General features: G+C 37.2%; 1 protein-coding gene across 1 annotated transcript; it reads right to left on the bottom strand.

The window, feature by feature from the left end:
- Positions 1 to 25182: 25182 nt before the first annotated feature.
- On the bottom strand, positions 25183 to 53578 carry LOC125856025 (uncharacterized). Its single transcript, XM_049535628.1, has 3 exons — positions 53417 to 53578; positions 52884 to 53173; positions 25183 to 25492 (listed from the first exon to the last, which is right to left on the bottom strand). The coding sequence occupies exons 1-3, from the start codon at positions 53576 to 53578 to the stop codon at positions 25183 to 25185; spliced, it is 762 nt and encodes a 253-aa protein (XP_049391585.1).
- Between the last annotated feature and the right edge of the window lie 17970 nt (positions 53579 to 71548).

The following is a 71548-nucleotide window of genomic DNA, read 5'->3' as shown; positions in this document are numbered from 1 at the left end:
GTCTTTGGCATCTATTTTGTTACCGTATAGGAGTTAAGGGTAAGGCGGGGCCTTGTCCCGACCTGAACTAAGATTGTCTATCTTGTAGAGGCTTTGTAGACTAATGTATAAAGTTTGGTTGTGTCTTGTCTCTTAACAATTGTGGCCTCAACGGCCAAGTGTTGTACATAAGTTTTGGGCCTGTCTATGTCGGTCTTTTATCACTACAGGCCATATAAGCTTGTCATAGCTTCATAGTTATCATAGTTAAATGTATGGTAAGTGCAGGTTGTAAGTTGGTTCTCCCGGGCCATTTAGACATCGGGTGCCTGTCCGTCTTAATCAGATTTGAGGCGTGACAGTTCCTCCACAAGTAGGAATTACATTGTCACTGTGTCTATCTGTCTCGAATAATGCATTTCGATGTGTGCTCGGTCAACATGATGAAACTGGGAAGAAGAAGTTAGCCATCTACTACTTGATCAAGAAATTCACTCCATATGAGGCGTGTTACACTCTTTTGGAGAGGACATGGTGTTCTTTAACCTGGATTGCTCAGAAGTTGATACATTATTTGTCTTCAGATACCACATACCTCATTTCTAGAATGGACCCGTTGAAATATATTTTTCAAAAAGCGATGTCGACCGGGAAGTTGGATTAATGGCAAATGCTTCTGAGAGAGTTTGGCATTGTGTATGTGATCCAAAAGGAGATAAAATCATAAGACTTGGCTGATGATCTCGCAAAAAATCCAGTTGATGAAGAGTGTGAATTGCATAAAACTTACTTCCGCGACGAAGAAGTGGTGTTTCTGAGAGAAGACATTTTTGAAGCATACCCTGGTAGGAGAGTATTATTTAATAGAGTAGAAAATCACCTAGGGAAAGGTATTGGAGCGGTCTTAGTGTCAGAATCCTGTCAACCCTATCCTATGACAGCTAAACTTCGATACGATTGCACAAACAACATATTGAGAAACTTGCATCCTTGGTTTGAAGATGGCAACCAATATGAACGTTCATGAGTTGTTGGTAATTGGAGATTCAGGTTTGTTAATTCATCAGGTTCAAGGAGAGTGGATGTCATGACCCAAGGGTACACCCTAGATGTAACAAAGCATATAATACCCTGAAGGACCCATACACGCCACTTAGCTTTCATAACATAAGAAATAGAACAATAGAAGTAAAACAATAGACCAAGTCCAATAGTTTTTATAAAAGAAAAGTGGAAGTCTAAAACACTTGTCTCATCATAGCAATCTAGTACAATAGAATGAAATTGGGCCTAGCCCATATATCATGTACAAAAGAGAAATACATGAAAATTACTAAACAATGGAAATCCATCCTCAAACTATGAGGACTCACAAAGCTCGGGAATCAATCAAATCCAAGCTCTAGCAACAAAACTGGAATGTTGTCTATCGGACCCTACATTTGGGGAAAATATTTGTAAGAGTATGCGTTAGTACAAAACAATGTACCAAGTATGATAGTTAAACATAAAAACATTTAAAACATGCTTAAAGGGACATTTCATTTCATGACATGCAATTGACAGAGTTAAAACATGATATAAAAGGGTTAGAAAACATAATTCATAAAACCATGGTCAATGCAAGCTAACATCATCATTAAAACCTTTGAATTCAGGTGCGATACTTATTGAAGTAACATTAGTTCTTTCATGAACCAGGGGTACCCCTAGATGTAACAAGGCACATAGAACCTCGAAAGGCTCTATATAAGCCACTTAGCATATCATAACATAAGAATTAGAAGTAAAAATACATTCCAAGTCTAAAATTTTCATAAAAGAAAAGTGGAAGTCTAGACTCTAAGTCTCAACATAGCCATATATTAAACTATTCGAATGAAAAAAGGGACACAACCCATACAACATACACTGAAAAAGGAAATACAAGAAAAGAGCTACAATGATATAACATTTGTCATCAAATCAAGATGAATCACCAACAAGCTAGGAGAATAAGCAAATCCAAGCTTTTAGCCACAACGATGATCACCTTGAGAACCGGACCCTACACTTAGGGAAAATGTAGGAAAAGTAGGTGTTAATACAAAAATGCACTAAGTATGATAGCCATGCATAAAAACATTGAAAACATGCTAAAAGGGGCATTTTAGTTGAATGCATGCAATTTACTAAGTTTGAACATCATCATGATGATAGTGGAAAAGCATAAGTCATAAGCATAGTGAACAAATAGATCATCATAACATAAGAGGAACATATCATAAATACCCTCACAGAATACTTGTGCAATGCATGAATAAGACCTGATAAATCTCACCTATGCTATGTAAAGTTTCTTGAGTAACCATGGTTCATAATTCATATTCTTGTTCATATTGTTGTTATCATAGTGGGAATAAGCATTAACCGACATAGACCATGTGAGCTTAACATGGAATCCGGTGTTACCCACACCGAAAAGGGTTGTCCTACTTGCCTAAGGTAGAACCCTACTCTTAGCTTAGGTAGATCCATAAGCTAAGTAACCTACGAGGTACGTAGTTTATGTGAAAAGGAGATTGTTACTAGATAACTGGCCTCTACTATCATGAGGGCTCCAATGTCATATCAATATTCACTCGTTACTAAGCATTAATCCCACAGAGTTCATACTAAGTCTTGACTTAAGTTCATATTCATGGAAGAATGTCTTGACACTCAATCCAACATAATTCACAAGATAAGTCATAGATCATGCATGAGAATAACCTTTCACCGTCCATGTATTCATATAGATTCTATAGGTAAGAAAGCCTTTCCACCCTAGAATCATCATATTGTGAGAAAACCTTTCACATCATATCATAATCATACATAAGTGTGTACATCAGAATAACCGTTCAATAACACAACAACTAGATCATAATCATATTCACTTCACTCTAAAAGTGTTCTTAAAGCATGTACAAAGACTTCATAAACATGCATAATATCATAATTTTCCCTTTCAAGGATCAAAGCTCATATTGAATAAACACATATAGAATTCACTACATTAGACATGAATATTAAAATAATTCAAGTAACTCAATTACTACAAGCATAATCTCATAATATCCTTTTTTCATCCACAAACCCATATCACAAGCTCATCATTGGGAAATATGGAGGATTACATGGGTTCTTGGGGATTTCAAAATAAAAATCATCAATTAAATCATAATATAAATTAATTCAAACATCAGAACCATTTTTGAAAGGAACCATGACATTGGAATCAAACCCTAGCCTTTTCGGGGATTTCTATTTTTGAAATTGGGGTTTTGAAGAGGCTCCATAGATGAAGAGATACCATACCTTAGCAATGAAACTCAATGAATTTGAGAAGAAAACCCTCTTCCTTGAACGCTACCTCCAACTTCATTCTTCTTCTTCTTCCTTGAAATTTTAGAGAGAGAATTTTCTTTGGAGAGGATGAAGTTTATGGGACTAGTTTTGGGTTTTAGAAATAATGAGGTAATTGACTTAATTTAGTGATATAAAATTCTTATATAGGTGATCTAATTTTGGCTAAAATGATCTCACTTAGTATTAATTAAAATTGGAAAACCCCAAAGTGCCTCTAACTAACTCCTCAAAATAGTCCCCAGGTCACAAACCACAGAACCACGTCCACATCCACGGGCCGTGGTCTAACGTAAACCGTGGTTGGGTGACTGGGACTTGGTTTTTGGGACCCTGACCCACGAATCCTCACTGACGGACCGTAATTGGACCCACGACCCGTGTTGGTGAAGTGTGGGTTGGGTTCAAAGAGCCTGATTTCATCGCCTTGACCTACGACCCCTCACCCACGGGTGTGGACTGACCAGCGGGGCGTAAGTCCCTTCTGCTGGTCATTGTCCAAGAAGTTTTCTAGGGTCCTCCTCAAGGACCCATGGTTGGTCCTTGGGGGTCGTACCTTGACGTTCCAACACAAAACCCTTTATTTTTAAGTATGAGGAGTTACGTTTATGACTATTACCCTCATGTTAAGCTCTAGTTTAGCCTACTACTTTTTGGGGTGTTATAATATCTTCCCCTTGGGAACATTCATCCTCGAATGACGATCTAGACACCTTACAGAAGTAAAGACTCAAGACTATCAGTCCATCATGCATGATACATCAAAATAATGCATAATTCAAAGGAGGAAACATCAACTCCTACTCAAACATAAACAATGCATCACAAAGAAGTAGGAACTACATCTAACAACCCATTATGCATAAAATTTCATCATTTCTCATATTCATAGGAGGGACTACCTTCTCCAAACTAAAAGCATGTTCAAAACAGTTTCATTAAACTATTAGGCCACTTACTCAAGAAAAGCATATACATATAAGGCATGTTCATCAAATCATCTCATGAAGTCAAATAGGCAACTCTTACTCAATCCACAACAACAAGAGGAAAATCAATTATAAAAACTCATTTTCTTACTAAACATGATTTTTTTAAGAACATGCATAACATAAAGAAATCATAGAAAAACACATAAATCGCACATGACTCCTAAACAAAAAAACTCAAGAGGAACTTATTACCTCAACCTTGACTAGGAGAGAAAGGAAAAATATGAGGATATTGGAACTTCATATCGGCCTCGGCCTCGGCCTCCCAAGTAGCACCCTCAACTAAGTGATTTCTCCACAATACCTTCATGGAGGCAACTTCCTTGTTTCTCAACCTTTTGACTTGCCGTTGTAGAATCTCAACTGGTACCTCTTCATAAGCAAGATTCTCCTAAATCTCTAAACCCTCTAAGGGAACTATGGTTGATGGATCCCCAATACACTTCTTCAACATTGAGACATGGAACACCGGATGCACCAATGCCAACTCATTTGGCAAATCAAAGTCATATAAAACCTTGCCGACACGCCTCAAAATCTCATAAGGACCTACAAATTGAGGACTAAGTTTCCCCTTCTTTCCAAATCTCATAACACCTTTCATGGGAGAGATTTTCAAATAAACCCAATCATGGAAATTGAATTCAAGATCTCTCCTTCTAACATCGGCATAGGACTTTTGCCAACTTTGGGTTGTCCTCAACCTCTCTCTAATAATTTGAATCTTCTCAATGGCCTAATGCACCAATTCTGGGCCTAGGAGAGCAATTTGCCCTACTTCAAACCATACTATAGGAGACCTACATCTCCTACCATAAAGAGCTTAAAGGGAGCCATATCGATACTTGAATGATAACTGTTATTATAATCAAATTCAACTAACGACATATGGTCTTCCTAATTGCCTTTAATATCTATCACGCATTCCCTCAACATGTCCTCTAAAGTCTGAATGGTGCGTTCCAATTGACCATCCGTTTGAGGGTGAAAAGTTGTGCTAAGCTTCACCTTGGTACATAGACTTATTTGAAAGATTTCCAAAACTGTGAAGTAAATTGGGGACCTCGATCCAGAATGATAGACAAGGGTACTTCATGTAACCTCACTATCTCCCTCACATACAACTTAGCGTACTCTTCCACCAAGTAGGACACCTTGTCGAGAATGAAATGAGCGGACTTAGTCATCCAGTCCACTATTACCCAAATTGAGTTATGTTGCCGCCGAGTACGTTGCAATCCTACAATAAAATCCATGTTCACATCTTCCCACTTCTAAGTAGGAATAGCAATATCTTGTGACAAGCCTCCCAGCCTTTGATGCTCAGCCTTAACTTGTTGACAATTAGGACATTTAGCCAAAAATTCAGCGATGTCCTTTTTCATCCTATTCCACCAATAGACTTCCCGTAGATCACATAACATCTTGGTGGCTCCCGGGAGAAGAGAATACCGATAACTATGGGCTTCTTCTAAAATTTTCTCTGTCAAACCGTCAACATTTGGAACACATAACCTACCTTGATACCTTAGTACCACATCTCCTCCTTGGGAGAAAGCCTCAACGGACTTTTTAAGTACCGCCTCTTTTAACTCTACCTAGATAGAATCAAGACTTTGCTTAGACTTCATATCCATCACAAAGGATGATTCGTAACCATTATGGACTATGACACCACCTTTGGAGGAATCCACCAGTTGAACACCTAGTTGGGCCAACCTATGCATATCACGAACCAACTCTTTCTTTTCATCCTCTACATGAGCTACACTACCCCTCAAAAACCTACTAAGATCATTCGCTACCACATTAGCCTTGTCGGGGTTATAAAGGACACTCATATCATAATCCATCAATAACTCTAATCACCTTCTTTGGTGAAGATTCATGTCCTTGTTACTAAAGACATATTAAAGACTCTTATGATCGGTGAAAACATCGACATGGACCCCATACAATTAATGCCTCCATATTTTTAAGGCAAACACAACCGCCGCTAATTCAAGATCATGAGCAGGATAACTCTTCTCATGGACTTTAAGTTGCCTTGAAGCATAGGCAATCACATTATCATTTTGCATAAGCACACATCCCGACCCAACACTAGAGGCATCACAATACACCATAAAACCATATGTACCTTCCGGTAAAGTCAACACCAGCATGGAACTAAGTTTATGTTTCAACTCTTGGAAACTTTTTTCACAAGCTTCCAACCATACAAACATAGCCTCCTTTTGCGTCAAAACTGTCATAGGAGAAGCAATGGAGGAAAATCCCACAAAAAACCATCTATAGTAACCGGCCAAACCAAAAAAGCTTCTACTGTCAGATGGAGTTAGAGGTCTAGGCCAACTCTTGACCGAATCTGTCTTCTTCAGATCTACCTCAATACCCTCATATGACATAATATGACCAAGGAAAGCTACAGACCTTAACCAAAATTCACACTTGCTAAACTTTGCAAAAAGTTGTTGTTCTTTAAGAACTTGCAACACATTTCTCAAATGGTCCACATGTTCATTCTCACTCCTTGAATAGATCAAGATGTTATCAATAAACACAATAATAAACATGTCTAGGTATTGCCTAAACACTCTATTCATCACGTCCATAAACACCGCCGGAGCATTAGTCAACCCAAACGACATTACCATAAAGTCATAATGATAATATCGGTCTTAAAGGCCGTCTTTGGAATAGCATCCCCTCTCACTCTCAATTGGTGATAACCCGAACGAAGATCAATCTTAGAGAAATAGCTATCCCCTTGAAGGTGGTCAAACAAGTCATCTATCCTTGGAAAATGATACTTATTCTTGATGGTCACTTTATTTAATTGACAATAATCGATACACATTCTAAGAGACCCATCTTTCCTTCTAACAAACAACACCGGAGCACCTCATGGAGAGATACTCTGTCGGATGAAACCCTTATCTAGTAAATCCTTTAGTTGCTCTTTCAACTCCTTCAACTCCTTCAACTCGACCAGATCCATTTTATAAGGAGGAATAGATTTAGGTTGCGTATCTGGTAAAAGGTCAATACCAAAATCTATTTCCCCCTCAGAGGATATCGGGCAAATCATCGGGGAAAACTTCTAGGAATTCATTCTCTACTGGACCCAAATCTAGAAGGGGTTTCGAATTCAACATCCCTCACCCTAACAAGATGGTAAATGCACCCTTCGGAGATCATCTTCTTATCTTTAAGACAATAGACAAATTGACCTCTTGGCATATAATTTCCCCCCCTTCCCAGTCTAAGATAGGATAATTTGGAATCTAACCACCCAAGTCCTACAATCGATAGAGGCATAACGTACATGCGAACAATCCATACCCAAAATCACATCAAAGTCTAACATGTCTAACTCTACCAAGTCCACCAAAGTAACTCTATGGAATAAGAAAATGGGACACTTTCTATATAGCCTCTTAGCTACCACAGAATCACCAACCTGGGTAGAGACCAAAAAAAGTTTTAATAACACTTCGGGGAGCATTTCAAATTTCATGGCCACATAAGGTGTCACAAAGGACAAAGTAGCACCGAGATCTAACAAGGCATACACATAAATAAGAAAGACTTTTAACATACCGATCACCACATTCGGGGAGATCTCTTGGTCACCTCAGGATTGAAGAGCATAAAAGTGGTTTTGCTTTGGGGCATTGGAGTTTGAACCGCTTGGAGGAGTTTGCTTGCCTTCTCTCCCTTTAGCCATGAGCATCGGGCAATCTCTCATTTTGTTTCCACTCTTCCCGCAACTAAAACACCCATTCGTGCAAACTAGGCACTTACCATCATGTTTTCTTCCACACTTTGCACAAATATGACTATTCACAAAAGAACCACTACTATTACCTCCTTGAGGTTTAGGGTTAGCCACCCTATCCTTGTTGACCCTTGGAGGAAAACTAAATGAACCTTGGTTGGAAAACCTTTGTAATCCTTGGTTGAACTTGTCCATCAGACCTAGTATTAGAGAAGTTCCCATCACCGGTCCTAGCTATTTTCACCTCCCTATTCTTTTTCTTGAGTTTCTCCTCCTCAATTTGTTATGCATGTACTATGAGATGAGAGATGTCCATGTCACCACTGAGCATGATGGTATGACACTCTTTCACCACCATATCAGATATACCCATCACAAACTTATTCATCCTAGGCTTCGAATCTATAACCATAAATGGAGCATACTTAGACAATTGAGTGAACTTTAAGGCATACTCTTTTACACTCATATTTCCTTGACGTAGGTTAATTAACTCTTGCATCTTTGCTTCCCTCAGCTCTAGGGGAAAGAATACATCAAAAAACACTGAGTAAACATTTCCCATTCTACGGGACCTGCTCCCACCGGCCTTTCCTCCTTCCACTGACCATACCATACCTGAGCAACCCCTTTTAGTTGGCAAGCGGCAAATTCCACATTCTCTTATGGAGACACTGCCATTATAGCAAGTACCTTGTAGACCTTGTCGACAAAATCTTGAGGGTCCTCCTAAATTTTGGAACCATAAAATTCTGAGGGATTTATCATGAGACATCATCCTAGAATCATTCTAAACCTTGTGCTCTAATTACCAAGTTTGTCACGACCCAGGGTACCCCCTAGATGTAATAAGGCACGTAGAACCTCGAAAGGCTCCATGTAAATCACTTAGCATATCATAACATGAGCAATAGAACATTAAGAGTAAAAATTCATTTCAAGTCTAAAATTTTCATAAAGAAAAGTGGAAGTCTAGACTCTAAGTCTCAACATAGCCATCTATTATAATATTCGAATGAAAAATATGGACGCAACCCATACAACATAGTCTAGAAAGGAAATACAAGAAAGGAACTACAATGATATAACATCCATCCTCGAATCATGAGGACTCACTAACAAGCTAGGAGAATAAGCAAATCCAACCAGATTAGGATTCACATGAGTCACAACATCTCTATTTTCTTGAGCCGCCAAAGCATGGGCCAACATTTGAAAAGCTGACCTAACCTCCACATTTGACATAGCCAAAGGATCAATCGGAGCTTGACGAGGAGCTTCTTTTTTCACATTGTCCTCTTCCATCCTTCTAGCATATGCCCTTCATGTATTCATATCCTGAAGACACAAGAGAAGGATTAAAAAGGAGAAATATTTTCGATTTAAACTCTAAGGCATGACTTAAGAGTAATGAAGAAGTAAGATATGCTAAACATCTTGTAGCCTCTTATTCATAAGTGTGGTGCGCTTCACACTCATGAACAAGACTCTACTAGATGTGGCTTATCATGAGACATCATCCTAGAATCATTCTAAACCTTGTGCTCTAATTACCAAGTTTGTCACGACCCAGGGTACCCCCTAGATGTAATAAGGCACGTAGAACCTCGAAAGGCTCCATGTAAATCACTTAGCATATCATAACATGAGCAATAGAACATTAAGAGTAAAAATTCATTTCAAGTCTAAAATTTTCATAAAGAAAAGTGGAAGTCTAGACTCTAAGTCTCAACATAGCCATCTATTATAATATTCGAATGAAAAATATGGATGCAACCCATACAACATAGTCTAGAAAGGAAATACAAGAAAGGAACTACAATGATATAACATCCATCCTCGAATCATGAGGACTCACTAACAAGCTAGGAGAATAAGCAAATCCAACCATTTAGCCACAATGATGATCACCTTGAAAACTGGACCCTACACTTGGGGAAAATGTAGGAATAGTAGGTGTTAGTACAAAAGTGCACTAACTATGATAGCCACGCATAAAAACATTCAAAACATGCTAAAAGGGGCATTTTAGTTGAATGCATGCAATTTACCAAGTTTTAACATCATCATGAAGATAGTGGAAAAGCATAAGTCATAAGCATAGTCAACATATAGAGCATCATAATATAAGAGGAACATATCATAAATACCCTCAAAGCATACTTGTGAAATGCATGAATAAGACCCCATAAATCTCACCTATGCTAAGTAAAGCTTCTTGAGTAATCATATTTCATAATTCATATTCTTGTTCGTATTGTTGTTGTCATAGTGTGAATAAGCCTTAACCGACATAGACCATGTGAGCTCAACATTGAATCCGGTGTTACCCACACCAAAAAGGGTTGTCCTACTTACCTAAGGTAGAACCATACTCTTAGTTTAGGTGGATCCGTTAGCTAAGTAACCTATGGGGGCACATAATTAATGAGATAAAAAGATTGTTACTAGATACCTGACCTTTACTATCGTGAGGGCATCCATCTCAAGAGATTTCTTATAGTAACCCGGCCTAAACTATGGTGAGGGCTCCCATCTCATATCCATATCCACTCTGTGCAAAAAATTAATCCATGGAGTTAATACTAAGTCTTGACTTAAGTTCATATTTATGGAAGAATGTCTTGACACGCAATCTAACATAATTCATAAGATAGCTCATAGATCATGCGTGAGAATAACCTTTCACCGTCCATGTCTTCATATACATTATATAGGTAAGAAAGCCTTTCAACCATAGAATCATCATATTGTGAGAAAACCTTTCACATCATATCATAATCATATATAAGTGTGTACGTGAGAATAACCTTTCAATAACACAACAACTAGATCATAGTCATATTCACTTAACTCTCAAGTGTTCTTAAAGCATATACAAAGACTTCATAAACATGCATAATATCATAATTTGCCCTTTCAAGGTTCAAAGCTCACATTGAATCAAAACATGTAGAATTCACTATATTAGACATGGGTATTAACATAATATAAGTAACTCAATTACTACAAGCAAAATATCGTAATATCCATCTTTCATCCACAAAACCACATCACAAGATCATAATTGGGAATTATGGGAATTTCATGGGTTCTTGGGGATTTCAACATAGAAACCATAATAAATCATCAATTCAATCATAATATAAAGTAATTCAAACATTAGAACCATTTTTTAAAGGAACCCATGACATTGGAATCAAACCCTAGATTTTTTTGGGATTACTATCTTTGAAATTGGGGTTTTGAAGAGGCTCCATGATTGAATTCTATCCATGGATGAATAGATACCATACCTTAGAAATGAAACTCAATTAATTTGAGAAGAAAACCTTGCTCCTTTAACCCTAGCTCCAACTTCCTTCTTCTTCTTACTTGAAGTTTTAGATAGAGAATTTTCTTTGGATATAATGAAGTTTTTGGGACTAGTTTTGGCTTTTAGAAATAATAAGGTAATTGAATTATTTAGTGATATAATATCCTTATATAGGTGATCTAATTTAGGCTAAACCGGCCTCACTTAGTATTAATTAAAATCGGAAACAACGTCCACAGGCCCTGGTTGGACCCACAGGGCATGCGAGTGAACCATGGTTGGGTGACTGGGACTTGGTTTTTCAGACCATGACCCACGACTCCTCACTGACGGACCGTGGTTGGACCCACGACCCGTGCTGGTGAAGTGTGGGTTGGGTTCAGAGTGTTTGATTACAGGGCCTTGACCTATGACCCCTCACCCATGGGTGTGGACTGACCAACGGGACGTAGCTCCCTTCCGTTAGTCACTGTCCATGCAGTTCCTAGGGTGCTCCTCAAGGACCCATGGTTGGTCCTTGGGGGTCGTACCTTGGGAGTTATGTTTACGACTCTAGCCCTCATGTGAAACTCTAGTTTAGCCTACTAGTTTATGGGGTGTTACAAGTTCATTATTCATCTGGTTGTAGGAATGAGCCTTAACCGACAAAAAAACCATGCGAGCGTGATGAGTCAACAAATTGGACTCATTTAGGGCTATATTTTGATAAAAATTAGTGTCCTTAAATGCATATTTTGTCTCAATATCTGATGAAAACCTTAAATTTGAGGTATTTGCAGTTCGAGGGAAAGCATGGACACTACTAAGCAAAAAAGAACAAAGGCAGTTGAAAGAACGAAGAAATGAAGATCTAAGTATCACCGAACCCATTCGGTAAGTCTCTAAAATGTCTTATACTCACCTTTTGTTCCAATGTGCTGAACCCTGAAAGAAAGGATCAAATCGGTGGTGTAAAGGAGAAGTCGACGTGTCGCTGAGCAGTTCAGCAAAGCAGTACTATGTCACCTAATGATCCAAAACACGACGATGCTGAAGGATAAAGCAAGACGGCATTGAAACCTACCAAAGGGTGGATCACCGAGTTGATCAGCGATCTCGACTAACGACGCCGAATGATCCGCTGTAGCATAGATTTTTGAAAACAATAAATACTTGTTAAGAGTTGCAGCTTAATATCAAATTTTTAATATAGAATTTTTAACATAGAATTTTGAGTTCTATGTTTGGAGAGGGTTTTGAAGAACTTGAAAATTCAAAGGATTTCAACTCCAAGAATTTGGACTTAGGTCCTGTGGATTCTTCACTCTTGGCTTGTTTTGAGACTTAAATCTTCATACCCATTTGAATGCAAACTCATATTGGTATAAATTTCTATCTCTTTTACATGTCTAGCTAAAACCCCAATTCTTGGGGTGTGATTTTGTGAATATGGGTTAGATTATCTGTTGGGTCTTGCTTGTTGATAATTTATTTGTTGTTTAAATGTGATTTCGTTTAGTAGTTATGGTGGAACTTAATGAAATTGTAGTTGCAAATACAATTTCACCTTTGTGTTTTCGGTTTGCTCGAGAGAGAGGTCGTAAAACTAAGACTACTAAATTGATGGCCGATGGGAGTGGGTCGATATGAGGTTCAGCTCGAGAGAGTGAACCCTAGTCCTTCTCCCACACACTCAGCTCAAGAGAGTGAGTGGGCTAAGGCGGAGGTTGTTCTTCATGCAACAACTCAGTGTTTGAGAGAAATCGAGTTGATTCAAGGTAAGTTGCTCAAGAGAGAATTTACCCCCGCTATTGTCTAGCCTAGTCACAAATATTCAACAAATTTATTATCAAAAGCGTGTACCGAATGGTTTAGTTTATCTTGTATTCCTATCACATCCCAAGAATCCCCTCTCCTTGATTAGTACTCCTTATAGGTTCGCTGATTTTTGTTTACTTGTGACAAACCCCCATTCTTAATTGACACTCTTGTGTCACCCCTGAGATTTAATATGTTCTTATTCGATAATCTTTTTAGTTATGACTAATTAGAACTTAATTTTATTTTTCTATTAATTCTCAAAACCACACCCTTGGGACTCGACCCCAACCCTTGGTTGGGTTACTTTACTATTGTACGATCGTAGACACTTGCATTGGAAGTTGTGTCTTGATTATGCCAACATCAAAATGGCGTCACTGTCGGGGAGTGGTGTTCTATGAGAATTCTTAGATTAGTAGAATTTTTGTTCTTCTTAGTTGTAGTTTACTCACTTAATATTTTGTTTTGTTTTGTTTGCTTGTGTGAATATTTGAGAAAGCATGAGTGTTAACGGTAGCAATGGTAGCCAGGTGGGCCACCAAGAAGACATCAGCAATCTCAACGATGTCCAAGATCCCAACATCAATGGCCCCCATCTCATGAGAAGTATTGGAGCTATCCGGTTACCTCCAGCCGAGGGAAATGCAGTGCTCCACATAACAAGTGCCATGTTACAACTCTTGTAACTAAAGGGACTTTTCAATGGCTTGGCTCACGAGCATCTTCAGAACTTCGTGGATGTGTGCGGACCGTTCTCGTTCAAAAACATCTCTCAGGAGTCGGTTCCGTTAAGATTATTCCTTTGCTCAGTGGTGGGAGAGGCGTGCAAATGGCTGGCCGAGTTGCCATGTTAATCCATCAATTCCTAGGAGGAATTGGTAACTACACTTCAAGTGCAATTTTTCCCTCCTTCGAAGATGATGACCCTTCGGGATGGCATTCAGAGCTTTAAGCGTCTGGAAGGAGAGCCTCTGCACGAAACTTGGTTATGGTTCAAAAAGTTGATGCTTTAATGCCCAACCCATGGTCTGCCTGATAATGTGCTACTTCAATACTTTTATCGGAGTTTGGACTCGGTAAACAAAGGGGTCACTGACCAAGTTTCGCATGAAGGCTTAATGTAGCAGCCATATGTAGTAGCAGCCCAACTTCTAGATGGCATGAAAACCATCAACAGAGCGTGGCACACTTGTGAGGACCAAGTCTCTCCTCTCACCTTCAAATTATCTAAGGAGCATATTGAAAAGGATCATGAGAGAAACCAAAACATGGCCAAGATGATGACACAACTTGACATTTTATCCAAAAATGTCATGAGGGCTGGTGTCCGTGGTGTCAATGCCATGGGGTCCGGGTTTGCAATCCTAAGGAGATGAAGTTTGAAGCCTTGTATAACGAGGAGGTAAATTTTCTAGCCAACCAAGGTGGTGGCTATCATTCAAACTGCCCAAGGCAAGGTGGTAACTAAGGTTGGGCTAGAGACAAAGGCTGGAAGGATCGAGCTCATGAATGGAGGGACCGTAATCCGAATTGGAAGGATAGGGAGAAGGATAGATATGTGCCTCCCCAAGAGCGCCAAATGCCCAAGGATTCAGAAGGTGGTAGGTCTGAGGATATGCTCTCACGTATTCTCAACAAAGTTGAAGGGTCAGATGAAATGTTAAAAGGCATGAAAAAAGATGTGTCCTCCCTTAGCCAGACCGTCACCTCCCATTCAGTTTCGATCAAGCAGTTAGAGACCCAAATGGGTCATATCTCGTCTCACCTCAATCCGAGATAGAAAAGGCATTTGCCTAGTGATACTATGTCTAACCCCAATAATAAGGTTTGAAGGTGGACTTGCATCGTGCCACGACGTTAACTAAGGCACTGTTTGGGAGGCAACCCAAAACCCTTTTATTGCTTTATGTTGGTTTTAGAAATAATGGTGTGTTAATTATGCAGGATTAAGTGTGGGAAGCATTTGGAAAGAAATATACTGGCAAGAAAAATGTTCGGTTGGCGAGTCGCCAAAGTGTTAGGCGACCCGACTCACACTACCATTTGATCCAACCCAATTTGGGTTTGGAGCGGGAAAAATCGACGGGCCCAAAGAAAGAAATGATTGGCGAGTCGCCTATCAACTCAACGAACCCGATTTGTATCGCCGTTTGGATTCCCAAAATAACTGGGGGATTCTATAAAAATCAGCAAAGAATGTGACTGTTCAGCATGACGCCGAATGGTTCGACGCTCACGACTAATGCCATCGGGTGGTCAAAAACTGGACGGTTTTTCAAGCCAAAGGTTTAAAAGTTTCAATTTCCTACGCTCTCCCTCATTTTCAAACTTTACAAACTCACACCGAGTTTTACTTTCAATATCGTTGCATCTCTATTGTATTTTGGTTGTTGAATTGTGCTCGGATCTGGATTGCATTGCCGCCTAGTATCTTCGTAGCATCTTAATCGGCATATAAGGTTGGTTTCCGAGCCCTAAGTTTGTTTTATCAAAAGTTGTGCTCAAATGCAATGACATTACTTCGATAATGTGTGTTAGACCTCTCTGGTAGGATTAGAATTTTTGTTTGCTTGCTTTGATTCGATAAAATTGACCGTACTGAGTTAAATAGTTGATTCTTGAAAATTGTGCCATATAGTGGATTAAAAAATTGTGGGTTATGCATAAGTGTCGCTGGTTCTGAGCCTAATTTGGCTATTGCATATTTTGATTGTGCTTTCGAGGGTTGCGGGGTCGAATTTGAGAAAATGGGTTGAAAATAGGTACGTTGAGCCGTTTGGTGAGCTGGGTTGAGCTGGCCGAACCATTCGGTGATTCGCCTAACGTCCCCATCTAGCCTTTAATTTAATGATAAATGTGATGTTGATTCTGTAACTTTTGGTGAGAAACCTGATGTCGCTGAACGCACTTGGCGTCTCGCCGAAAGACCTCTTGTTCACCTTTTGTCTGCACCCTTGTATTCCTCTGTGCATTGCACTCGGTGAATCGCCTAAGCAGTTGCGTGTTTCGCCAACTGGTTCGGCGGAGTTTTTCTGCAGCTGAACTTCTATGTTTTTGTTGAGATATTTTCTAACTCTCTCCCAAAGTTTTGCAGGTATGGCTCGACCAAAAGTAGCTGGAAGAAAGAGGCCACCCCGACAAATAAGAGCGAAAAATTTTAGGAAATGTACTAGTGAAGTGTATCCTCCCAAGATGGGAAGTGAGGGCAAAATGCCTAGTTCCAGCAAGATATCTATCCCCCGAGATCCCACTGTCCCTTTGTGGACACGTGGATTCTGCACAACTATACATTCCTTCTTGGTGGCTCATGACTTTGACAATTTCAGCAAGAAAGTTGCCGCTGAACCTTCTGAAGTAGCTCCGGGAACTATTATTTAAGCCCAGACTGACACATCGGACACTTGTGCCCAGACAGATGGAGTGATTGTGTAGACATGATTTTTCTCTACCTCTTTCTCTGTCTTTCTTTATTCTAAATTCTAGATATTATGTAAATTGCATTTGAGGACAAGTTGCTTTTATTTGTGGTGGGGTAAGGCCCACCTTTGTGTGCTATTCGTGAATTATGTTTCGTTTATGTATTTGGGTTGTAAGCTATAATTGTGTTAAATACTGCTTTCGTGGAAGGTTTGAGCTTGTGGCTCCATGTTTTAAATTGCAAAATGATTTTGACCCTATCGAAATTTAGAAAATTTTTTGCCACCCCTTCTGTGTTAAATGTGGCTATTTCTTCGCAAATTTGAGTACTGGTTCGGATCAATACCAATAACTTGGATAGTGTTTATAATCAAACAAACCTGAATGTGCAGCTACAATGAGGCCAAATGAAGTTCCATAGACAATATGTGAACTCTTTGCATCTCGTTGTGACTAGCCAATGATCAAATCGAATCTTTTGTGATGATCGTTGCACACTAGCGAAAGTGTGGAGTCTTGTTTGACTTATAGTGTCAATGCCTAGTGTGATGAGCTTACCTGTGAACTATACATGATGGATCCTGGAATTTACCCCATTGGTCCGGTCAACTAAGTAATGATATCTCTTGAAATGATCTTAGGCAACTTCTAAGAGTGTAAGCCAATTTGATATATACCTCTTTTGTGGCTTACCTTGTGAGTGTGTGAACCGCTTTTGAACACTCTTTGAGCCTTACCTTTCTTTGAAAGAAACTTGATGAAAGCTAGACCTCTCTTAATCCACTACCTATAATCCTCTTGATTTGTGGTTGATTGAATAGCAAACTTAGGCCAAAAGCCTAAGTTGGGGTATGGTGAAAAGAAAAGGGAAAATCAAGAAGTTCAAGGAAAGTCTCCTTTAACCCATGGTGTTGAGAAAAATGGAACCCCTCCATATATATAAAAAAAAAAAGAGAAAAAGAGAAGAAAAGAATGAAAAAACAAAGTTGTGGAATAAAGTACAAAAGAAATGGGGTTTCCAAACAATCCATGGAGAGTGAATAATAGCCTAAGTTGGGGTATGGTGAAAAGAAAAGGGAAAGTCAAGAAGTTCAAGGAAAGTCTCCTTTAACCCATGGTGTTGAGAAAAATGGAACCCCTCCATATACATAAAAAAAAAGAGAAGAAAAGAATGAAAAAAGAAAGTTGTGGAATAAAGTACAAAAGAAATGGGGTTTCCAAACAATCCATGGAGAGTGAATAATAGGATGGCTTATGAGCACTAAAGATAATGATGAATGAAAAGAAAAGGAAGTGTTGTGAACACCACATTTCATGAAGATGAAAGTTACTTAGCCTAAAATGACCATACCTTTGCGCTCAGCCCCATTTCAAGCTTTGAAAGACCTTTGTGATCTTGAGTGAGCTGAAACAAGTGTTGATTGGAAATACGGGCAAACCTATGGGTGAAATTATGCATTGTGTTCTTCTTTGTGAGTGTGAGCATTGCATCTGATTCCGAAGCTTTAAACTGTGAACCATTGTGTGAATATGGAATCATTCTTTGTGTGAGGGAATTTGAACACTATAGTTGAGCTTGAACTTCCATTTGAAAGAAGTATTGTGAGCTCGAGATTCTTTGATAATGGTATGTCACAACTTGAAACTTTGAGTGCACATTTGATCCTTGCATAGTAAGTTAAGTCTTGTTTTGTACATTTATGATTGATTCTTGTATAACACTGTTTGAGACACCCTTTTTGAATAGCCGAACTTGAGTTTGCTTGAGGACAAGCAAAAGTTTAAGTTGGGGGTGTTGGTGAGTCCACAAATTGGACTCATTTAGGGCTGTATTTTGATAAAATTAGTGTCCTCAATGCATATTTTGTCTCAATATCTGATGAAAACCCTCAAGTTTCAGGTATTTGGAGTCGGAGGGAAAGCATAGACACTACTTAGCAAAAAGAAACAAAGGCAGCTGAAAGAACGAAGAAATGAAGATAATCGCCTAACCCATTCGACGAGTCACCAAAAGGTCTTATCCTCGCCTTTTGTTCTAGTGTACTGAGCCCTGAAAGAAAGGATCAAATCAGCGGTGAAAAGGAGCAGTCGGCGTGTCACCGAGCCATTCCGTGAAGCAGTACTATGTCGCCCAATGATCCAAAACACGATGATGCTGAAGGATATAGCAAGACTGCGATGAAACCTACCAAAGGGCGGATCGCCGAGTTGATCGACGATCTCGACTGACGATGCTGACTGATCCGCTACAACATAGATTTTTGAAAACTATAAATACTCGTTAAGAGTTGTAGCTTAATGTCAGATTTTTAATACAGAAATTTTAACATAGAATTTTGTGTTCTAAGTTTGGAGAGGGTTTTGAAGAACTTCAAGATTCAAAGGGTTTCAACTCCAAGAATTTGGACTTAGGTCTTATGGATTCTTCACTCTTGGTTTGTTTTGAGATTTAAATCTTCATACACATTTGAATGCAAACTCATATTGGTATAAATTTCTGTCACTTTTACATGTCTAGCAAAAAACCCAATTCTTGGGGTGTGATTTTGTAAATATGGGTTAGATTATCTATTGGGTCTTGCTTGTTGATGATTTATTTGTTGTTTAGATGTGATTTCGTTTAGCAGTTGTGGTGGAACTTAATGAAATTATAGTTGCAAATACGATTTCACCTTTCTATTTTCGGCTTGCCTAGTCACAAATATTCAACAGATTTATTATCAAAAGCATGTACCCAATAGTTTAGTTTATCCCTTATTCCTATCACATCCCAAGAAGCCCCTCTCCTTGATTAGTATTCCTTATATGTTCGCTGATTTTTGTTTACTTGTGACAAACCCCCATTGTTAATTGACACTCTTGTGTCACCCCTTAGATTTAACGTGTTTTTATTCAATAATATTTTTAGCTATATTTCTATTAATTCTCAAAGCCACTCCCTTGGGACTCTACTCCAACTCTTTGTTGGGTTACTTTACTATTGTACGATCATAGACACTTGCATTGGAAGTTATGTCTCGATTACGCAAATATCAGAGCTATAACATGATTTCTCGGTGTTTCCCACACCGAAAAGGATTTCCCTACTTACCAAGGTAAGGATCATGAACTTCTAGCTTAAGTGGATTTACTAGCTAATCATCCTATGGGGGCACATAGTTTAAGGATAAAGAGATTGTTACTAGAAACCCGACCTCTACTAATGGGAGAGCTTCCATATCAAGAGATTGCTTCTAAAAACCCGACCTCTATTAACGGGAGAGCTTCCATCTCAGATCAATATCCACTCGGTGCTAAACATAATTCCAATGAAATAGTCATTTCTTACTTACTCTCATTATCCATGGAAAGGTATCCTAGGATAACCAATCCAAGCTAGTTTCATTAGGATAGCTCTTACTCTTTGATTCAATTAGGTTGGAAAACCTTTCTACCTTAGAATCCTTATTATGTAAGTAAACCTTTCACATCATGGTTGTATGTGTTTATGAGAATATCCTTTCAACAACACAACAACAACAACATCATTGACACTAAACTCTCAAAGCATCCTTAAACATTTTAATAGATTTCATAAGATCATGCATAAGCTCATACTTTGCCCTTTCAAGGTTCAAATCCTACTTTCAATCACCATTTCTAGAAATCAAGGATTAGAAAAAGATTTCCTCATAAATTCATGTGATTCTATCACTTCATGCTTTAGTTCATATAACTCCTCTTTCAAAATCAACAACCCACATCATATGATCATGATTTGGAAAACATGGAGGTTTACATGGGTTCATTGGGGAAACAACATAAAAACATTGTAAATCATAAATTCATGCATATTAAAACATAATTCAATCCTTTAGATCAATAATCAAGAGAACCAATGGTAATGAAGAAAACCCTAGCTAATATGGGGAATTCTAATTTGAAAATAGGAGAATTTGGGAACTCCATGAATGAAAGGAATTCATGGATGAAAACTACCATACCTCAATTCCAAATTCTTTTCTTCAATGGAGGAACTGAAACCTTGACTTGAAACCCTAGATAAATCCTTCTTCTTCTTCAAGTTCTAGAGAGAATATTTTGGAGAGGAGGTTTTGATCTTCTTTTGTAATTTTGAAAGAATGAATTGAATTGTCTAATTTGGGGGTTGAAAACACTTATATTGGGGTCTTAGACATAGGCAAAATGATGTAATATAGGAACTAATTAATTAGAAAAATACCCAACTGCCCCTAAAAATAACTTTTAGCTGACCACCAACAGACCCCAGTTGACGGACCATATTCTGACCTAGGGCCCATCCTGGTGGACCATCATTGGTTATCAGAGAGTTGAAACTTAGGGTCTTGGACTACGGACAGTGGTTTGACCAACAGTCTATTGGTCAGGGCGTGCTTCTGGGCCCTCAGACCACTTTACGGCAGGCCATTAGGATCACACCTATGGTCCGTGGTTCCTTCCACTGTTTGTGGGTGGCCTGCATGGTTTGGCACCTGCAACTTTTAGAAAACTGCTATTTGGCCTTTTTTGGATACGGGGTGTTACAATATTTCCCCCTTGGGATCATTCGTCCTCGAATGAGATTCTAGGCATATCTTTAAACGAAAAGACTCAAGACAAACAACCCATCATTCATGCAACTCATCAAATGCACATAACAAAGGAGGAAATATCGACTCCAAGCTAAATATACTCAATTCATCATAAGGAAGTAGGAACTTCATCTAGCAACCCAATATGCATGAAATGTCAATATTTCTCATGTTCAAGAAGGAACTACCTTCTCCAAGCTAAAAGCATGTTCAATACAATCTCATGGAGCCTTTATGCAATTCATATTTAATAGCATATTTAATGTATGTTCAAAAACTCATCTCATGAAGTCTATAGGCAACTCATACTCAATGCACCACAATATGAGGAAAATCAACAAATTGACTCTTCTCTAAAAACATAATTTTTCATGAGCATGCATAACATAAGAAAATCATGGAAACACATAAAACACACATGACTTCCAAAACAAGAATAAACCATGAGGAACTCATTACCTCAAGCTAGAGTAGGAATAGAAGAAAAGAGATGAGGATATCGGGACATCATATCGGCCTCAGCCTCCCAAGTAGCATGTTCAACTAAATGATTCCCCCATAACACTTTCACGGAAGCAGCTTCTTTATTTTTCAACTTCTTGACTTGCCGGTCTAGAATCTCAACTGGAACCTCTTCATTAGAAAGATTTTATTTAACTTCCAAACCCTCTAAGGAAATTAAAAATGTCGAATCACCAACACATTTCTTCAACATGAAGACATGGAAAGTCGTATGCACCGATGCCAACTCATTTAGCAAATCAAGTTCATAAGCAACCGTACCAACATGTCTCAAAATCTCACATGGGCTTACAAAACGGGGACTAAGCTTCCCTTTCTTACTAAACCTCATTACACCCTTCATGGGTGAGATTTTCAAGTAAACCCAATCATGAAAATCAAAGTCAAGATCTCTTCTTCTAACATCAACATATGACTTTTGTTGACTTTGAGTTATTCTCAACCTTTCTCTAATAAGCCGAACCTTCGCTATGGCCTCATGTACCAACTTGTGACCTATTAAGGAAACTTCACCCACCTCAAACCATCCTATAGGAGATATATACCTCCTACCATATAGTGCCTTAAATGGATTCATATCAATCCTCAAGTGATAGCTATTATTATAGGCAAACTAAATCAATGGCAAATGGTCATCCCAATTACCCTTAAAATCAATCACACAAGCTCTCAACATGTCGTCTAATGTTTGGATCGTGCGCTCTACTTTCCCATTGGTTTGGGGATGAAAGGTCGTACTAAGCTTAACATGAGTACCAAGACCAATTTGGAAAGACTTCCAAAACTAAGAAGTGAATTGACTACCATGATCGAAAATAATGGACAAGGGCACTCTGTGCAACCTTACCATTTCTCTTTAAGTACATCTTAGCATAATATTCTGCCGAATAGGAAACCTTGATGAGAATAAAATGAGTCGACTTCATCATCTGATCTACTATTACCCAAATCGAGTCATGTTGTCATCGAGTACGTGGCAACCTAACTATGAAGTCCATATTCACATCTTCCCAATTCCAAGTAGGAATACCAATGTCTTGGGATAAACCTCCCGGTTTCTGATGCTCAATCTTCAATTGTTGACAATTTGGACACTTAGACACAAATCCCGTAATATCCTTCTTTATCCCATTCGACCAATAGATTTCCCGCAAATCACGATACATCTTAGTGGCTCCCGGGTGAATAGAATACCGAAAACTATGGGCTTCTGTCAAGATTTGTTCCCTCAAGTCATCAACATTAGGAACACATAAACGACCTTGATATCTTAGAACACCATCTCCCTCTTGGAAGAAAGCCTCAACAAACATTTTAAGCACCACTTCTTTCAATTCAGCCAAAATTGGATCAAGGCCTTGCTTAGCTTGCACATCGGCCACAAAAGACGATTCAGAACCATTATGAACCATAACACCACCCTTGGTGGAGTCTACCAACTGAACACACAACCATGTCAATCTATAAACATCTCGAACCAACTCTTTCTTTTCATCCTCTATATGAGCAACACTACCCATAGATAATCAACTAAGAGAATCCGCCACCACATTCGCCTTATCGGGTAGGAAGAGAACACTCATATCATAATCTTTCAATAACTCAAGCCACCTTCTTTGGTGAAGATTAAAATCCTTCTAACTAAACACATATTGCAAACTCTTATGATCGGTGAAAACATCAACATGAACCCCATACAAATAATGCCTCCAAATAGTTAAGGCAAAAACAACCGCCGCTAATTGAAGGTTATGGGTAGGATAATTCTTCTCATGGGTCTTAAGTTGCCTTGAAGCATACATAATAAATTTCCCATTTTTAATAAGCACATCCCAACCCAACTCTATAGGCATCACAAAATACTGCAAAGATATCCTTACCTTTCGGTAAAGTCAACACCTGAGCGGAAGTAAGTCTATCTTTCAACTCTTAAAAACTCTTCTCAAAAGCTTCCGACCATATGAACTTAGCTTTCTTTTGAGTCAGTCCGTCAAAAGAGAGGCAATAGAAGAAAATCCCTCAACAAACCTTCTATAGTAACCGGCCAAACTTAAGCAACTTCTAATATCCGAAGGAGATAGAGGTCTAGGCCAACTCTTGACCGTATCCGTCTTAATAGGATCTACCTCAATACCCTTGCTTCAAACAATATGGCCAACAAAATCTACAGACCTTAACCAAAACTCACATGTGCTAAACTTTGCAAAAAGTTGTTGGTCCTTATGAATTTGCAATACAATCCTCAAATGATCAATATGCTCTTTCTCACTCCCTGAGTAAATAAATATGTCATCAATAAACACAATCACAAACATGTTAAGGTATTGTCTAAACACCCTATTCATCAAATCCATAAATGTCGTCAGAGCATTAGTCAAACCAAACGAAATCACCAAAAACTCATAATGACCATATCGGACTCTAAAAGTTGTTTTTAGGACATTACTTTCCTTCACCCTCAATTGGTGATAACCCGACGAAGATCAATCTTAGAGAAATAACTTGCTCCTTAAAGTTGGTCAAACAAATCATCTATCCTTGGAAATGGATACATATTCTTAATTGTTACCTTGTTCAACTGACGATAGTTAATACACATACGAAGAGAACCATTCTTCTTTCTAGCGAAAAAAACTGGAGCACCCCATGGGGATTTACTTGATCGGATGAAACCCTTATCCAACAAATCTTTCAATTGTTCTTTCAACTCCTTTAGTTCTGCGGATCCATTCTATAAGGAGGAATAGAAATAGGTTGCTTATCTGGGAGAAGGTCAATACCAAAGTCTATTTCCCACCTGAGAGGAATACTGGGTAAATTATCTAGGAACACCTCCGAAAACTCATTCACAATGGGGACCAACTCAAGAGTAGAGGTATCAGAATCTACATCTCTCACCCTAACTAAATGGTACAAGCACCCCTTAGAAATCATCTTTCTAGCTTTAAGAGAGGAAATAAACTGACCATTAGGCATAGAATTCCCCCCTTTCCACTCTAAGATAAGCTTATTTGGAAACTGAAAATTTACTACACGGGTTCTACAACCAATAGAAGCATAACAAGAGTGCAGCCAATCCATACCAAGGATAACATCAAAATATAGCATGTCAAGCTCTACTAAGTGAACAAGAGTAACTATATGGGACAGGGAAACATGATATCTTCTATAGACCCTCTTAGCCACAATAGAATCACCAACAGTAGTAGAGACATAAAAAGGTTTTAACAACACATCAGGAAGAACATCAAACCTCATAGTCATATTTTGTGTTACAAGATACAAGGTAGCACTGGAATTAAGTAAATCATAAACATCAATTTGGAAAACTTTCAACATACTGATAACCACATCAAGAGAACCCTCTTGTTCACCACAACTATGAAGGGAATAGAATCAGATTTGCTTGGGAGCATTGGAACCCGAACCACTAGGAGTATCTTGCTTGCCCTCTATTCCCTTAGCCAAAAGCATTGGGAAATCCCTCTTCTTGTAGCCACTCTTACCACAACCGAAGCAACCATCGGTATCGGTTAGACATTCACCTTCGTGCTTCCTTCCACACTTAGTAGAAGTAGACCTAGGCAATGAAGATCCACCACCATCACCTCCTTTAGGCTTAGGGTAAGACACATTATATTCGTTGAACTTAGGAGGAGCCTCGGAGGAACCTTGACCGGAAAAACTTTGTCGAAACCTAGGACGACTATGTCCATCAGAATTTGCATGAGAAAATTACCATCACCGATCTTAACTCTCTTTACCTCCCTAGAATTTTCCTTGAGCTTTTCCTCCTCAATTTGTTGTGCATGAACCATGAGACGAGAGATTTCCATGTCATTAATGAGCATGGCGGTACAACACTCTTTGACCTCCATTTCTAACACACCCGACATGAACTTACTCATTTTTGCCCTAGAATCGACAACCATTGTTGGAGCTTAATTAGAAAATTGTGTGAACTTTAGAGCATATTCATTCACACTCATACTTCCTTGTTGAAGGTTAATGAACTCAAACACCTTTGCTTCCCTCATCTCAAGGGGAAAGAACCTATCAAAAAAGGCAGCCTTAAACTTCTCCCATTCAAAAGGACCCACTTCTTTCGGTCTTCCTTCTTTCCAGTGGTTGTACCACACTTGAGGCATACCTTTCAATTGATAAGTGGCCAACTCCATTTTTTCCACCGGTGTCACTCCCATGATCATCAATACCTTGTAGACTTCATCAATAAACTCTTGAGGATTTTCCTCAACCCTAGAACCATGAAACTCCTAAGGATTCATCCTTGTAAAGTCCGTCACACTAGAAGCCTCCGTACCCACATTTGGGTTCACAGGAACCGCAAACTCCCAATTGGCTTGGGCCATCATGGCTTTAGCCAACACTAGAAAAGGTGCCCTAAACGCTGCAGTTTTAACTTGCTCGGCCAAGGGATCGACCGGAGTTTAAGGAGGAGCTTCTTGTTCCGCATTCTCCCTCACATTTCTTCTAGCATAAGCCCTTCGAGTAGACAAGTCCTTTAGAGCATTGGATAAGGATTAGGAGAGACACCTTATAGAGTTAAACTTTATGGCATGACTTTAGAGTAATTAAAGAAGTTGAGTTTCCTAATCATCTTGTAGCCTCTCATTCATAAATGCGGCGCGCTTGGCACTCATGAACAATACTCTACTAGACGTGGCTTATGAGACATCCTAGGACCATTCTAAATCTTGTGCTCTGATTACCAAGTTTGTCACGACCCAAGGGTTCACCCTAGATGTAACATGGCGTATAAGACCCCCCATACAAGCCACTTAACTTTCATAACATAAGAAACTGAACAATAGAAGTAAAACAATAATCCAAAGTGCAATAGTTTTTATAAAAGAAAAGCGAAAGTCAAAAACACTTATCTCATCATAGCCATCTAGTACAATAGAATGAATTTGGGCTTAGCCTAGACATCATATCCAAAAGAGATATACATGAAAGGAACTAAAAAATGGAAATTTGTCCTCGAACCATGAGGACTCACCAAGCTCGGGAATCAATCAAATCCAAGCTCTAGTCACAACACTGGGACCTATCAGTCGAACCCTACATTTGGGTAAAATATAGGATAGAGTATGAGTTAGTACAAAACAATGTACCAAATATGATAGATATTCATAAAAACATTTATAACATGATAAAAGGGACTTTTCATTTCATGACATGCAATTGATCAAGTTAAAACATGATATAAAAGGGTTAGAAAACATAATTCATAAAACCATGGTCAATGCAAACAAACATCATCTTTCAAACCTTTAAACTCACATGCGATACTTCTTAAAGTAACCTTATTTAATTATTAATCTTGTTGTGGGAATGAGCCTTATCCAACATAGAGACCATGTGAGCTATAACATGATCCCCTGGTGTCTCCCACACCGAAAAGGGTTATCCTACTTGCCACAAAAAGGACAATGAACTTCTAGCTTAACTGAATCCACTAGATATTCATCCTATGGGGACATATAGTATAAGGGATAAAGATATTGTTACTAGAAACCCGGCCTCCACTAACGGGAGAACTTCTATCTCAAAAGATTGCTTCTAGAAACCCGGCCTCTACTAACGAGAGAGCATCCATCTCACACCAATATCCTCTCTATGCTAACCATAATTCCCACGGAATAGTCATTTCTTACTCATTCTCATTATCCATGGAAAGGTATCCTTGTATAACCAATCCAAGCTATTTTCATTAGGATAGCTCTTACTCTTTGATTCAATTAGATGAGAAAACCTTTCAATCTTAGAATCCTTATTATGTGAGAAAACCTTTCACATCATGGTTGTACGTGTTAATGATAATATCATTTCAACAACACAACAACAACTTTATCATTGACACTTTACTCTCAAAGCATCCTTAAACATTTTCATGGATTTCATAAGATCATGCATAAACTCATACTTTTCCCTTTCAAGGTTCAAAGCCTACTTTCAATTACCACATCTGGAAATCAAGGATTATATAGGGATTTCATCATAAATTCATGTGATTCTATCATATCATGTTTTAGTTCATAAAACTCCTCTTTCATAAAACCCACATCATATGATCACCATTTGGAAAACATGGGGGTTTACATGGTTTTATAAGGGAAATATCATAAAACGATTTTAAATAATCAATTCATACATATTAAAACGTAATTAAATCCTTTAGATTAATAATCTAGAGTCCCAATGGTAATTGAGGAAAACCCTAGCAAATTTGGGGAATTCTAGTTTGAAAATAGAAAAATTTGGGAACTCCATAAATGAAAGGAATTCATGGATGAAAACTACCATACCTCATGTCCAAATTCTTATCTTCAATGGAGGAATTGAAACCTTGACTTGAAACCCTGGATGAATCCTTATTCTTCTTCTTCAAGTTCTAGAGAGAATATTTTGGAGAGTTGGTTTTGATCTTCTTTTTAAATTTTGGAAGAATGCATTGAATTGACTAATTTGGGGGTTGAAAACACTTATATAGGGGTCTTAGACATAGGAAAAATGGCGTAGTATAGGAACTAATAAATTAGGAAAAGACCCAACTACCCTTAAAAATAACTGTCAACTGACCACCAACTAACCCAGTCGACGGACCATGGTCTGACCTACAACCAGTCCTGGTGGACCATCGTTGATCATCAGAGAGTTGAAACTTGGGTTCTTGGACTACGACCCCAAGCACAGACCGTGGTCTGACCTATGGTTTGTTGGTCAGGTCATGGTTCTGTGCCCTCAGACCACTTTCAGGCAGACCATCGACGGACCACACCTACGATCCGTGGTTCCTTTCACGTGTCATGGGTTGCCGGCGTGGTTAGGCGCCTGCAACTTTTAGAAAACTGCTATTTAGCCTTTTTTTTGGATACAGGGTGTTACAGTGGGTCATAAAAAACCCAAAGATCACATCGTATGTGCAGTATATATAGAAGTTGTGCAAAAGATTCTGCAAGATTAAATTCAGACACACTCCGAGGATACATAATGAGTTGGCTGATGCTCTTGCCACCATTGCCTCAATGATCAAACATGTAGATACAAGATATATTGATTTCTTGGATATAGAGGTAAAAGAACAGCATGTTCATTGTTCACATGTTGAAGCGGAACCATATAGGTTTCCATAGTATTTTGACATAAAGAAGTACTTGGAAACTAGACTTATCATGAGAATGCAATGTTTAAGCAGAAGAAATCGATACGTCGTATGGCTAATAATTATATTCCAATTAGGTAAATTCTCTATAGGAGGACTCCAAATTTAGGTCTTCACATATTGTCACGACCCAAGGGTACCCCCTAGATGTAACATGGCGTATAGAAACCCAAAAGACTCTATACAAGCCCCTTAGCATATCACTACAAAAGCAATAGAACAATAAGAGTAAAAATGCATTTCAAGTCTAAAATTTTCCAAAAATAAAAGATGAAGTCTAGTCTCTAAGTTTCAACCTATCCATCTACTACAATATTTGAAATGAAAAGGGACACAGCACATACAAAATAGTGTGAAAAAAAATACAAGGAATGAACTACAATGAGATAACATCCATCCCCGAATCATGAGGACTCACCAACAAGCTAGGAGAATAAGCAATTCGAAGCTTTAGCCACAACAATGATCACCTTGAGAACCGGACAATACACTTGGATAAAATGTAGGAAAAGTAGAAGTTAGTATAAAAATGCACCAAGTATAATAGGCATGCATAAAAACATTGAAAACATGCTAAAAGGGACATTTCATTTGAAAGAATACAATTTACTAAGTTTAAACATCATTATGAAAATAGTGGAGAAGCATAAGTCATAAACATAATCAATACATAGATCATCATAACATAAGAGGAACATATCATAAATACCCTCAAAGCATACTTGTGCAATGCATGAATAAGACCCCATAAATCTCACCCATGCTATGTAAAGCTTCTTGAATAACCATAGTTCATAATTCATATTCTTGTTCATATTGTTGTTGTGGGAATAAGCCTTAACCGATATGAGGCCATGTGAGCAAACATCAAATCTGGTGACTCCTACAACAAAAAGGGTTGATCGACTTGCCTAAGGTAGAACCATACTCTTAGCTTAGGTGGATGCACTAGCTAAATAACCTATTGGGGCACATAGTTTATGGGATAAGGTGATTCTACTAGAAACTCGAACCCAACTAAAGTAGAAGGTTTCCATCTCATGAGACATACTTTGGGAACCTAGACTCAACTACTGTAAAAGGAACCCATTTGGAATGCCAAACTCAACTAGTGTAAAAGCTTTCATTAGGAAGCCGGACTCAATTAACGTAAAATCTTTCATCTCATATTCAATATCCACTCGGTGCTAAGCATTAATTCCCACAGAGTTCATATTAAGTCTTGACTTAAGTTCATACTGATGAAAGAATGTCTTTACACTCAATCCAGCATAATTCATTCGATAGCTCATAGATCATTGATGAGTCCACAAATTGAACTCATTCAGGGCTATATTTTGATAGAATTAGTGTCCTCAAATGCATATTTTATCTCAATATATGATGAAAACCCTTAAGTTTTAGGTATTTAGAGTTTGAGGGAAAGCATGGACACTACTTAGCAAAAAGGAACAAAAGTAGCTGAAAGAACAAAGAAATGAAGATCTAAGAATCACCAAACCCGTTCAGCGAGTCACCAAAAGGTCTTATCCTCGCCTTTTGTTCCAGTGTGTTGAGCCCTAAAGGAAAGGATCAAATCGGTAGTGAAAAGGAGCAGTCGGCGTGTCGCTGAGCAGTTTCGTGAAGCAGTACTATGTCACCCAATGATCCAAAACACAACAATACTGAAGGATAAAGCAAGACGACGATGAAACCTACCAAGGGCGGATTACCAAGTTGATCGACGATCTTGACTAACTTCGTCGAGTGATCCTTCGCAGCACATTTTCTGAAAACTATAAATACTAGTTGAAGTTTTGTAGCTTAGGATTAGAGTAGAAATTATTATTAGTAAGTTTTATTATTAAAGTTTTAACATCAGACTTAGAATATTCTCTCTAAGCTTTGAGAGGGTTTTGAAGATCTTGAAGATTCAAAGGGTTTGAACTACAAGATTTTGGACTTGGGTTTTTTGGATTCTTCACTTTTGACTTGTTTTAAGACTTAATCTTGCATACACATTGAAGGAAACTGAGATTGGTTACATTCTTACCTCTTTTACATGTGTATCTAAAACCCCAATTTTTTGGGTGTGATTTTGTGAATATGGGTTAGATTATATCTGTTGAGTCTTGCTTGATGATGGTTTATTTTTTTGTTTAGATGTGATTTCCTTTAGTAGTTGTGGTGGAACTTAATGAAATTGTAGTTGCAAATACGATTTCACCTTTGTGTTTTCGGCTTGCGAGAGAGAGAGGTCGTAACCTTAGTTCATAATTTATATTCTTGTTCATATTGTTGTTGTGGTAATAAGCCTTAACCGACATGAGACCATGTGAGAAAACATGGAATCCGGTGACTCCCACACCAAAAAGGGTTGCTCTACTTGTCTAAGGTAGAACCATACTCTTAGCTTATGTGGATCCACTAGCTAAAGTAACCTATGGGGGCACATAGTTTATGGGATTAGGAGATTGCTACTAGAAAGTCGGACTCAACTAAGGTAGAAGGTTTCCATCTCATGATACATTCTTTGGGAACCCGGACTCAACTAGCTTAAAAGGAACCCATTTGGAAAGCTAGACTAAACTAGTGTAAAAGCTTTCATTGGGAAGCCAGACTCAACTAGCGTAAAAGCTTCCATCTCATATTCAATAGTTTCGATATTGGCAACCCTACACTTAAGGGAAAATGTAGGAAATATGGGTTAGTACAAAAATGCACAAAGTATGATAGCCATGCATAAAAACCTTTAAAACATGCAAAAATGGACATTTTAGTTGAACCATCCTATATATTAATTTTGAACATCATCCTTGAAATATAGTTGGAAAGCGTAACTCATAGGGAAACTCATATATAGTTCATCATAGCAGAAAGGATAACAACATAATGATAAGCATAGCCTCCAACATAGACATAATGCAAACATCAATTATCATAAGACATGGTTCATATACATAGTTAAATACATAGATCTTCATGTCATAAGAGAACCAATTCATAATTTACCCTAAGTTATACTTGTGCAATCCATAGATAAGATCTCATAATCCCATCTACACTAAGTATCACTTTTAGGACACCATGGTCATGCTTATCATGCATTGATATCACCCATAGTTAATACTCATAGACAAGGAAACATTCATGTTCAATAACTCATATCAAGGAAAGCCATTCATATATACAATCCACATTTAGAATGCATTAATTCATAAATCTTCATAACATAAAAGAAATACATCATGACCACTCTCAAAGCCTACTTGTGCAATGCATGAATGAAGTCTCATACCCCCACTCACACTAATTAGATCTTCTTGAGGAGTCATAGTTTGTAATTCATGTTCTTGTTAATGTTTCATCATGGTGAGAATTAGCCTTACCCGACTTAGACCATGTGAGATTAACATGGAATCCGGTGTCATGCCTCCACAATGAAAAGAGGTGTCCTACTTAACTAAGGAAGGACTAAAGTTTGTTAGTTTAGGTGGATCTACTAGCTAAAGACCTATGTGGCACATAGTTATGAGATAGGGAGATTGCTACTAGAAACATGGACATAATTGAGGTAAAAGGTTTCCATCTCATGAGATACATGTTTAGCGAACCCGGACTTAACAAGCGTAAAAGGAACCAATTTGGAAAGTCGGACTCTCTAATATAAAATCTCCCATCTCATATACACTATCTACTCAGTGGTAAACAAAATTTCCATAGAGTACTTGTTAAGTCATAACTTGTTTCATTAGAATAGCTCATTTGATCATGCGTGAGAATAACCTTTCACATCATGCTCATAATGTGTTCACGATAATAGTCTTTCAATCAACACAATATATCATCATAATCATGGTCATGTACATTTCATGCATAGTCATGTGTAAGGGTGTATATGAGCATAGCCTTTCAACAATATCATAGTTACATCATAATCATGTTCATGCATGTAGTGTGTGTGAGATTGTTCTTTCAATGACACAAAAAAAAATATCATCATCATAGACACTTCACTCTCAAACTGTTCATAAAGCATGTACATAATTTCACAATTCTGCATAATTCTCATAACTTGCATTCAAGGATCATAGATCACATTAAATCAACACATCTAGAATCCACTATATTAGATATTGATATAGTCATAATTCAAGTAGTTCAATTACAACATACATAATTTCATGTACTCATATTATAGGTCATGTGGGTAAAGTATTTCCACAATAATGCGATGTACAATTCAACATACATAATAGCTTCCCTCTAAAAGCCTTAACATCATTAGCTCATGTATAATAGCTTTTACCCTTAAAGCCCTAAAATTCATCTTCATACTACAAGCCTTACTCTCAAGCAATACCTCACATGATCATCATGTTTACCTAATTCTCAAGATAATCTAACCACATGCTTCATTGTTAACCAATTATAATCATATAACATCATGCAAACTCAATCTCAATAACACTAAACCATAATCCATCATATAAGCCCTAATATAATCAATTCATGTCTACAAGCTTTAATTTTAAGCAATTCATATCTAGGTGATCTAATCTCAAGAAATTCATAAAGAAGTTCATCAATCTTAGAAGGTCATATATAAGCCCTCAATTTTCCTCTTTCATTACATAACACTAAACTATATCAATTTAACCTAAGAATCATAGCTTAGTCAAGAATACATGTATAATCATACTAAAATCATGCAATTACATCATAATCAACCATTCTCCACTCAATTGGATCAACATACAACAATACCCAGAATGTAGGAAGGAACCCTAACTAGAATAGGGGAATTAATGGATTCTTGAGGAACTCAACATAAAATCATGTTAAACCATCAATTTATTCATAAACAACCATAACTCAATTATTTAAAATGAATTTGAAAAGAATCCATGAGATTAAAGTCTAACCTAACTTTTTGGGTTTTCTAACTTTGAAATTGGGGGTTTTGAAGGGGCTCTATCGGCGAAGGCTACCTATAGATGAAGAGCTACCATACCTTATTGAATATTTACCATGAATTTGAGGAGAAAATCTTGATTCTTCACCCTAGCTTCACCTTTCTTCTTTTTTATCCTTGGACTTCAAGAGAAAGGATTTCTTGGAGGAATTGGGTTTGTTTTGGTGTCTTGGAAGAATGACTAAATTTATTTAGTTTAGAGGTCTATTAGGTTTATATAGGTATTCTAATTACTAATAAAACTACACCACTTAACCCCTAACTAATAATGAATTAACCGCTAAGTCCCCAACTTAAAGCAACTTGACCCCATGACTGCCTTACCCACGAGACCCCGACCCACGGACTGCGGGTGGGTCTACGGACCATGCTGGTCCTTTGTAGGTGATGGCCTGGAGCTTAACTTGAACCCCTTGACCCACGACCCTCCCCCATGGGGCATGGGTCCCCTTCTTGAGTGGGCTATTTTTTGACATCTTTTGGTGCAGTTTTAGGGTCCTCCTCAAGGACCCTATGGTTGGTCCTTGGGGAGTTGTTTCTTGGCGTTTAACCCCTAAACGCCTCATCCTAAGTACGGGAGGCCATTTTACGATTCTAACCCACATATCAAACTCTAAAACTCTCACATAAGGCTCTAGTTTCACCTACTAGTTTTTCGGTTGTTACAGAGACCCATCTTTCTTTTTAATGAACAACACCGGAGCACCCCATGGAGAGATACTCGGTCGGATGAAACCCTTATCTAGAAAATCCTTTAGTTGCTCTTTCAACTCCTTTAGCTCCGTCGGAGCCATTCTATAGGGAGGATTAGAGATAGGTTGCGTATCCGGTAAAAGGTCAATACCAAAATCTATTTCCTGCTCGGGGAATACCTGGTAAATCATCAGGGAAAACTTGAGGGAATTCACTATGAGAATCAACTCTAGAGAAGGGATTTGGATTCAACATCTGTCACCCTAACAAGATGGTAAATACACCCTTTGGAGATCATCTTTAAGACAAGAGACAAATTTACCTCTAGGCATAGAATTTCCCCCCTTCCACTCTAATATAGGCTCATTTGGGAATTGGAATCTAACCACCAGAGTCCTACAATCGATAGAGGCATAACATGCACGCAACCAATCCATACCCAAAATCACATACAAGTCTAACATGTTTAACTCTACCAAGTCCACCAAAGTAACTCTATGGGCTAAGGAAACGGGACATTTCCTATAGACTCTCTTAGCCACCACCGAGTCACCAACCAGGGTGGAGACCAAAAAATGTTTTGATAACACTTCGGGGAGCATATCAAACTTCATGGCCACATAAGGTGCCACAAAGGACAAAGTAGCACCGGGATCTAACAAGGCATAAACATCAATAAGAAAGACTTTTAACATACCGGTCATCAAATCTGGGGAGCCCTTTTGGTCACCTTGGGATTGAAGAGCATAAAAGTAGTTTTGCTTTGGGCCATTGGAGTTTGAACCGCTTGGAGGAGCTTGTTTATCTTCTCTTCCCTTAACCTTGAGCATTAGACAATCTCAACTCTTGTGGCCACTCTTCCCGTAACTAAAATACCCATCCTTGCCAACTAGGCACTTACTATCATGTTTTCTTCCATACCTTGCACAATTAGGCCTAGCCACGTAAGAGCCACTACTATTACCTCCTTGAGATTTAGGGGTAGACACCCTATCCTTATTGACCCTTGGAGGAGCACTACAGGAACCTTGGTTGGAAAACCTTTGTCGAAACCTTGGTCGACCTTGTCCATCGGACATAGCATTGGAGAAGTTCCCATCACCGGTTCAAGCTCTTTTCACCTCCATATTCTTTTCCTTGAGTTTTGATTCCTCGATTTGTTGGGCGTACACCATAAGACATGAGATATCATATCATGATGGAGCATTGTCGTACTACATTATTTTTCTACCTAGTCAGACACGCCCATCCAAAACCTACTTATGTTATCCCTCAAATCCGTCATCATAATTGTAGCATACTTGGAAAATTGAGTGAACTTTAGGGAATACTCTTTCACGCTCATAATTCTTTGACGAACGATAATGAACTCTTCCACCTTAGATTCCCTCAACTCTCGGGGAAAGAACCTATCAAGAAATGTCAATTTGAACAACTCCCATCCTACCAGGCCCGCTCTTACGGGTCTCACACCCTTCCACTGATCATACCATACTTGAGCCGCATCTTTATGTTGGTAGGTGGCTAGCACCGCCTTCTCCTCCAAAGATACCCCCATAATAGCAAGCACTTTATAAACCTCATCGATGAACCTTTGGGGGTCCTCTTCAACTTTGGAGCCATGAAATTAGGGAGGGTTCATTCGAGCAAAATCCCTAACACTTAAAGCAGCTGAATTCACACTAGGATTCACCGGAGCTAGAACTTCTCTATTGGCTTGACCCGCTAAAGCTTGGAACAATATTTGAAAAGCCAATCTAACCTCCACATTTGACATAGCCTAAGGATCAATCGGATCTTGAGGAGCTTGGGAGGGGCTCCTTGATGCACATTGTCCTCTTTCATCCTCTAGCATTAGCCCTTCGTGTATTCATATCCTGAAGACACAAGAGAAGGATTAAGAAAGGGAAATCTTTTAGAGTCAAACTCTAAGGAACAACTTAAGAGATGAAGACGTGAGATTTCCTAAACCTCGTGTAGTCTCTAATTCATAAGTGTGGCATGCTTCACACTCATGAACAAGACTCTACTAGACGTGGCTTCTGAGACATCATCCTAGAATCATTCTAAACCTTGTGCTCTGATACCAAGTTCGTGACGACCCAGGGGTATCCCCTAGATGTAACATGGCATATAGAACCCCGAAGGACTCCATACTAGCCCCTTAGGATATCATAACCTAAGCAAAAGAACAATAAGAGTAAAAATGCATTACAAGTCTAAAATTTTCATTAAAAGATGGAAGTTTAGACTCTAAGTCTCAACATAGCCATCTATTACATTATTCTAAATGTAAAGGGACACATCCCATACAACATAGTATGAAAAGGAAAAACAAGGAATGAACTACAGTGAGATAAAATACATCCCCAAATCACAAGGACTCACCAACAAGCTAGGAGAATAAGCAATTCCAAGCTTTAGCCACAACGATGATCACCTTGAGAACCGGACCCTACACTTGGGGAAACTGTAGGAAAAGTAGGCATTAGTACAAAAATGCACGCAGTAAGACAGCCATGCAAAAAAATATTAAAAACATTCTAAAAGGGACATTTCATTTGAAAGCATGAAATTTACAAAGTTTAAACATCATTATGAAAATAGTGGAAAAGCATAAGTCATAAGCATAATCGATACATAGATCATCATAACATAAGAGGAACATATCATAAATACCCTCAAAGCATACCTGTGCAATGCATGAATAAGACCCCATAAATCTCACCCATGCTATGTAAAGCTTCTTGAATAACCATAGTTCATAATTCATATTCTTGTTCATATTGTTGTTGTGGGAATAAGCCTTAACCGATATGAGGCCATGTGAGCAAACATCAAATCTGGTGACTCCTACACCAAAAAGGGTTGATCAACTTGCCTAAGGTAGAACCATACTCTTAGCTTAGGTGGATGCACTAGCTAAATAACCTATTGGGGCACATAGTTTATGGGATAAGGTGATTCTACTAGAAACTCGAACCCAACTAAAGTAGAAGGTTTCCATCTCATGAGACATACTTTGGGAACCTAGACTCAACTACTGTAAAAGGAACCCATTTGGAATGCCAAACTCAACTAGTGTAAAAGCTTTCATTAGGAAGCCGGACTCAATTAACGTAAAATCTTTCATCTCATATTCAATATCCACTCGGTGCTAAGCATTAATTCCCACAGAGTTCATATTAAGTCTTGACTTAAGTTCATACTGATGAAAGAATGTCTTTACACTCAATCCAGCATAATTCATTCGATAGCTCATAGATCATTGATGAGTCCACAAATTGAACTCATTCAGGGCTATATTTTGATAGAATTAGTGTCCTCAAATGCATATTTTATCTCAATATATGATGAAAACCCTTAAGTTTTAGGTATTTAGAGTTTGAGGGAAAGCATGGACACTACTTAGCAAAAAGGAACAAAAGTAGCTGAAAGAACAAAGAAATGAAGATCTAAGAATCACCAAACCCGTTCAGCGAGTCACCAAAAGGTCTTATCCTCGCCTTTTGTTCCAGTGTGTTGAGCCCTAAAGGAAAGGATCAAATCGGTAGTGAAAAGGAGCAGTCGGCGTGTCGCTGAGCAGTTTCGTGAAGCAGTACTATGTCACCCAATGATCCAAAACACAACAATACTGAAGGATAAAGCAAGACGACGATGAAACCTACCAAGGGCGGATTACCAAGTTGATCGGCGATCTTGACTAACTTCGTCGAGTGATCCTTCGCAGCACATTTTCTGAAAACTATAAATACTAGTTGAAGTTTTGTAGCTTAGGATTAGAGTAGAAATTATTATTAGTAAGTTTTATTATTAAAGTTTTAACATCAGACTTAGAATATTCTCTCTAAGCTTTGAGAGGGTTTTGAAGATCTTGAAGATTCAAAGGGTTTGAACTACAAGATTTTGGACTTGGGTTTTTTGGATTCTTCACTTTTGACTTGTTTTAAGACTTAATCTTGCATACACATTGAAGGAAACTGAGATTGGTTACATTCTTACCTCTTTTACATGTGTAGCTAAAACCCCAATTCTTGGGGTGTGATTTTGTGAATATGGGTTAGATTATATCTGTTGGGTCTTGCTTGATGATGGTTTATTTTTGTTTAGATGTGATTTCCTTTAGTAGTTGTGGTGGAACTTAATGAAATTGTAGTTGCAAATACGATTTCACCTTTGTGTTTTCGGCTTGCGAGAGAGAGAGGTCGTAAAACTAAGACTACTAAATTGATGGCTGGTGGGAGCGGGTCGACATGAGGTTCAGCTCGAGAGAGTGAACCCTAGTCCTTCTCCCACACACTCAGCTCGAGAGAGTAAGTGGGATAAGGTAGAGGTTGTTCTTCATGCGGCAAGTGGGTCCGAGAACTGGGACATAGTCCAAAAAGGATTATCAAACTCTGAGGATGCGAGCTGAGTAGAAACTTCCACCACAATCAAACTACACCCCTATTAGAAGGCATGTGGGTTTCTCTTTAGGTTTATCTGTTTTAGTTTCGCATCCGGGATTTTTGCTGTTCACCGAAAGCAGCTTTCCAATCGGGGTGACAATACACCAAGATCTTTGACAATTATGTTTATGTAAGCTCTTAATTATGGGTGTGAAGTACGCCACAGTCATGGCTAAGAGGTTGCAAGCCTCTTTTTCACACTCGACTTCTTTGTCACTTTTCTAGAACCAAAGGTTAACTTGGCTTAAAGGATTTCCTTTTCAACTGGTCGAGTCCAACGGTCGGTCAAAATTGGATTCGTCAATTTCATTTTCCTCATATTTTTTCATCAATCCAAATCAAATGAGGGACAGTTGTTGACACCCAATTTTGATCCTCCACGATAGAAATTAACTTTCGAGCTTCTTTAATATCAAACGATTTGAAATAATTAACTTTATAAAATTCAAATATTTTTTCAAGTTATTTTTAAGAATCATAGTCAATCTTTATAATATTTTTAATAATAAATATGTTTTATATAGTTATGTATGTAATTAGTATATTTTATACATATTTAAAAATCATCTCAAAAAGATTTTACATTTTTTGTTAAAAGTTTTATTAATTTAGTGTAGTTTAAATTATAGTTATACTTTGAATTAGTTTTTTTAATTAGGTTAATTATTTTGTTTCATTAAGATGAAGAAGCTTGTAAATTAATTATATTAATGCACCTATTTGAATTCCAGTCCAATCTACCAAAATCAATTCTTTTGGTTACCTTGTAAACTGTTTGGCTAAATTGTTAATTAATTCTCTATTATATTAGCCAAGTCTAACAATGTTCTGCAATTCATTAAAGGACCATATTTTGGGCCCTTTTTTCCTAATTTTTCAACAGCCCACTACTGCTTCATTCAACTTTCAGCAACCCGGTTCAATTCCAACCAATCCTTCACCAAGACCCGGCCCAATTACCCTTTAACAAAAGAAACCCAGAAGCTTTCAGCTTTAAATGGCAGCTCACAAATGACAACGGCAACATCAAATGTTCACGATGGCAACATTCTCATCCAACGGTAACATTGCAATCCACAATTCCAATAGACATAACCGAATGGCGTGTATAATTCCAAAACACAACAATTTCAAACGACACTAATTATAAATGGGGGTGTTTGAACTCACGGCGTCTTCATCAACATACAACGTTTACAGGATTTCAGATATGTCTATAGTAGTACGCAGGTCGCCTTGTCGTTGTCTCAAATTGCCTCGACAAGTCATATGCATAGTACTATTCCAGCCTGTGATTTTTTCCTTGCAGCCTTGATATTAAGCTGCGTGGAATTTTGAGGACGATGGGGGTGGGGGTGAATCGATCGTCCACCTCACCTCTCTCCCGTTCGAATTTGTTGAGTTTGGATTCGATTTAAGCATATTCCCGTCTTTGGATAGAATTTGATTTCAAACAAATCTTAGCCTTTACCTGAAATTTCCCTCGTTTTCCTCCAAACGAACCCTATAAATCTTCTATGAATAACCCCTTCTTTTTCATTGTTAGGGATTCGAAAAGCTGGCAAAAATTTAGAGAGAGAAAAATTACCAAGCTGCAATAGTCACATAAGAAATACACCTTAAATATATACTCTTCTTTCCTTTTTTGTGGGTTTCTGGGATTCAAAGGAGCTCCTGAAGTTTGAAGTTGGTAGTGAAGTCACTCATAGCTTGTTCTCGTCTTAGTTTTGTTGCCCAGGAAAAGGTAATAGCTCCTTATTTATTTACGTTTCACTGTAATTTTGAGTATCATGTGATGAGTCTATCTTTGTTGGGTTTTATTTGGCTTTATTTTGCTTGGTTTGAACATGAATATACATGGCTTATTGCCTTTACCGTTGGAACTTCTGACTGACCATTGTGCTATTCATGTTTTATCTCAATTAGAGGTTCAAATCAGGTTATCGTTGTTTAAGTTTAACTTCCATGTTGTTTTGAATCACATGCTCTTCTTGCCTTGGTTCTTATCCCCAATGTGTTCTCAAGTATCAATGAAGTTTTCTTCGTATCATAGGTTTGTATTTGGAGTCATTGATTCGTTTTTTATTCTCTAAAGTTGGTTGAGTCTCTGTCTTGTTTGTTCTAAATAGTTTGGATGTTCGTGTGGTTTATACTTGGAATGTGTTGGCTATATTGTTTTGTCTTCTTCAGTGTTTCCTTTTGTTCCTGGTTGTCTCTTTTGATTTGTGGATTTTCAACGAGGTTAGCTTAATCTTGTACATTTTACCTTCGTTTCCTTGAGTAATTTGAGTGATGTCTATGTCTCTTTTGACTTTAATTCATGATATTGTGCTTGTAGTTCCTCTATTGAAATGCTTTGGTTTAGCTAAAATTAATCTTACTGCCTAGATATTAAAAAATAGCCCTCTCCTCTTTGTCTGGCCTAAAGTATCTATTAGGAGTATCACATGTTCTTCAATTTAGTCATTTAGTCGATTTTATTGCTATACAATGTCATTCTCTTGAATATTATGTTTTTTTACACCTATTTGTGCTTGTATTTAAAATGTTAGGTTGAGTGATGATGTTGATGTGTTTAGTATTAAGGTAACCAGTTTCTCTTCTTTTGCTTAAAAGGATTGGGTCTGCTATAGCCTCCAACTTTTTGCCCTTTTAGCATGATAATCTAGAATCATTAGACTTCATTACTAGAGTTAATTGTGATTATTGCATGAGACATATTATTTGTCAATGGTGCAGCATACTCTGTTTCTCAATATTTTTGTTTACTGTTGATTGTTGGTTACATATTCCCTATAATGTAATGTTGTTGTTTCCCCCTTAAATGACCCCCTAAATTTTATTGTTCAAGTATATGCATATGTTACTGTGTAGTATCAAAGTTATCTCGTTAATTCTTGTCAGTGTTGAATTAGTTTGTTTTGTCTTTCTTAAAAGTCATTTGTTGTTTTAGTCCAATAGTTGAGTTTGGTTGTATCTTGGTTTTGAATTTCTTAAATAGCCTTCATTTCAATTAAGTTATGTCTCATTTGTTTTGTTTGATTCATATGCTAATTTTGCCTTCTTTCTTTTGTTGTATGAACATTTCCTGAGTCCTCAGAGACTCCTTTCTCCTTTGCATTTCTAAATGGGCCGTAAAGGCTTGAAGTCATTTTATTCATCTCGAGTCAGCCCCTTGGCAAATTTTGGAAATCTAAAAATAGACTGAGATATTGCATTTATAAATTGATATACTGCCTGTATATACTCATTATGCAGTGATATACAGTCCTAAAATGTCGAAATACAAGAAAAGAAGTAGACATACATGGTGTCGAAGAAATTAGACTGATATACACCTTTAATACAGCCCATATACAAAAATATACACTTGGTGCATATACAGGTTTTCAAAGGCAAAGAGGGGTCAAAGCCCTTTTTTTTTCCAGCAGGTTCAGGCGAAAATGGGCCAAAAGGGCCCAAAAAAATTCCAATAGCAGATCTTGAATGAGATGGACCAAAACCCATCACTTTTTGGCAAACTTTAGATAATAGGACAAGGACAAAAGGTATTGGGAAGCCCAATTTCTAATTTGGGCAAAAAGCCCAAATTTAACATTTCTCTTCTTTGCTTTGTATTGACTAACATTCTATTTGATTTTGTTTTATTCAATTAAATTCCCAAAGTATAGGCATTCCTTCCTTTATGTTTAATTGAAATATTTACATTTTATTTATTATTTATTTTTATTTATTAGTTATCTTGTAAATATATGAGTTATTTTCCTCAAAAACCCCATTTTAGCTTATTTCTTTTAAAATAAAATGGATTTCCTTTACTTACTTAATTTTCAAAATTAGTCAAATTATTTTAGTCAAGTTGTAGGTCAACCGCACGTATGCGGACATTTCGAGGGCCTAACACCTTCTTGAAGTGTAAATTGAACCCTGAACCCCCTTTGAATTTGAAATGATTTTTCTATGTTCTAAAATCTTTTGAAAAAAATTATAAGTTTTCTTAATTTCTTTCAAAAATTAAGTGGCGACTCTTGAAAAACATTCTTTAAAATTTGAGTTAAATAGATTTTTTCGAAAATAAAGTCTTTATCTCTTTTAAACATAAAACAAGAAGATTTTAGGATAACTTGATTTCCATTGGAAATGTGAAGACCAGAGAGCAACTAGTTATTTTGTACACAAATTCATTGAATGGAGCTCGAGTTAATTATTTATGTAGCAAGATGAGCATGATCAATGCCTATGTTCCAACTTGAGGGGGATGTTATATAATATTGTATCCTTATATAGCTAACTAAATCATGGAAGCGATGTGTAGGATATTTACTTACCTTTGATAAAACATCTAGTGATTGTACAAATAACTGTACTTCTGAACATAGTGAAATACAAGTTCTTCTATTCCTATATTTCAAATAACAAAGACCTAGACCCATATTTCTCCATACTTTCTCGTTGTTCCTCTCTATTTTGTCTCCAAAAACTCGCGTAGCTGTAACATTCCGGAAAGTAGTAGGCTAAACTAGAGCTTGATGTGAGGGTTAGAGTCGTAAATAACTCTCGGTACTCAATATATATGTTTTAGGGTTAAAATTTCAAGGTACAACCCCCCAAGGACCAACCAATGGTCCTTGAGGAGGACCCAAAATTTGGACCAAAATAGTCCACCCACGAATAGGGGACCATGGCCAATAGGTGAACCCATGTCCCGTAGGGGAGGGGTCGTGGGTCAAGGCACCAAAAATGAGTTGCAGGACCAAACCCATAGACCGCCATCATGCCACGTGGATCCATCCACAGACCGTGGTAGTGGGGTCGTGGGTGGTCACCTTAATTGCTTTTTTGCAGTTGACTCTATGGGTGTTTTGGGGTTTTCCATTTTAAGTGAATATTAAGTGATGTCATTTTGTATTAATTTAGACTAAACTATATATAGTTTTAAGACCTCCAAATCAAGGCATCTTCTTCATAATTCCAAATTCCCAAATCAAAACCAATTTCCCCCCCAAAACTCTCTCTAGAGCTCGAAGGAAAAAGAAGAAGAAAGTGAAAGCTAGGATTGAAGGAGCAAGCTTTTCTACTCAAAATTGTTGGATCTGATCTCCAAGGCATGGTAGCTCTTCATCCATGGATAGAATTCATCCATGGAACACCCTTCAAAAACCCCAATTTCAAAGCTAGAAATCCCAAAAGTTAGGGTTTGACTTCAATCTCATGGATTCCTTTCAAATTCATTTTTGATGATTGAATTATGTTTTATTATGGATATATTGATGATTTTATATGGTTTTATGTTGAATCCCCCAAGAATCCATGAATTTCCCTATTTTTCCAATTTGGATCTAAAAGTGTAGGTATTTATTGATGCAAGTAGAATATGATAGAATTATGCATGTAGTAATTGAACTATTTGAATTATGTTATAATCCATGCCTAATGTGGTAATTCTAGATGTGTTGATGGATTGTGATCTATGGTTCTTGAAGGGCAAAGTATGAGAATTATGCATGATTATGAGATTTATATATATGCTTTATTAACATTTTGATAGTAAAGTGAATATGATTATGATCTAGTTGTTGTGTTGTTGGATGATTATCCTCATGTACACACTTAAGCATGAATATGATATGATGGGAAAGGTGTTCTCACAGTATGATGATTCTAGGGTTGAAAGGTTATTCTCACCTATTGAATCTATGAGCTATAGTATGAATTATGTTGGATTAAGTGTCAAGACATTCTTCCATGAATATGAACTTAAGTCAAGACTTAATATGTAACCTATGGGAATTAATGCTTAGCACCGAGTGGATATAAATATGAGTTGGAAGCTTATACGATAGTTGAGTCCGGCTTCCCAATGAAAGCGTTTACACTAGTTGAGTCTGGCTTTCCAAATGGGTTCCTTCTACCATAGTTGAGTCCGGGTTCCCAAAGTATTTATCTCATGAGATGGAAACCTTCTACCTTAGTTGAGTCCAGGTTTTTAGAAGAAATCTCCTTATCCCAGAAACTATGTGCCCACATAGGTCCTTAGCTAGTGGATCCACCTAAGCTAAGAGTATGGTTCCACTTTAGGCAAGTAGGACAATCCCTTTTCGGTGTGGGGTAGACACCGGATTCCATGGTAAGCTCACATGGTCTATGTTGGTTAAGGCCAATCTCCCTTTTATTCTAGTATGAACAAGAATATGAAATATGAACTATAGTTACACAAGAAGCTTTACTCAGTGTGGGTGGGATTATGGGATCTTATTCATGCATGGCACAAGTATGATTTGAGGGTATTTATGGTATGTTTTCATTATGTTATGATGATCTATATGTTGAATATGCTTATGACTTATGTTTTTACACTAATCTTCATGATGATCCCTAAACTTGGTAAAGTGCATACTTTTCAATTAAAATGTCCCTTTTAGTATGTTTTCATGATTTTATGCATGGCTATGATACTTCGTGCATTTTTGTACTAAGCCATATTTTCCTATATTTTCTATAAGTGTAGGGTCCAGATCTCAAGGTGGTCCCCATTGTGGTTAGGGCTTGGAATTGATCATTCTCCTTGCTTGTTTGGTGAGTTCTCTTGATTCGAGGACGGATACTATCATTGTAGTTTCATTCTTGTATTTTCACTTTCGGATTATGTTGTTTGGGCTGTGACCCTATTTTGACTCATGTATTGTAATATATGGCTAATTGAGACAAGTCTAGACTGTCGTTTTCCTTTATGAAAATTTTGGACTTGAAATGTGTTTTTACTCTTATTGTTCATGCTTTATGTTATGATATGTTAAGTGGCTTATATGGAGCCCTTTCGGGGTTCTATGTGCCTTGTTACGTCTAGGGGGTACCCTTGGGTCGTGACAGTAGCACATCTCCAAATTCACAACTTTTTATTATTATTTCACTAGATCAAACATCAAGGTGTGTTTGCACTAGACTTATAGTTACATAGTTGTTTGAAGCATACTTCGTTCAATCCTTTCGCCTATTTTGACCTAGGTTGGAAATCATAATGTGAAATCGGTATGTGCATGTACTTGAAATCAAATGGGGCAGAGTTTAAAAAACTTCATGACTTGTAGTGTGGAAGCATTATTCTTGAAAATCCAAGAATTATGTGAAACTTGGAAGCCTTAGGGCTTGAATATGCATTGTAGTACTTAAATTGTGGGGTTGTTGTTTGAACTTAAACTACATGTTTTAACTATGATGTGATAGCTTGTGAAATTGAATGTGAAACGGCCCTAGCACAACTGCACAAGTGTTGACTTCAAATTGTCCAAAGTGGAAGTGCTTAGAGTCTTGTGCTTAGTGAACCTAACATGATTTGAGGGTAATATCTAGTCGATAATCTTAGTTAGTAGCGGAAGTTTGAGTACCTAAATGTAGACACTAGTATAACTGTCACGCCCTAAGCCTACACCCTATTCGGGATTGGCACTCTAGAACCCCTATTGGCCCCAAGCGAACACCTGGCCTCACTTAACTCTTAGCGGAAGACTTACTCAAGATAAAAATATTTTTATAAAGTAAATTGAAATCTCAAAAGATAACTTAGAATGTATAAAGAAACATTTAATAGCCAAAATGGCACTAAAGTCTAAAACATCAAAACAGGAATGGAAAGACTCAAGAACTAACATCAACATACTATCTATGAAGCCTCTAACAAATCAGATGGACGTCGGGACAAGACCCACGACATCCTAATGAACTAAATGATAAAGTAATAAAAAGGGGTCCTCCGGAAGTAAGGAGGCTCACCAACAACTCTGAAGCTCAACTGATGCTTATCCTAGTTACATGTATCTTCATCTGAAAAGATTCAGGCGAACTGGCATCAGTACATGAATGTAAGAGCATGCGAGGAGAATTCTAAAAAAAGACATAAGATTGAAAAGAATATGAAAGAATATACTAGCTCAAGTCAACTTAACTCATTTCAATATAAAGCAATAATATGAATGTAATATAAAGAAAAGCTTTTAAAACATGGATAAAAATTCTATGTATTAAGAAACACAATAGTAACTCAGTTGTATGCAAAGATACAATATAAACTCTGTTTGTATATAAAAAATACAATTAACTCTGTATATATAATAATACAAAATACTTATGTGGAGTTTCTCTAACCGACAACCATTACTTAAGAGCTATGTAATGATAAAATATTTTGCCTCACGCTGCCATGGTCGTCTTATACATTGTCGGGTGTATAGAACCTAACTACTAAGTGGATCCACTAGTCTATGGTAAAAATCACTGAGGAGTTATCTAAAAGGTATGATCCTTTTCTACCCATGATGGCTACATGGTATATGGGGGTTAGGAGTTGTCTGAACTCTCTCCCATATCGGTGCTCAATACTACTCCCAAAATATAACTAGCTTATATGTTTAAAAACATAACTCTTTCTGTGGTTGAGATAATTACTCAAAAACTAGACCAAAGGCTTTCTAGGAAATCACTGTTTCCTCTCTTGCATAATTGTGAAAACATTTATTATTTACTGAAAAACTATCTCAAAGGCTCTGTTGGAAATTGGTGTTCCCTTTCTTGTTTAAATGTGAAAACATTTACTCTTTGGGAATACATAGTCCCCATATACTCTTTTGAAGAAATGAACTTCACTATTTACTCTTTACTCAACTCAAAATTCAAGTCTTAAAACAAGTTTAAACATTTGTAAAAGTCTTTTGAAAGACTCTAGGAACTCTCTAGACTTGGCTCTTAACTTTTCTTGAATTTGAATTTATAATTTCAAGGTTATGATTTATTTTTATGGATGATATCATGATGTTTAGACGTACCTTAGAGTGTAGAAATCAACTATAAATCATAGGTACGATTCAATTAAACTCAAACGAAAAGAAGTGGAAAAGGGTAGAGGTTCTGGCAACCCTGGCTACTGGGTGACATCGAGCTCCAGGGCTTAAACTGCAGAACTGGGCTTGTGGCGCTGTGAGTGGTGCGGTGCCCCAGAGCCCTACCTATAGAATCTTATGTGGGGCGCTCTGAGTGGCGTGGCACCCCACCTCTTTTCCCCATATTTTTGTTGAATTTTCTTGTTCGTTTTTCGACCTTAATTCGTCTAGATTCGATTGGTTCCTTTCCCATATACTTAGATTCGAATACCCAACCAAAGTTTACAAGAATCTACTCAAAACTAACTTCAAATCATATGGAACTAACTCAAGAACTTCTCAAGAACTCAACAATCAAGAACCCAATAGAAACTTCAACAAAATCCATCAAGAACTCAATTTCTCTTCTTTCAAGAACATAAATACGCAGAAATATATCATGATTGGTGCATGGGTGAACGAACCCAACGCTATATGATCTCACATACCTCGTAGGGTTACCCTTTGGCAAAATCCACTAGCTAAACTTCAAGAACGTGACGAATCTTGGCTTCTTCTCCTCTCTTCTCCTCTCTTCTCCTCTTTTCTCTTCTCTCAAAACCCTAGCATAAATTTATGAAGTGTAAACTGAACCAAATCAGTTTAGACCCCAAATAAATTACTAAAAACAGATTTAATTAATTGGGTAATGAAAAGAGCAAACTACCCCTATAAAATCCGGTTAACTTTCCTTATCTAGACAGCCCAACTTCGAACGGGCATATCTCCCTTAAACGAACTCGAAAATTAGCAAACTTGGTGGAGTTGGAAAGATAATTCAAATACCTTTCATTGGATATCTTATATCTCATCTAACTTCTCTTGTACTGAGAGTTATGGTTGTTTGAATTTAACCCTAAACTTATACTTAGCAAAAACAGGCCAAACTTTCCAAATATGGTTTCTTTCTATTTCTAGTTCTTTCGAATAGCAGGGTGTTACGATATCTCCCGCTTGGGAACATTATTCCTCAAATGAGATTACTGTTAGTAGGCTAAGGGCGTAATATCTAACATTTAACTCAAACATCCAACAAGTAAATCTAACACAAGCAGTATATCAATTAAAAAGTACTAAGAAGAGAATTAATACCTTGATTTGGAATTTCTCTGGGCTCAAAGAGATGTGGATATCTCTTATTCATATCCTCCTCAGCTTTCCAAGTAGCTTCCTCAACAAACTGATTTCTCCACAGAATTTTGACCGATGCTACTTCCTTGGTTCTTAACTTGCGAACCTGGTGGTCTAGAATCTAAACAGGAATCTCCTCATAAGACAAGCTATCCTTAATACCAATATCTTTAGTTGGTATGATTAGTGAAAGATAGCCCATATACTTTTTTCACATAGATATATAAAACAATGGATGAACTGATGCTAACTCTTGTAGTAGCTCCAACTCAGAAGCCACATTACCAATCCTTCTGGATATTCTGTAAAGACCAATATATCGAGGACTAAGCTTCCTCTTCTTACCAAATCTCATAACATCCTTCATGGGTGAAACTTTCTAGTATACCCAATTATCTACTTCAAACTCTAACTCCCTTCTTCTAACATCAGTGTAGGATTTCTGATGACTCTACGTTGTTTTCAACCTCTCTTGAATAACTTTCACTTTCTCCATAGCTTAATGAACTGAGTCTTGTCCTATCAACCTAGTTTCACCAACCTCAAACCATCCAATAAGAGATATGCATCTTCTCTCATAAAGAGCTTCATAGGAAGCCATTTGGATGCTAGAGTGATAACTATTGTTATACGAAAACTCGATGAGAGGTGGGTGATCATCCCAATTACCCTTGAAATCAATCACACAAGCTCTCAACATATATTCTAAATTCTAAATAGTCCGCCCTGCTTGAGCATCTACCTTAGGATGAAAAACAGTACTCAAGTTCATCTTTGAACCCAAGCCTTTCTAGAATGACTTCCAAAACTGTGCAGTAAATTATGCACTCCTATCTGAAATAATAGAAACTAGAACTCCGTGAAGTTTTACTACCTCTTGAACATATAACTTGGCATAATCCTCTGCTAAATGGAAGTCCTTACTGGTAAAAAGTGGGCTGATTTAGTCATTCTATCAATAATCACCCAAATAGAATCATTTTGCCTGCAAGACCGCGGCAAGCTAGTAATGAAATCCATATTGATCATCTCCCACTTCCATTCCAGAAGTTCTATACTCTGAGCCATACCACCAGGCCTTTGGTGCTCTACTTTAACTTGTTAACAATTCTGGCATTTAGTAACGAACTCAGCAATACATTTCTTCATGCTATTCCACCAACATACTTCTCTCAAGTCACGATACATATTTGTGGAACCCGGATAAATAGAATATCTGGAGCTATGCGCTTCCTCCATGATCCTCTCTTAGAGATCATTCACCCTTGGTACACACAATCTACCTTGATACCTCAATACATCATCTCCCTCTTGTTCAAAAGCTATTACTTTTTGCTTATGAAAATTTGCCTTCAATGTAAGCAAAATAGGATCTTGGTCTTGCTTTTCTTTCACTTCTGACACCAATGATGATTTGCCCCATTCATCACCACTACTCCTCCTTCTGTGAAATTCATTAATCAAACTCCTAATTGACTCCTAATTGAGCAAGTATGTGCACATCTTTGACTAAGTCTCTCTTTTCTTCCTCAACATAGGCAGTACTACCCATTGACAACCTACTCAAGGCATCAACAACAAAATTAGCCTTACCTAGGTGATAGAGAATGTTCATGTTGTAATCTTTGAGTAACTCTAACCACCTTCTCTATCTGAGATCAAGCTCTTTCTGACTAAACACATACCAAAGACTCTTATGATCGGTGAACACATCTATATGAATACCATAAAGATAATGATGCCATATTTTCAAAGCAAATACTACGGCAGTCAACTCAAGATCATGGGTTGGGTAATTCTTTTCGTGAACTTTCAGTTGTCTGGAGGCATAAGCCATGACTTTACCATTCTGCATTAATACACACCCCAATCTAGCTCTGGACGCATCACAATATACAACAAAGACTTGTGCACCCTCTGGTAAGGTCAATACTTAGGTAGTAGTCAACCTAGTTTTCAATTCCTGAAAGTTTTTCTCACAAGCTTCAAACATTGAAACTTCACTATTTTCTGAGTCAACTTGGACAAAGGGGATGAAATAGGTGAGAACCGCTCGGCAAACCTTCTATAATATTCGGCCAACCCAAAGACACTCCTAATATCAGTTGGAGATGTGGGTCTAGGCCAATTCTGCACTGCCTCTATTTTCTGAGTGTCAACCCTAATCCCATCACCAGAAAAATGTGGCCTAAGAATGCCACAGACTTAAGCCAGAACTCACACTTAGAGAACTTGGCATACAACTCTCTTTCCTTTAGAGTTTGGAGAACTATTCTGAGATGACTAGCATGATCTTCCTCATTACCCGAATAGATTAGTGTGTCATCAATGAATACGATAACAAACATGTCTAAATAAGGCTTGAATACTCTATTCATAAGGTCCATGAATGTTGTAGGCACATTAGTTAAACCGAACGACATGACCAGAAACTCATAATGACCATAACAGGTCCTTAAAGCTGTCTTGGGAATATCACATTCCCTTACTCTTAACTGATGGTAGCCATATTTGAGGTCTATCTGAGAGAAACAAATGGCATCCTGAGGGTGATCGAAGAAATCATCAATTCTCGGAAGAGGATGCTTATTCTTAATAGTAACCTTGTTCAACGGACGGTAATATATACATATTCTAAGTGAACCATCCTTTTTCCTCACTAATAAGACCGGAGCACCCCAAGGTGAGACACTTGGTCGAATAAAACCTTTTTATAGGAGATCTTTCAACTGCTCTTTTAACTCTGTTGGTGCCATCCTATATTGCGGAATAGATATAGGACAAGTATCAGGAAGAATATCTACACTGAAGTCTATTTCTCTCTTAGGAGGTTCTCCGAGAAGACCACCTGGAACGACTTCTAGAAACTCTTTTACTACAAGAACTGACTGAATAGGAGGTATTTCAACACCAGAGTCATTAACTCAGACTAAATGATAGACACACCCCTTGGAAACTAACTTTCTCGCCTTAAGGTACGAAATAAAATGACCCTTAGGCACTGCTAAACTACTCTTCCACTCTATAACTGGCTCATTAGGAAATAGAACTTGACAACTCGAGTTCTACAATCAACTAAGGCATAACAGGCATGAAGCCAGTCCATACCTAGAATGACATCAAAATCTACCATGTCTAACTTAACTAACTCAGCCATGGTGCTCTTGTGATTGACGGAAATGGTACAATCACGATAGACTCTCTCTACTAGAATAAATTCACCAACAGGTGCAAAAACACTGAAGGGCTCAAGAAGTTTCTCAGGAAGAACATAAAAATTCATCACAACATATGGAGTTACAAGGGATAAACTCGCTCCTGCATCTAGCAAAGCATAAACATCAAAGTTAAAGACTTGGATCATACCAGTGACAACATCTGGCGAATCCTCTTGCTCTTGGCGACTACTGATAGCATAAAGACGGTCTCCTCCTCTGCCTGCCCCTGAAGTAGCTCCTCTAGATGCAGCTCTATCTAGTGGAGCAACTAAAGAAGACTGGGCTCTATTGCCCCCATTACCATTACCCTGCCTCTTCTTAGGACACTCTCTCATAAAATGGTAGTTCTGACCAAACTTGAAGCAACTAGTGGAGCCATAACGACACACCTTTGAGTGAGTCCTACAATAGTTAGCACAAGCAGGAGTCTAAGTACCCCCTTATGCCATACTACCTTGAGAATGTGCAGGTCTAGCTCTGAAATTATGTGAATTTTGACTATTGTAGTCACATTTGTTCCTTGGTGCAGGTGCACTAATAGATGATGGAGCAGGCCTCTTTTTGTTTCCATTGGAAAGATGACCGGTTGGCATTACTCTTCTGCTGCACGGACTCATCCCCTTCTTTGCTCTATTGTTTTGAATCTCCTCCCTATCTTTCAGTTTCTCTTCCTCTACCTGTTGCACATGGATCATCAGCCTTGCTATGTCCATATCTCCTATCAACATAGCTGTCTTGCCTTCCCTACTAGACAGAAGAGACAACCCAGCAACGAACAAACTCATCTTGCTTCTCATGTTAGCAACCATCTCCGAAGCATAGCTGAAAGTTTTGTGAACTTCAGACTGTACTCAAGAACACTCAAAGAATCCTGCTTAAGAGTGAGTAACTCTTGTACCTTTGCTTCTCCCAGTTCTCGGGGAAAGAAACGCCCCAAGAACGCCTCTTTAAACAAAGTCCAAGTCACAAGTGGTGCACCTTCAGCTCGATTCTTCTTCCATTGATCAAACAAGTTCTACCGACACATTTTATTTGGTATGTAGCTAGTTCCACCCTCTCAGCATAGCTACATGCATGATCTCTAAAACCTTCTGAAGCTTTTCAACAATGTTTTTTGGATCCTTAGTGACACTTGAACAAGTGAATCTTGGAGGATTTATCCTTAAGAACTCACGGATCCTTGAAGTATCAGCCACTTCCTGTCGATTCTCATTCTGTCCAACTTGATTGGCCACAGCTTGACTCAACATCCGAATAGCTTTCTGGAACTCAACATTAGTGACCTCTTATTGGGGTTGCACTTCAGGTGAATTAGGTACCCCTTGTTACTGTGTTCAACATTCCTCCTAGCGGGACGACCTCTGAGAGCTCTTCGTGGAGGCATGATCTGAAAGACACACGCAGGCATGAATTAGAAGAAACTTTTTAGAGATAAATCTATCGCATGAAATGAGTATGAAACAAGTGGGATAGTTCCTAAGTGTAGCAGCCTCCTAATTATAGGTGTGGCGCGCTTCATATCGATAACTAGGACTCTACAGACCTGGCTTCATAGACTCCCTAGGACTCTTGAACTCCGTGCTCTAATACCAAGTTTGTAACTCCCCGAGCCTACACCCTGGGTGGGACTGGCACTGGAGAACTATTGTTGGCCCCAAGCAAACCCCTAGACTGGCTTAACTCTTAGTGGAAGACTTACTCATGATAAAAAAATACTTTAAAAAAGTGAATTGAAATCTAAATAGATAACTTAGAATGTATAAAGAAACATTCACTAGCCAAAATGGCACTCAAGTCTCAAACATCAAAACAAGAATGGAAAGACTCAAGAACTAACATCAACTAACTGTCTATGAAGCCTCTAACAACTAAGATGGACATCGGGGCAACACCAACGATGTCCTAATGAACTAACTGATAAAGCAGTAAAAAGGGGTCATTTGGAAGCAAGGAGGCTCACCAACAACTCTAAAGCTCAACTAGAATCAACGATGCGCTGGATGCTAATCCTGGTTACCTATATCTGCATCATGAAAAGATTCAGGCCAACTGGCATCAGTACATTGAATTTACGAGCATGTGTGGGGTATTCTAAAACAAGACATAATCTTGAAAGGAATCTGAAAGAACATACTTGGGCTTAACTCAACTTAACTCATTTCAATATAAAGCAATAATATGAATGCAATATAAAGAAAAGCTTTTAAAACATGGATAACAACTTTGTGTATTGAGAAATACAATCGTAACTCAGTTGTATGCAAAGATACAATATAAACTTTGTTTGTATATAAAAATACCATCAACTTTATGTATATAATAATACAAAATACTTCTGTGGGAGTTTCTCTAACTGAAAACCATCACCTAAGAGCTATGTGATGATACACCGTTTTGCCTCACGCTGCCAGGGTTGTCCAATACCCTGCCAGGGGTATAGAACCTAACTACTAAGTGGATCCACTAGTCTATGGTAAAAAGAACTAAGGAATCACCTTTAGCATCCGTAGTGATTGGTTCATTGTGGGTTCAACTCTAGAGAGTGAATCCTAAGTCCCGTTCTACCTATCTGGCTCGAGAGAGTAGTTGTAGTGAGGTTGTGGGCTGGTTTTCATAGTTAACCTATTGATGTTCGAAAGAACTCAATTGAAACGAGGTAGTTGTTTGAGAGAAAATTATCTCACTTAAGGCCCATCATACCCATGAAGATTTGGTAACTTTTAGTAATCACCTAGCACCTATTTAGCGAGAATTGGAAATTAGTTGATCATTCCTCCATGTTCTTCTTACTCATTTGATTATTCTTGTTAATTGTTGTGGTTGTGATTGCTATCTGATATTAAAAAAAAACCCCACCTAACATTGATGCCAACGTTATGATTTAATTAAAAGTCTCTAATAATTTCTATTCCTACAACTATTTGAATCACGTTTATAACTTTATAATTGAATTCGAAATTGTACCGCTCCCTGTGGATCGACCCCAACTCATTTGTTGGGTTTATACTAGATTACGATCGTCTACACCTAGTATCAAATGAGGTGTAGTTGAGTGTTAATCAAAATGGTGCCATTGCCGGGGAGTGGTGTTTAGAATTCTCTTATCAAAGTTTAAATTGTGATCTATTTGTGTGTAGTTGAATCAACTTACCCCTTTTTTTCTGTTAGTTGTGTTGATCAGATGACAGGATGAGTGCGAATGAAAGCATTGTGAACCAATGTTGTCACCAAGATGATGGTGACGATTTCTTGCATGCCCATGAACCTCTATTAGGGGGCGTAGATGCTATCTACCTACCTCTGGTGGAGGACCATGCTGCATTCCATGTGACAGATACAATGTTGCAACTCTTGCAAGTAAAAGGAATATTTGGAGGGTTAGATCATGAGAACTCCCATCAGAATATTCAGAACTTTCTGAGGGACATGTAGTCCGTTCTCACTCAAGGATATTTTGCAAGAATCAATTCGGCTGCAGTTGTTCCATTTTTCTTTAATGGGGGAAGCAACCAAATGGCTAGCAGAGCTACCGTGACACTATTCTATCTTGGAAGGAACTCAAAGAGGCATTCTATGTGAGGTTCTTTCCACCCTAAAAGATGGTGAAATTGCATGATGACATCCAAAACTTCAAGTGGGTAGAAGGGGAACCAATTCATGAAACTTGGCTGAGGTTTTAGAAGTTACTATTACTATGTGATTTCACGTATCAGGACACCACTTCTAGTTCAAGTGCCAACGATCGTGAGTAGTAAAATAACCCAACTAGTGAGTTGGGGTCGAGTCCCAAAGGAGCGATTTGTAATTTAGAATCAATAGAAAAGTAAAAATATGTTCAAGTCAATCGTAGCTATAGACATTTACGAAGAAAAACATATCAAATTAAAGGGTGAAACAAGTGTCAACTATCAATGGGGGGAGGGGGTTATAATCAATTATCAACTTAAAGAACAGTTAAAAATGAAAATGTAAATACGGAGACGAGATTCTTGGGATGTGATAGGGATATGGGCTAAAATAAACAACCGAGTAAATGTAATTTATAGTACATCGCTGTAAATTGGTAACCAGGCTAGACTTTAGTGGGGGTAAATTTTTTGTCGAACAATTTACCCCAAATCAAATCGGTTTCTCTCAAACACCAATAAGCGGCAATGAAACTCAATCCAATGACAACAGACTATCGAGCTGAACCCACGACAACCCAATGACAACAGACTATCGATTCAGTAGTTTTGGTTTTACAACCTCTCTTTCGAACAAGTCAAAAACACGAAAATAAAATTGTATTTGCAACTACAACCCCATTAAATTCAAACACAACTACTGAATGAAATCACCTTTAAACAACAAAATAACTATCTATAAGCAATACCTAGCAGTAAATTCAACCCATATTCACATAATCACACCTCAAGAATTGGGGTTTTAGCTAGACATAGTAAAGAGATAGAAATCGATACCAATAAGTGTTTCCATCAAATGGGTACGATAAATATTGCCTTTACACACGTCAATGATGAAGAATCGTTAATACCCACTTCCAATTGCTTAGGAATGGAAATCTTTAAAGCTAAGGGACAAGGTCTCCAAAACTCAAAGTTCTAGAAATTGAAAATTCTAAAAATTGGTTTCTGAATTGTAAAACTTGTTACTAAACTAGAAATTTAAATAGGTATTTATAGTTGTCAAAAAGTGTGCTGCGAAGGATCACTCGACACAGTTAGTCGGGATCGCCGATCCACTCGGCTATCCACCGTTGGGTCTAGTTCATCGCCTTTCTGCCTTGGCCTTCAGCAAATTTTAGGTTCTGTAACTTTGGGCGATAAGACACTACATTACGTAACTGTTCAGCGACACGCCGACTGCTTCTTTATATCGCCGACTTGACTTTCTCCTTTAGGGCTTGGCACACTGGAACATTAGGTGAGACTATAGCCTTTCAGTGACTCGCCTAATGGTTTAGGCGATCCTCAGGCCGTGTTTTCTTCGTCTTTTCAGCTGCCTTGTTCCTTTTTGCCCAATAGTGTCCATGCTTTGTTTCTAACTCCAAATACCTGAAACTGAAGGATTTTTATCAGTTATTGAGACAAAATATGCATTTGAGGACACTAAATGTTTCAAAATAAAGCCCTAAAAGAGTCCAAATCACGGACTCATCAACACCCCCAACTTAAACTTTTGCTTATCCTTAAGTAAAACTCAAGTTCATCAGTTCAAAAAGGATGTCTCAGCCAGTGCTACACAAACTCAATCATGAATGCACACAAAAAGTCTCAACTTACTCGTACAAGGATCAATTGTGCACTCAAAGATTCAAGTTGTAACTCACCATTACCAAAGAATCTCAAGCTCACTATACTTACTTCAAATGCAAGTTCAAGCCCAACAAAGGTGATCAAATGCCCTCACACAAAGAATGATTCTATATTCACTCAACTAACACAAAGAATCATTTAAAATTCCGGAATCAATATCAACACTCACACTCATAAGGATAAACTCAATGCATGAATTCACCTTTAGGTTTGCCCTTATTTTCCAATCGACTTTTGATTCAGCTCATTCAAGATAAAAAAAGGTGTTTTCAAGGCTTGTAATGGGGCTGAGTGTAAAGGTATGATCATTTAGGCTTATAGGTTGAAGTCCTCATGAAATGCGGTGTGAACAACACTTTCTTCCCTTTTGTTCATCATTTGTCATTCGTGCTTTTAAGTCATCCCATTATTCACTTTCCATGGACTGTTGGAAACCCCATTTCTTTTTGTATTCTCACAACTTTATTCCACAACTTTATCATTCTTTTCTTCTTCTTTTTTTTGTGTATGGAAGGGTTCCATTTTTTATCAACACCATGGGTCAAAGGGGACTTTCTTGCACTTCTTGATTTACCTTCTCTTTTCACCACACCCCCAACTTAGGCTTTTGGCCTAAGTTGGCTATTCAAACAATTCACAACTCATGAGGATTATGGGTAATGGATTAAGAAAGGTTACACTTTCATCAAGTTTCTTCCAAGAAAAGGGTAAGGCTAAAGGGGTACTCAAAAGAGGAAACACACACTCACAAGGTAAGCCACAAGAGAGGTATGATTTAAAATTGGTTCACACTCTTTAAAGTTGCCTAAGATCATCTCAAGAGATTTGCATCACTTAGTCAATTGGACCAACGGGGAAAATTCTAGGTGTTATCACACATAGTTCACAGTAAGCTCATCACACAAGTCATTGACACCAATGTCAAACAAGACTCCACACTTTTGCTAGTGTGCAATGTTCATTACGAGAGACTCAATTCGATACTTGGTTAGTCACAACGAGATGCAAAGAGTTCACATATTGTCTATGCAACTTCAATTGGCCTCATCGTAGCCATACATTCATGTTTGTTCGATTATAAGCACTATTCAAGTCATCGGTATTGATCAAAATGATACTCGAATTCTCACAAGAACAGCCACATTCAACACAAATGAGAGGTGGCAAAATTTTTAGGAAGGGTCAAAAATCATTTGCAATTAAAAACAAGGAGCCAAGTTGGGTGTTTTAATTGAAGCAAGATTTATTCATTTTAAGATTTTCGAAATCAATACCCAGCTATGGAGCATGTAATAGGTATTGAATTTTCTCCTTTTATGATGAATAGCTAAAACCCCACTCTTGGGGGTTTGACCGTGTGACTAATTGCTTAATTTAGCTAAGTGGGGTGTTAGAAATTATTGATTGTAATGCTAATTCGAAGTGGGTCTGATTTATTCATGCGGTTAATTTGCTTTGTTGAATGTTTATTTCAATGTGATTTAGTGTTTTATGCTTGCTTGAAAGAGATGTGTAAAACCAAGGTGATAAATTATCATTTGTAGTGATTGGGCCATTGTGGGTTCTACTCTAGAGAGTGAATCCTAAGTCTCGTTCTACCTATCTAGCTCAAGAGAGTAGTAGTAGTGAGGTTGTGGGCTGGTTTTCATAGTTAACCTATTGAGGTTTCAAAAGAACTCAATTGAAATGAGGTAGTTGTTTGAGAGAAAATTATCTCACCTGAGGTCCATCCTACCCATGAAGAGTTGGTAACTTTTAGTAATCACCTAGCACCCATTTAGCAAGAATTGAAAATTAGTTGGTCATTTCTCCAAGTTCCTCTTACTCATTTGATTACTCTTGTTGATTGTTGTGGTTGTGATTGCTATCTGATATAAAAATCCCCCACTTGACATTGATGTCAACCTTTTCATTTAATTAAAAGTCTCCAATAATTTCTATTCTTACAACCATTTAAATCGCATTTATAACTTCATAATTGAATTTGAAATTGTACCGCTCCCTGTGGGATCAACCCCAACTCACTTGTTGGGTTAATACTAGATTACGATCGTCTACACCTAGTATCGGATGAGGTGTAGTTGAGCATTAATCATGTACCTCTTGTTGGGTGGTTACTTGATATTGTCCTTCTTTGGGTTAGATAAGTTTGATTCTCCCTTAATGAGTATTGGATGTCTAAAGATCATATTTCTATAGCTTAAGCTCGTGGAATAACTATATGGCGATAAGGAAATTTTGATAGGATATGTGATGGCTTGTGTATTATGAGTGTGTGGTCGTAGATTCAGGTTTATATATGATTGTAGCAGGTATTCATTCAGAATGATATCGTAGTTATGTGAGAAAAGATTTGTTATGATGGTTGTATTATGGTCCAACAGGTTTCAGTTCAGATTGAGTTCATGGATTGGTCTGTGACTTGATAATCACTCCTGATTTGTGGATCTATCAAATTTTGATTCAAAACTTCAGTTTTAGTAGTTTCTGGTGATGAATGGTCTTAAGGATGAGATCACTTGTAGAGATAAACATTAACTCTGGTAATAATACCTCAAGCTTCTAGTAACTTTGGTTTCATTCTTTCTTCTTTATGTTCGGGGACGAACATGATTTTTAAGGGTGGATAATGTAATGACCCGGAAGGTCGTTTTTGGGAATTTTCATAAAATTAGCATTTTACCTCTCTTGATAGTTGCCCCGAGTAATTTTTTTGATTAGTCTGTGAAGTTGATTTGAAAATTTGAATTATTCGATAACTACTATTATTTAATTGATTGGTATATAATGAATAATTTATTTATTTAGTTGGTGATTAATGGGTCAATGTCATAATTTATTTAATACCCTATATTATTTGACCCATATTAAAATAAGTTACTAAGGGTTATTACTTTTAGTAGATAAGTAATTTAGAAAAAAAAGGATCGAGCAAGAACATTACCTGCGGCTCAACACGAAGCGGCAGCACCTGGAGGTAATAGCTTCAAAATTTCTCCAATTTCCTTGAGTAAGTAGCTTTGTCACTAGGAAGATTGTGAGAAAGATATTGTAAGAGTAAATGTAATTGAACCCAAAAACAACTATTGTTATTAGAGATCTAAATTTTTAATTGATACGTAAATATGATTGGAGGTTAACTTGTGGAATCAGTGGTTAGGTAATGAGTGGTGATTATTGCTTAAAAAATTGGCAATGTGACATTAATTAATTCCTTTTCTTAGGAAGTTATTTAGCTATTTTCCTTTTGGCAGTATGTGAATGGTTTCAGTGAAGTACCGTTATATATATCATTGGCCTATGATGATTTAAGTTTTGACATATTGAGATAGATAATTAAATATTAAGTGTATGGTATTATATGAATATCATTAGATTTATGATATTGGAGAAATGGAAACTTAACCCTAGGCTTGAAACTTAGAAATATGAGAGTTGACATGTTAATTGACATCAAATTTAGGAACTTGATTATAAATTTGAGTGAGTTTTATGTCTAGACTAGACACATAGTAATATGAGTGTTGTTAGTTTTGAAATTTTATTATGAATATTTATTTGAATAGATTTTATGGATTTGGAAGCTCAACGAAAGGGGAAGACTCAAGTCCCGAAGTGATTGTTGATTAATTGAGGCAAGTGGATTTCTAAACCCTTGTTAAGTGTATTAAATCGTGTATTTCCTTGTGGTATGTGTTGGGGAGTAATGGGACTAAGTGATGGGTTGACTTGTCCATATTGAATAATTCTAATGATGAAAAGGGTGTAATAAAAGGCAATGAGACTTTGAAAGGCTTATTGACTCATTGTTGATGTTGTATCACGATTGTGTTATTGTGAATTGTGTTTTATTATGAAAATGGTCGTCTCCTCATTATTTATGTGAACATGTCTTTTGCATTAATTCTGAGACATGGTTGTGATAAGTGTTATGTGAATTGAGCAAGAATAAAAATTAAAAATGATGTACCATTTCGAGGGACGTGTCATCCACCGCGACAAATTCTATTATCGAGGAACGTGTCACACGTCGCGACACATACTATTATCGAGGGACGTGTCTCACGCTGCGGCGGATACTATTAGACTTTTATTCTTGCTTTATTTTCGCATTTATCGTATTGTTTGGGTTTTAGACTGACTTGTCTTGGTGGTATAAGACGAGTGCCATCACATCCCTTTTTGGGTCATGACAAAAATGAGATAGTAGCGTATATAAAATTAGCGCATAAAAAATATGTCTTTATATTTGTTTTTAAGGAAAAAATTATAATTCTCTTTTTCTTTTTTTCTTGAAACTAATTTAGTTCTATTGTTTTTTTTCTTTTATTGTTATTTACTGTTTAATTTTTCATATATATATATATATATATATATATATTGCAATTTCTTAATTTTTTTTTTATCAATTAAATGTTTCAAAAAATATGACAGCGCGAAGCGCGGCTTAGTTAACTAGTAATGACATTAAAAAAGAAATAAACTCTAAAAACTAAATGATATCTAATTAATTAAAAATAAAATAATACTCATATCATATTATGTTAACTAAATACTAAATATTATATAATGTTATACTAGATATTAAATATTAATCATATCGTATATCATATTACAAAGAAAAAAAATTATGTTAAAAATAACCATAAATTTGATTATCATTTTACCCTATGATAAATTAAAAATATTAAATTAAATTAAATAATATTATTTTACCCCTTAAGTTAAAAAACATCTATTAAATATTTTTTTCAATTATATGAAATGATCGTCATTTAGGAATGGAGAAGTGGTACTCTAATGCTCACACAAATAGCATCCATGTTATACAAAATTAATTGTTTTAAATTCATAGATCAAGTATCACTATCTAGCTTCTACAATTCCTACTTATTTATCTTTTGGTTTTCTTAACTAATTAGTGAATTTATCCGGGCTTCGCGGAGTCATCAAGACAATAAGACATCAATAATTTTATTAAATACAATATGGGTATTAGTATAACGACCCGTTCGGTCGTTTTGAACACTAGGACTATTTTGACTCTTTCCGTAAAATTTTAAATGAAAATTTTGAACTATTCAGTAACTACAGTTATTTAGTTGATGGATATTTATTTAATAATTAACATAGTCGATAGTTAATGGGTCAGGTCCATAATTTATTTTACTCTTTACTACTTGGCCATATAATTAAATTAAGTTAATGAAATTTAGTATTTTTAGTACCTAATTATTTCAAAAGGAAAAGAAGAGGAGAGCAGTGAGACGTGGGAGCCGGCTTAGATCGATAAAGCGTAGGTAAGAAAATTTTTCTATCCAAGTTTTGTCTCTTATATGCGGTTGTTGGTTATTATATGAATATGATACTAGAGCATTTTTTTGAATTGGAAAAAAATTAAGGGTTGACGAAGGATTTGATTATATATCCATAATTACGGAAGTATTATTATAAGATATCAATCATAGAAAGTCATGAGATGTGTTGATTGGGTTTTAGATTTAAAAGGGTTTGAATCAATGTGCAGTTGGCTCATGGTTGCCGCCACTAGTTTAGTAACCAGTGACTTCAAATTTTAATTATTTTTATTTTGTGATCGTATTAAAAATTAGGTTTCGATATATTGAGATAGGAAATTAAAAATTAGGTGTATTATATTATATTGATATCATTAGAGTTATTTATTTGGATAAATTAAGCCTTAACCATAGGCTTAAAGTTAAGGAATATGAGACTTGGCATATTAGTTGACACCAAGATTTATGAATTTAATTATATATTAGGGTGAGTTCTGAGTCTATGATAGATATATAGTAATATGGGTGTCTATGGATTCACTTTCTTACGAATATTGTATATTTGTTAGATTGAGAACATTTTGAAGCTTTGCGAAAGAGAAAAGCAAAATCGTGAGATTCATCACATGTGTTCGGCATTTGAGGTATTTTCAAACTTTCAAACTTCGTTGAAGAACATTTTTTCTAATTAAAGATTTAAAATGGAATAGACCATTGATAAGGGTGAAAGATGGGGGTCTCGTACAAATGGTGTGACACGCATTGGTACGAGTACCAATTTTATAAACAAAAAAGCTTATTACTATAGAATATGGATTGTAATATGAGAATACCAAAGCATGTGGGCATTAGCTGGTGTATTATTGACTTGAATTCTTTTGTGTGATTGTGTTTCTCTATTTAACCCATATATACTTATGATAGTTTAGGTGATTATATATCATACTATATTTGATTGATTAAGATGCATCATCATCCCTTTTTATTGAAATCATATTGTGGACATGCATTAAGATGAGATTAAGTATAAGTTGGGCACATAGAGATCATTCGTGCTGGGATTGTGAAATGTTAAGATTATAATTTGGCCACGTGGAGATCGTCGGTGCGAAAATTGTTTGATCTATGATATTGTGTTGAGATCGTCCGCACAGACACGTGGAGATCGTCCGTGTCGGTATATGGACCTCTCGAGTCCCCCATGGGTCATGAACTCTTGATGTATTTTGGAGGAGTATCATGTATATACGGGAGAGAGTATTGACATTTGAGGCATATCATTTCATGGTGTCACATTACATTGCATTGCGTCTCATTACATCCTTCCTTTTTATTTGATTGTGTGCTTCATTGATGTTTGGATATTACGTGACAATTAATTATCCCTATTTGATGAAAACTTGGTAGATCAGTATAATGTGGACTTGTAAAATTAAAGAATTATTTTCTTATATACTCCTGTCACTACTTTTTCGTTGTCGGTCTATGAGATATACTGGGCACATGTAGTTTCGTACTCATACTAAACTTGTTGCACTCTTTGTGGTGCAGATTCGATTCCGAATAAGAGAACATCTCGTGGAGCTTTTTTAGTTTGAGCTTGGAGTATCTCAAAGTTGTGGTGAGCTGCTTTGCTGTTCCATGGCCCACACCTCCCTCTATCTTAGATTTATTTTGTTGTTTAAGTATTCAGACATGATATCTCTTATGTATAGACTTGTCATTTCAGTTTCAGACTTGCACCATATTTAGAAGCTCTTGTACTTATGACACCAATTCTTGGATGGTATTTTAGCTTTCCGCATTTCGTATTTACGAAGGACTTAGTGTTGGAGATATTCCACTCGTTGTTTACTTTTCACCTTTTTTACTAAGTTAAATTGGTAAAACTAGGGGGTTGGCTTACCTATCGGTTGGGAACATAGGTTCCATCACGATCTGTGAATTCGGGTTGTGACAAATTGGTATTTGAGCTCTAGGTTCAATGGTGTCACGAGTACAAGAGCAATGTCTAGTAGAGTCTTACGAATCTTTATGATTACGTTCATACTTATCTTTGAGAGGCTATAGGACATTTAGGAAACTTCTATTCTTTCATATGTTATTGTGCGCACTTGACTTTGTTGAAATTCTATTCTTGTTGTCTCATTCTCTCACAAATGATGAGGACCTGTGTTTTCATGATCAAAGATCACGAGATTGTCCCTACCCCGTATTTACACTCACTACTAGGGTTATTGCATGAGGTAGATACAGGGGTAAAGGTCAAGATCGAAGTTGTGTGGTATAATATTTGACTAATAGGCATATCATTAGTTTAATGAGTAAAAGATGTTCAGATGGTTCAAAATGATGAATCCTTCAACCTATAATAGTGACTCGAATGAGGATGTGTATGAGTTTATAGTCAACTATCGTGAAAGGTTGCACAATCTTGAATTAGGGGAGTCCTATGGAATTTACTACACCGTGTTTCAAGTGATTGACCCTACCAAGCAATGATGGAGATATTACAATGATTGTTGGTCAATTGGATCACCTCCGCTATTATGAACTCAGCTTACTCAGCCATTTTTAGATAAGTTTGTTTCATGTAGTAAGAGGGGGCACAAGAGGGACAAGTTTGAGGGTTTAAAGTAAGATGGTGTGTTAGTCACAAAGTATAAGGTTAAATTCCATACCTTGACTAGGCACGCTTCGATAATACTTCCCACCGAGGCTGAGAAAGTGAAAAGGTTTGTTAAGGGGTTGATAATTACGATTCATATGGGATTTTCTTTGGTTTCCAATTTTGGTGTTCCATTTTAGAAAATTGTAGATGTTGCCAAAGAGTTAGAGATGATTCGACATGTGAGATTTAAACAGTGTGAGGGAAAGAAGGTTGTCATTCGAATTGGATATGGTATGTGAGTAGCTTGATTTGCATGTATATGTTTCTACTTTTGTTGGAGAATTCATAGTGGTAGATCTAATATATCGATCATGTATACTTACTTTAATGAGATATGATACTCAAGTGAATTTCAAAGGCTTATATGTGATGGTTTTTTGATGTTATTCTTGAAATGAATTGGTTATCTCCTTATCACGCAACTTTGAATTGTCATGATAAGACAATTACATTAGTTATGTCTGATATTCCTGTGGTAGAATGGTGAGGTTCTCTTAGTCACTCCCCAAAAAGGGTGATATCATTTCTTAAGGCTCGTCATTTTGTGGAGAGAGGTTGTTTGGCTTATTTGGCACATATTCGAGATACTAGTGTTGAGAATCGTATGCTAGAGTCTATTCCGATTATGAATGAGTTTTTTGAGGTTTTTTCCAATGGACCTACTAGGTCTTCCACCTGATCATGATATCAATTTTTTGTATTAACTTAGAACAAGTAACTAGCCTATTCCTATTCTTGCTTATCATATGGCACTGGTCGAATTGAAGGAGTTAAAAGAGCAGTTGCATAATTTGTTAAGCATGTTCATTAAGCCGAGTGTATCTCACTGAGCTACTCCAGTGTTATTTGTAGAGAAGAAGGATGGACATACGTTTATGTGTATTGACTAGCAACATTTGAACAAGATTAGGACACCTGAGATTCCTAGGACATCTTTTCAGACACATTATGGCCATTAAGAGTTTTTGGTTATCGTTTTTGGGTTGACTAATGCCCCAACAATTTTCATGGACTTGACGAATGGGATGTTAAGATCGTACTTGAATTCCTTTATTATTGTATTCATAGATGATATATTCTCGTAGTAGGAGGAGCACAAGCATCATTTGAGGACTGTGCTTGAAATTTTGAAGGAGAAGAAGCTCTATGCCAAGTTTTCAAAGTCTTGAGTTTTGGATTAGTTAGCATTCTTGGGACATGTAGTGTCCAAAGAGGGTATTATGGTGGATCCTAAGATGATTGATACAATTCGAGGTTGGGTCAGACTTTCTTTAATTATTGAGATTTGGAGTTTCTTAGGCCTTGCAGGTAGTTATCGGTGATTTGTGAAGGGGTTCTCATCCATTCCCATTTACTAGATTGACCCAGAAGGAAGTGGATTCTAGTGATTTGTGAGAGGTGAGTTTTCAAAATCTCAAGACTTTATTGGTTACTACTCTAATTTTTACTCTACTCGTGGAGGGAGTGGATTTTATCATATATTGTGATGTTTGTTGGATTGACCTTGATTGCATTTTGGTGTAGAGGGAGAGCGTAATAGTTTATGCTTCAAGGCATCTGAAGCTGGTTCACGAGAAGAACTATCCTATCCATGACTTGGAATTGATAGTTGTAGAGTATTCGCATTGAGAATTTGAGGGTATTGCTTTTATGGTGTGTATTGTGAGGTGTTCAAGGATCATCGTAGTATCTAATATATATTCAATCAGAGCAGCGAAGATGATTTTGAGTTGCTCAAGGATTATGACATCAATACTTTTATCATCGGAATAAGGCAAATGTGGTAGTAGATTCATTAAGAATTTAGCTTTGTTACAAGTGGGAAAGCTTCTTTTGGCTATTGTAGAGTCGTGTCTTACATGGAGGCGGGGTCATCTTTATTGGATCAGATTCGGGCTTAATAGTTTGATGATGGAGATTTGTGTAATATTCGAGATAAAGTGTTACAAGGAAAAATCAAGGAGAAAATTCTTGATGGTGAGGGTGTTGTGAGGATAAAAAATCATATTTATGTTCTTCAGACAGGTGGTTTGACTAGAATGATCATGGAGAATGCCTATAGTTTAAGGTATATAATTCATCCGAGGTCTACTAAGATGTATCGTTTATCAGCAAGTGATGTGTAAACACCAAAAACCTTGAGGTGTTACTTAAAGGACACCCATACTAGAGTGGAAGTGAGAAATGATTTATACGGACTTTATGGTAGGGTTGCCATGAACCTTGGGTAAGAGTTGATGTTGTTGTGCGTCATTGTGGATCGATTTGGTCAAGTCTACATAACTCGTTCCGATTCAGACTATTTATAACTTAGAGAAGTTAGTCCAGTTTTACGTTTAGGAGATAGTTTGAATACATTGGGTGCCTATATCTATTATTTCATGTCGAGACATACACTTTTGACTATCTACGTAGAAGGAGTTGGGACTCGGGTAAATCTTAGTACGTCCTTGCATAAACAGACTTATTGTCAGCCTGAACGGACTATTGAGATCCTTGAGAATATGTTGCGAGTGTGTGTGATCACTTTGATGGTTATTGAGGACAAAAAAAAATTGTTGTTAGTGGAGTTGCATACAATAACATTTATCATTCAAGTATTGAGTTGGCACCATTTGAGGTTTTGTATAGTAGGAGATGATGATCTCCAATAGGTTAGTTTGAGGCATTTAATGTTAGACTGTGGGGTACAGAATTGTTGATGGAGAACTTGGAAAAGGTTAAGTTGGTTTAGGATAGGCTTCTCATGGCTTAGAGTAGGCAAAAGAGTTATACATATCGAAAGGTTCGCAATTAGGAACTCGTGATTGGAGAGCGGGGTTCTATTGAAGGTTTTACCCATGAAAGGTGTGATGAGATTTGGAAGGAAGGGCAAGTTAAGCCCGAGATATATTGGTCTTTTGAGATTGTTGAGAATATAGGTGAGGTGGCTTACGAGTTGGCTTTGCCACCTCGCTTATAAGGTGTTCACCCCGTGTTTTATATTTCGATGTTGAAGAAGTATCATTGGGATGGTACTTATGTGATCAAATGGAATTGGGTGTTACTTGATCAAAATTTGACTTTTGAGGAAGGGTTGAGGAGGCTACTTGGGAGAGCGAGTTGGACATGTAGATCAAATATCCACATTTGTGTTAAGTGTTCAGTTACTTTTAGTCTTTTATCGTTTGAGAACGAACGTTTATTTAGTGGTAGATGATGTAACGATCCGTTCAGTCATTTTTAACACTAGGACTATTTTGACTCTTTCCGTAAAGTTTTAAATGAAAATTTTGAACTATTTAGTTATTACGGTCATTTAGTTGATGGATATTTATCTAATAATTAATATTGTCGATAGTTAATGGGCTAGGTCCATAGTTTATTTAATACTCTTTATACTTGGCCATATAATTAAATTAAGTTAATGAAATTTAGTATTTTTAGTACCTAATTATTTCAAAAGGAACAGAACAGGAGAGCAGTGAGACGTGGGAGCCGACTTAGATCGATAAAGCGTAGGTAAAAAGAATTTCTATCCAAGTTTTGTCTCTTATATGTGGTTGTTGGTTATTATATGAATATGATATTATAATATTGGGTGGAAGAGGAGGAGGAGGAGGAGAAGGAGAAGGAGAAGGAAAAGGAGAAGGAGAAGAAGAAGAAGAAGAAGAAGAAGAAGAAGAAGAGAAGAAGAGAGAATTAGAAGAAAGTGATGTTGATGAAAGTTTTTAATTGGACAAAAAATAATTAAAGGTTGATGAAGAATTTTATTATATATTCATAATTAAGGAAGTATTGTTATAAGATATCAATCATAGAAAAGCATGAGAGGTGCTGATTGGGTTTTAGATTTAAAGGGGTTTGAATAAATGTGCATTTGGCTCATGGTTGCCACCACTGGTTGAGTAACCAGTGGCTTCAATTTTTAAATATTTTTATTTTGTGATAGCATTACAAATTAGGTTTTTGATATATTCAGATAGGTAATTAAAATTTAGGTGTATTGTATAATATGTATATCATTAGACTTATTTCTTTGGACAAATTAAGACCTAACCCTAGGCTTAAAGTTAAGGAATATGAGACTTGACATATTAGTTGACACCAAGATTTATGAATTTAATTATATATTAGGGTGAGTTTTGAGTCTAGGATAGATATATAGTAATATAGATGTCTATGAACTCATTTGCTAACGAATATTATACAATTGTTGGATTGAAACGTTTTGAAGTTTTGGGAAAGAGAAAAACAAAATCGTGAGGATTCGTGATACGTGCTCGGTATTTAATGTATGTTAAGACTTCCAGACTTCGTTGAAGGACGTTTTTCTAATTAAAGATTTAAAAATATAATAGACCATGGATAAGGGCGAAAGATGGAGGTCTCATACTAATGGTGTGACAAGCATTGGTACGAGTAACGGTGTTATAAAGGGAAAGCTTATTACTATAGAATGTGGATTGTAATTTGAGAATGCCAAAGCATACGGGAATTAGCTGATGTATTATTGACTTGAATTCTTTTATGTGATTGTTTCACGCCCTGATCCTACACCCCAGACGTGGCTGGCACACAAGAACCATTGTTGGCCCCAAGCGAACCCTTGGCCTGGCTTACTTACTCAGCGGAAGACTTAAACACAAGAAGTATAACTCCTGCAATAACTTAAGAAATAATAACTTAGCCAAAATGGCAACTCAAATCTTAAACGTATACAACTGAAATGAATAAGACTAAAGAAGTATAGCTATCTGTCTAACTGTCTATGAAGCCTCTAAAACAAAGAGAGATGTCGGGACAAGACCCCCGATCATCATAACAATGAAATACTGAAAGCAAAGTAAAAGGAGTCCTCCGGAATGCAAAGAGGCTCAGCAATTGACTCTGAGTGCTCAACTGGATCAACGAGGTGTTGGGTGATGATCTTGGTTACCTGCGTCTGCATCATAAAATGTTGTAGGCCAACTGGCATCAGTAATGTACGAGTATGCGAGTTAAAAGGCTAAACATAATGAAGGCTTGAAAAGAATCTGAAAGAAATACTTACATTGGCTCTTCTCAACTCATGAACAACTTAACTCAATATAAAGCAATAAAACACATGCAATATATGAAAAGTTTGTAAAACAGTGGAAAACAACGTAGTTTGTTAAAGAAAAATGCAATAGCAAACTTAACTTTTCTCATGTAATAAAGTAATATAGTTTCTGTGGGAGTTTCTCTAACTGACAACCACCACTATGAGCCTAAGTGGTGATACATCGTCTTGTCCACGCTACCAGAACTGTCATATCCTTTGTCGTCATATAGAACATCTTAACTAAGTGGATCCACTAGTCTATGCTAAAAAGCAACTTAAGGAGGCATCTAAAAAGTATGATCATTTACTATCCATGATGGCTACACTGTTTATGGAGACTTCAGTTAATACGAACTCGCATCCCCATATCGGTGCTCAATACTACTCTCAAAATATACTTAGTTCGTATGTTTTTAAAACAAACTTATTACTTTGGTTTGAGATAATTACTCAAATCTTAGCTTAAAAGCTCTTTTGGAATCAATGTTTCCTTTCTTTCTCAAATGTGAAAACATTTTAAACTCTTTGAGAATACATAGTCCTCATATACTTCTTTGAAGAAATGAACTTTAATCTTTACTCTATACTATTTACTTAACTTAAACTTTTGAGTCTTAAAACAAAATTAAAACGTTTGCGAAAGACTTTTGAAAACTTTATGAACTTCTCTTGACTTGCTTCTTAACTTCTAGACTTGAATCTTAACTTTCCTTGAATTGAATTATGGATTCAAGGTTCATGATGTCATGTTTATGGATGATTTCATGATGTTTAGATGTACCTAAGAGTGTTGGAATCAACTAGAAAACATAGGTACAGAATTTCCAGATTTTCATTCTTTCCAAAGACGACTATTTCCTTTTATTAAC

The sequence above is a fragment of the Solanum stenotomum genome, chromosome 2, assembly GCF_019186545.1.
Source record: "Solanum stenotomum isolate F172 chromosome 2, ASM1918654v1, whole genome shotgun sequence".
NCBI lineage: Eukaryota > Viridiplantae > Streptophyta > Magnoliopsida > Solanales > Solanaceae > Solanum > Solanum stenotomum.
The sequence above is the reverse complement of the archived record's forward strand: the minus strand, read 5'-3'. Positions and strand labels throughout refer to the sequence as shown.

Bases quoted from the DNA above. Each gene is read 5' to 3' on its own strand.
- LOC125856025 (XM_049535628.1), bottom strand. From the start codon at position 53,578: ATGTTGAGTCAAGCTGTGGCCAATCAAGTTGGACAGAATGAGAATCGA. The intron at 53,174-53,416 runs GTTTTAGAGATC...TCTTGAGTACAG, and splicing joins TTGTTGAAAAGCTTCAGAAG to TCTGAAGTTCACAAAACTTT. The intron at 25,493-52,883 runs GCCTGCTCCATC...TGATGGACATAG, and splicing joins TCCAATGGAAACAAAAAGAG to TCGTCCTAGGTTTCGACAAA.